Source organism: Lepidochelys kempii, chromosome 3, assembly GCF_965140285.1.
Source record: "Lepidochelys kempii isolate rLepKem1 chromosome 3, rLepKem1.hap1, whole genome shotgun sequence".
NCBI lineage: Eukaryota > Metazoa > Chordata > Testudines > Cheloniidae > Lepidochelys > Lepidochelys kempii.
The window spans coordinates 31,679,230-31,740,177 of NC_136382.1; the positions used below are offsets into that span (position 1 = coordinate 31,679,230).

Sequence of the window (60,948 nt, forward strand, 5' to 3'; positions counted from 1 at the left end):
GTTTTGATAATGTCAAACCTAATATAAAATATTAATTACATATGTTGACTATGTATAATATTAAATATCTTATAATAGACCAAATGAATGAGTTTAAACAATAAACTCCATCTCATTTTCAAATAGTTTTTAAAATGTTTTCATCAAAATAGACATGTTCCCACAAAACATTTCAATTTCAAGAAGATGGTATTTTCCAGCAGAACACGGTGCCATTGAAAATTTGTCGTCCAGCTCTAGTTATAATCTAGTTGACTCCAAACAGTTAAATTCCGGAAACAATATGGGCAGTGGATGGCTGATGGTCATAGCAGGGCTGTAAGTAGATCATAGTCTAAATTCATGCTTAAAGTGTGGCTCTTCCCCCATATCCCTGGGGCTGGGGCACAAAGGCTTGAGTCTACTACTGCCTTTGAGTTAACGGATTGGGGTAAAATTTTCAAAAGTGCCTAAGGGCCATATTGTTAAATATGTATGGGCACCGAAAGATGCAAACGGTGGGGTTTTGAAAATAATGGGAGTTAGGCACCTGAGTGCTTTTGAAAATCTAGCCCCAAGTGACTTTGATGCCTAAGTCCCATTGAAAGTTTAAGGCACAGTTTAAAGTTTCCAGCTTGGTCCTTTAGCTCAAATTGTAGCAGATCATGCTTTTACAGCCAGCGGTCCCAGGGTTCAATCCTTACAGAGGACACATTTACAGTAAGAGAACTGTTCTGGCAGTGAATATGGGACATTTAATGGACTGTGTTTCTTACTCAGCCTATCAGCCTTTCCCGGTGCCAGCTCTGTCCCTCCAGGACTAGCCATACCAGGGGCCAGTGCTGCTTATGTAACTAGGATTTGGCAAATGGTTTCAGTCACCTGATATTTCCTTTTGCTCACACTTCCATGCCCCCTCCTCTGGATAGCTGAATTCATATGCTAGCTACAACTACTTTAGACTGCTTCCCCAAGGTGAAGGATCCACAAATATGAGCATGCTCCAACAAGGAATTCAGGCACCTAACTGGGAAGTATATACAAATAAATCTGGCTTTGGCCAAGTGAGATCATCCAAGTGTACCAGCAATTTATGAGACTGACACTGCCAACCAATGCATGGGGGCATAGGAAGCAGACAGCTCAGTATCACCAGGCAAAAGACCATTTCTAGGAGGTTTGGCAAGCCCAACCTCACCCACCTTTCTGCAAAGAACTAACCAGGTTCCCAGCACTAGACTTATCTCTGTTCTCTGCTATGTGCCCACAACTCCAAAAGGGTGAATGCTTTACACACAAGTTACTGCGAGAATTTGTCTCCAGGTGCTCAGTCCCAGTCTGCTGCTAACAAACACCAGTATGTCTTCTACAATAAAAAACAGAGCATGAGCCTTCCCCCTTAGGCATGCAGTGATTTCATATCATTAGTGAAGCAGCTTTGTATTAAGCTGACAGCAATACCTTATTTCACCAAAGACCTCCAAAGTATAAGCATCCCTAAATCAGTAATTCTCAAAGGGAGTCTCTCCCTCTGTTGAAATCTGTTAAAAACCATTTAATGAACAAAGCACTCTTGCTTATGGCATAAGTTACATACTGTAGTATAACCAGAGAAAAAGCAGGATGAAAGATTATTATAAAGAGAATTACAAGACTATTTAACCGAAGGCATTTTTTAGAAGAAATATTTTCTCTTTTAATATTTGAAGAAGCTTCATAAAGGAATGGATAACAATTGCACACACAAAATCAGCATCGCTGGGTAGTGCATTTACTCATCTTTGATGCGTCTCAGAGGATTTCCATTAGCAGAAAGTGGATCAAAACATTCCCTGCTATGGTTGTTTAGCATATTATAGTACGTTTATCCGTGATCATATTTTTCTCCCCCATTGAGTACAGAATACTCCCATTAAAATCAGATACTAGTCCATCAGATTTAAAGGCACACTATGAAAGTCAATCACCTTATCATCAGGAGCTATCAAAACCACAACTCCATCAGTCTGCCAATACATTAGAACTAGACTTTCACATATAGTTCCAAATTGCAACCCAGTTTAATATCAACAATGATCAGATTAAAAGAGGGAGTGGGCAAAGGAGAGGGAGAATCGATGCTCTGCCTAAAAACCTCATTTCAGTGTTGCCACATGTTTCTGCTAAAGAGTGAAATAGTTAATATCGACAAGTTTTCCTCATCAGGATTCTGGATATTACCCCCACTGAGATGAATGAAGGCAGTTAATACCTCTTAGAGTTATTGTTTCTGTCCTGCTCCAGACTTGGGAAAAGAATCCATGTCCATTTAATCTTCAGGTGGAGACATTCTGGAATGGGAATGGGAATGGCATCAGTGAGATTATAGGCCTCTTTCTCATCAATACTGGGAATCTGTTTTCTACAGTATGACACACCAATGTGACATATGTAAATTACTATAAAAAGATCAGTTTCCTCTAAGCAGAGTCAGGACATACTGGATATTCACCAACTCTAAAACCACTTCTAACCGAAGCATTTTCCGCTCTAACCCACTAGGGGGAAAGAAAGAAAAAAAAGCAAGATAATTAAATTAATTAAAATGTAAAAAGCCATTGCTGATAGTGAAAAGCAGTTTTTGAATGTGAACCTCATTCATTCAGCTCTTTCAGACAGGCAAAAGATTCAGAACATTTATTGGTGAAAGGAAGTGGTTACCATTAGGGAGTGCATCAGTTTCCTAATATGCCCATAGATTTTCAGGGCTTGTGTGCCCTGCAGCAAATATGAAACAGCAGCTGCTGTTCTTTGACCTCTACAGTGCACAAATTGCCACAATCGCTCCAGGAAATTTGAGGAATCTGGGGATTTTCCCCCGCCATCATTAAATGTTAATGTTACAATTGTTTCCTGAGGACAAAGCTGATGGATATCTGGAGTTACTCGTCCATATCCCCTAAAGTTCAGTGTCTCACTTGAGAAAGATGTGCTCATTAAAAAATTTAGAAATTTTCTTACATGCACCCTTAAAGCATAATTTATAAATTAAAAATAGGAAATATTACCAAACAAAGAATGCTTTCTATTATACAAGAAAGTGGGCTTAAAAGTCATTGCTCTTCAATTTTGTGCTACTAGTAAGTTATTAATTTTTGAACTAAGATCAAAGAAATGGAGGATTTGCATATTTTCACTTAAGGATCAATTCTTCAGGATAAATGAATGACTGCTTCAAATGTTAGCACCCTGACTAGTGGTTCATATTTTTGAATCTATAAGTATTTCTCCTCCACCATGCTCATCACCTGTCTACTGAAGTGATTACTCTGCCAGAACCCCTACCAGATAGATGTTTCAATTCTCACACCCAAAAAAGAAACTACAGCTTTCATCGCACTCCTTCACATCTCTGCTGTTTCTTTAAACGCACTTCCAAACACATACTATGCAGATGCATCAAGAAAAGTGTTAGTCAAGCTAAATTTTTCTAGATATCATCTGTTTTTTTTTTTTTAAAAAAGGCATTCAGTTGTCAGACTCATAGACTTCAAGGCCACAGTGGACCATTGTGATTCTAGACATTTATTACGAAGTAATCTCCTTACAGTGGATCGGTGTTTTAAGGAAGCAGGGGGAAGATCAGAACTTGGGCATGGCTCTCTTTGAGCTAAGCAGCAGAAGGAAAATATGTCAGCACTTGTGGAAAGTTAGAAGAATGTAAGGGCTTATCCTCCAGAGGGTAAACATTTAGTATGTACCACCCCAAGATGTACTGATTTGCATTACAGCAAGAAAAAAAAAAACTGAATCCAATGCTGCCCCAGTAGCAGCAAAACTAACCATATGGATTCTTGCTCACGTTTAGGCAGACAAGAGAAGTGATCAAATTTCTATCTAATCTCTGTAGGCATACCTATACCATCTAAGCACTGGATTAGTAATGAAGAGTAACATTGATCCTTTTCCCGTCAATCATTTTAGATCCATTAAGTGACATTGCTCTTTTTGGTGGTCTTGATGGAAAAAAGAAAAATAGTACTAACCCATTCTGTAGCCATCATTACAGCCATTGAAATGGAGGACTCCTATTTTGGTTCCCTACAGAGATTTGGATTTATCCTATCCTTGGCGGTAGGGAATCCCAAAGCTGAGAGACTTCCACTCAGAATACATTATTCTCAGGCTTCAATGTTTTCAGCTTGGGGATTTCAAGACACAAATGTCCTAATAAATTCCCACTGCCACAATAACATGGTGGAGGGTTCTCTGAAATCGCAGACCTACCAGAAGGCAAGAAAAGAGAGCTTTGCTTGTCTTTATTCTCATGCAGTCTCCAATTGTGGAGCTGGCAACGTAGCATTTCTAGGGGAAGCCTTATTAGAACTAGGTTTGGCATTTAGACCACAACATGGTCACGGTTAGACTCCCATTAGTTCCTGTAGGAGCCTTATCCTGAACAAGCCTACACCAAAGTATTATTGGCTACTGAGTTTAAGTCCACCCTGAATTCCAAAGGAAACTTGCGGTCAGTATTTAGCAAGGACATCTGCACTTTCTGCCTAAAAGAACCATAGCTACACAAATGAGCACAGGGTGGAATAACTACTGCAAGTAATAACTCAAGATGCTGCAACTGATTACTCACCCAACATCTCCTTATCCCTATCTCCAACCATTCTCAGACGACTTCAACTACTGACCTGTTATCAATATTGCTGTGGCAGAGGCTCAGGCTGAAGCCACCTATTAAGAGCCTTGCTGCCTTGAGGTTTTGAATCCCAAACCCTGCTCTATTTATTTATGATTTTTCTCACCAGGATAGCCTCAAAGTACCCATCTTGCTGGTTTCAGGGTCCCAAAGGGAGAACAGTCACACACTCACTTCAATGTAATCAACAGTGAAGGAGCAAAGATCATTGTGATCATTCACTCAGTTAATTTGCAAGTCTGCAGACCCAATAGGGCGCCCTGAGCTAGATGCCCCTGCCAGTTGTTCTTGGGCTCTAAAGTTTCAACATGGGAAGTTCTCTTCCAAGAAGAATGTACTACACAGATTCTTTAGCTGCAAACAGAGGTGCTATCAGCAAGATTTCCTATTAAAAAGCAGGATACGAGAAGCTTCTTTCAAAACAATCCTCCTTAACTAAGTGCTCACATCTCACTTTCCCATGTAGACTTTAGGTGTACAATAGGGGAAACAAAGTTGCTGTTAACTGACCAACCCACCAGTAAACTTCACTTTGCCCACTTCCTCAGTATCATACTGAGAAACTACTCATTTGAAGCCCCAGATATGTAGGTAGATTAGGAAATGTCTAGGAAGATGTGATTAGGTTTCTCTTTATGGTTTTGACTCCTCTGTGCTAACCCCAGGTGCTTTTGTTTTGCTTGTAACCTTTAAACTGGACCTTAGGAAAACTATTCTTGATTTTTATCCTTGAAGTTACTCTTAAAATCTAGCGATAGTGAGTTTCCAGTTTTTATTTAACATTTACCTTTAAGAACAGGATTGGATTTCTGTGTCTTAAGAGGTTTGTGCACATGTTTAATTAGCTGGTTGCAACAGCAGATTTCCTTTTTTCCCCCCTCCTTTCTCAGCTCTTCTCTGGAGCAGGGGGGTTTGAAAGGGCTTGAGGGTACCCCACAGGAAGGAATTCTCAAGTGCACCTTCCTGGGCTCTCAAAGGGGTTCTATATTTGGGTGGTGACAGCCTCTACCAATTCAAGGTCAGAGAAAAGTTGTAACCTTGGAAATACAAGCCTAGAGCAGCAAGTATTAATTTTTATAGTCTTTGAGGGCCCCCACCTTCTGCACTTGAAGTGCCAGAGTGGGGAATCAGCCTTAATGGGCACTCATCTCCACGTAAGTCATTTTAAATGACTTACATCAGAGCACTACACCATGCTCTAAGCCAGAGAATAGCTGGAACAGTTTTCTTTAAAGTAAAGACTGTTGTGGGCAAGTCCCATTTCATCTGGACAGTTGACCAAACTCTGCCATTGAGTAAATAACTATATGGACAAAAGCCATATTCCCTCTAGAAACCATTTTTATTCAAGTGCATGTGTCCAATTTCAGCTTTGGCTACTCAGTGAGCTCCAATTTGAATAAGTGGTAACAAATAGATGATTAAACTACTCTGAGATGAATTTAAAGCATCACTGCATCCATTAGGTACCAGATGCCAAAGCTAAGACAAACAGTGGGTTTGGCATTCTAGCCCCTGCATGGCCACTTATGACCATGCTCCTTTTGTTTTGCAGGCTACCTTGAACAAAGATGTTTTTATGGATTAATGCCATATCGCAAGGAAGCGGTTCACAGCTTTGCCCTTCAGATCAGTGTATCTAGTGAAGTGTTGCCTGTGACTGAACTCTAGAATTTGGTTTTTTTGGCTGTTTAGTAACTCACTTATGAAATAGTATTTCCTAAAAGAAAGAAAGCTTCAATTTCAAGCAGAGTCCAGCACATAAGTTTTTTTCCTCTAGTACCTAGAACACTAGACTTTTAATAAGCTTCTCAACTTCCATATAGTTTGTATTTATACACTGCCAGAAGTTTAACAGATCTGTCAGGATAACCAGCAGGTCTGATTCAAAGCTTTATCATTTTAAGTTACATACAAGTAAATAAGCATAAAAACAAAAAAGGTTATCATGCAATGCGATGTCTAAAAGTTTAGTATAAACTCAAGCTTCAATATTAATGTTGCCAAAAACACTACGTCAGAGTTCTTTATTTAATATTAAAGTGCCAGGTTTATGTACAAACTATTACAAATAGTAAAAAGTAAACTTAAAACCTGCTAAGAAGCAGTGAGGTCATGTAGCTTCCCCTACAGTATCTGAGAGCCAAATCTCTCAAATCTAATTTAAGACTGTCATTTCTCAAGCACTTCCAGCACTGAGATAGAAATTCCAGAAACTAGTGATATCTGTGTATAACCTCCCTGTTGCAAGGGATGGCATTTGAGATCACTTCAAGAATTGAGGATTTTTCAGGAAATGATTTTATAACACAAGTTACTCCATGTAAGCATTCTATGAATTAACACCATTGGCAATATCTAATTAAAGAATTTTACTGCTGTAGCTATACTAGCCTCCTCAAAACAGTACCATACCCCCTACACTGTTCAAGAGTGGGATTTCAGTATAATATCCAGTCACAATGTGAATTCATATTGAAAGCAATGTTTCATTCAAAACAGCACACCCATTGTATCTTAAGTGGTCTCAGTTCATTTAAAAGTCTGCATCCAGAGTGAAAGAGTTATCTGTGGGTTTTGACATTACTCCCATCTTCTGGTATTCTCCTACTCGCTTCTCAAAGAAGTTAGTCTTGCCTTCCAGTGAGATATTCTCCATGAAGTCAAATGGATTCTCTGCTTTGAATATCTGAAAAACAAGACTTCTAATCACAAATGGGTTTTCACATCTGGGAGTAGAATGAAAACAAAGAATCAACTGGGAAGTGAGGACTAGGAGTGGGAAAGGCAGTTTAAGTTTACTTAATGCAAAGTAATTCAGTTTATTATCTGGCATGTGAAACCCCTCCCACTCACAGAAGTACAGCATCCAAGGCATGGATGCCTTTTCATCTGCTGCTCTCCTAAAGAAAGGCAGAAGCACAGTGGTTCTTGCAATTGTCCTCTTTCCATCACGGTTTATTTGTCAATATGTATCACATGGGTCTCCATCCAGGACAGTGGGCATTAAGATCAGTGGAAACAACCAACTGGCTTGAAGGATCTTGGCTTTTAGTCAGGAGCTGAAGACTGTCACATTAAATAAATGGTGGAAGCCATTTTACATATTCAAGATTCATAGGAAATATCAAATGAATGCAGCCCTTTTCCAATGAAAGGCACTGCTTATAAATCTTACCTTGCTAAATCCCAGCTCCAACATAAGTCGGTCTGCTACAAATTCAATGTACTGTTTCATTAAAGTGCAATTCATGCCAATCAGCTTTACAGGTAGCGCCTCTGTCAAGAATTCCTGCAGGTATGAAGAGGGGAGGTTAGTACAGAAGGCCTCAGCATACAAACATTTTATTATCTAGAACAGTGGTTCTCAAACTGGTCCACAGACCACTATTCAGGTGGTCCAAAGATAGTTCTCATGTGCGACCACGCAGGCACACACCTTAGAGGGAACTAAGGACCACCCACCTAATTAGTGGTGCTGCGCAGAGAGGGCACATCCATCACAGTAGTCTTAACTTTCTAATGATATTAAAATCACAGTTGTGTGATTTTATTTGTAGAACAAAAAATTTTTAAATATAGTGCTTTTATCCAAAGTGCATTACAATAATTAGCTAACAGTACAAACATTTGGAAAGATTAGGTGATCCACCCTCAGCAATTTTCAAGTGGTCTGCAGGAAAAAAAGTTTGAGAACCACTGATCTAGAGCAGTTTCATGGCCTGATAGTTTTCTGTCTTTTAAGCTAAAATGTGAGCATTTACTACCCAAAACAAGGAAGACCTGCTCACCTGCTCTATCCTGACAGCATTGGTAATGACTTCTCTTACTCTTTCCTCAGATGGTTTGTGAATCAAGTGCTTGAACATTAGGCAGGCAAAGTCGCAGTGCAAACCCTGAAAAGGTGAATGTGTAGATATTATTTCAGGAACATTGATTAGAAGTGCCACCTCTTCAAATTTGCCTCTGATTTTAAAAGCCCATAAATCAGACACCATCAAACCCCAGGATGATTTTCCCCTAGAGAAAATGGGTCACTTTTTAGTTTCCGCCTTGGCTTTTGAATGGAGAGGCAAAGTGCACAATTAAGTAGGCAGCCTTCTTACTAGACTTTCCCTCCAATCACCACTGTAGTGGAAACAGTTTATACACTCACTGCCTCAATTCAAGTCTTATTTATTCCCAGATATTGTTTATCCATTTAATTTAGCACCAGACAATTCATAAGAATTATAAATAATTGTTTTGAAACATAAGGTCATTTGTACCTTGTGGTGCACTGTAATAAGAGATTGTTACAAGGTTCTCTCACCTCATCTCTGCTGATGAGTTCGTTAGAAAAAGTGAGTCCAGGCATTAACCCTCTCTTCTTCAACCAAAAGATGGATGCAAAGGAGCCAGAGAAGAAGATTCCTTCCACTGCTGCAAAAGCTACTACACGTTCTCCTGTCAGGAAACATTAGTGTAAGTTTTGCACTGAAGTAAATGTTTACCTAGCCTTAAAATTCAAAGTATACTGAGAGTTTTCCATTCATGAGATTCTCTCTGGAACTGAAACAATGGCTTTCTTCACTACAAAAAACAAGTGTTAAATAACCCATGTACAAGGCTGTAAGAAAATAGTAAGCCAGGATTTCCTCAACACTTCTTTTCTGATGTAGCCATGGCCTGAAATGTTATCATGTTACACTAACATTCTGATCAATTTTAGTCTGTTTTGACATCCTGCAAGTCAGAACCCAGAGTGGTCTGAGAACATATGAGCAAAGATTTAATACTCAAGGGATAATGGGAATTTCAATTGCCTCCCACCTGCCAAGGGAGGCAATCAAGAATCCATAAAGCAGATGAAATATTTATCCTTCAACAGAAGCATAGTTCCTTAGGAGGAATAACTATACATGCTTCCAAGCAGCTACAGAAAAACATACTGCCAACTAGAGACACTGGTCATAAGGGACCAGTTGGAACTAAAAATGCAATCACAGCAAAGGGGAGCCTCTGAGAATAATTTGCTTTATCTGAGACTACAACCTTCTTCCAGAAGGAAGGCAAATAATCACTTGCCCTTTGGCCACACTATCCTTTGGAATGTGGAGAAGCATGGCTATCGAAAGCTTCACTCTTGCTAGGAAAGGAAACATTTAGCATCCAGTAAATGCACAGTTCAGAAATGCACTCACCAAATGTTGCATGTTTGTCCCCAATCCACTGCATGGCCCAGTCAGCCTTCTTTTTAACACAGGGCAGCGTTTCAATGGCATTGAAAAGGAATTCTCTGGAAAGCATATAGTACATTAGAAGGGGAAGAAGTCAACACACCAGTGCAGTAGGTATTTGCAACTAGCTGTCATAACAGATTTGTCGTTGATTAACCTGAATTACCTGCAACTAACCAGCACATTTTGAAACCAGTATTTAAGAACTTTTCTACATTAAGGATTGTCACCTGTGTAGCCACACTGGTACTAATCCCAGCATAGACATACTGTATATGTGCTATTTATCCCTTATATCAGCCCACCACCACTGTTCCAGAATTCCAGTGCATCAATCCCTATTGTAGTCTGAAGTGTACTCATGGCCTTTCAAACATTTTGGTGCACAAACTGCAGGTTTCAAAGTCTTCTTGTGATAAGCTTTCTAAAAAACTGTAGAACTAATCCATAAACCTTATTTTCACATACTTAATTCTGAAATCTTTCAGGCTCACTTTGATATGTTTACATCAGCCCAAGGTAAGGTTTAGTTTGTTTTTAAAGTTGACAGTTTTAGCACTAGTGTTTTAATAACTCAAAGGCAAAGTTTTAAAGCATCCAGCTGTGTGTATCTGTAGCTGTGAGAAATGAGCATGGTTTACTACATTAGAAAAGACTGGTTGAGAAATAGTTATGACTTGCTGACAATGGTAGTACATAATTTCAGTTTAACCACACAGCAGGCATAGACAACCATTACATGGGAAGATGCACCAAGTTTTAAACCTGAGATTTCAGTGTACAAGTCAAAAAGATACAAGCTATAATGGTTCCCATAGAAACTGTTCTAGGTCACTTAACTTATCAAGTAGCCAATGCAAGTGCCTCTCATATTAGAGTGTAGTCCAGTTTTAAGTATCTATATAGATTGACTTTGTTTCATCCCCTCATTTATCACTTATTGAAGTTAAATCTGTTTTGCTTTTAATCTCAAAGTCCAGCCTCCGGTACAGTTTGTTGCACCTTACTGTTCTGTAATATATAGGGCCCTACCAAATTCATGGTCCATTCTGGTCAATTTCATGCTTTTAAAATTGGTCAATTTCAGTTGTTCATATCTGAAATTTCAGTGCTGGGTCTGAACCAAAATGGGATCATGAGGTGGGTATGCAAAGTTGTTGTAGTGGGGGTCCCAAGATTGCCACCCTCACTTCTGTGCTGCCTTCTGAAGGCAGCACCCTCTTAGCTTCCTGTAGAGTTAGAGGATGTTCCCAGAGATGGAGGTGGGTAGATCTTCCCCATGCTGCTGGGAGCACCCCAGTCGGGTGCTCCTATCTGCTAGTCCGTGCCAAGGACAGATTAAGGGAGGAGCCCCCAGCCAATTTGGGGCCCCCCAGGACAAATGGGTGCCCCAGTCCCAGAGGAAGAACCCCCCAATCCCGAGCTGAAGCAGCAGGGGGCAAAAGCCCCAATCCTGAGCTGCAGAAGCCCACATGGGAGGAGGAACCCCTAGGCTGGGCACTGGAGTCATAGAGGGGGGCACACAGACACCAAGAATGCCCCAGCTGCAGCTGCCAGGTGCAAAAGCCTCCAGCCTGGCAGAAGCTGCTGTGGGAGGAAGCGCCAAGCTCAGCACCAGGACCTGGAGTTGTGGCAGGAGCTGGCCCAGGGTCAGGGGAGAAGACAAAGCCTGGAGTTGAGCTTCTGGGCTGCTGCAAGCGCAGAAGTGAAGGTGCACCAACCTCATTTCTGCACTGCCTCTGGGGGTGGGTCTGATCTCCTCACCAAGAGCAGCCATGCAGGGGATGGACAAATCCTGTCCCACCCCAGCATGGTGGGACTAGCAGCTAGAAGCCCCAGGCTCCCAGCAGGAGGGGAGATCAGATTTCACAGGGGAGGGCTGATTTCATGATCTGACACTTTCTCACAGCCATGAAATTGGTAGGGCCCTATGCCTGCAGAGTTCTCCACGGTATGTTCACCAGTCTAAATTAAATTCTCAATCTTAAAACAATACAGAAGGGACTTAAAACAGAAGTATCACTACTAGATTCCACCAGGACTTTACAGCAACTTGAACATTTCATTATGTGATACTAACCTTTGTTTTGGATCTTTAATGTAAGTATCTATGAGCAGACTGTACATTTCTGAATGTATGTTTTCCATAGCAATCTGGAAGCCATAGAAACAGCGAGCTTCTGTTACCTGTACTTCTTGGCTGAATCGCTCCACCTAGAGGAGAAACCAAACATGACTGTTGCAGAAAGCATTACCCACTTAACATGTTGCAGTTATTTGCTAAACCCCCACAAGTATCTCCAGTTTTGCTGTACACCCCCTATGGTCTGACAAATGTTTTCATGTTCAAAAGCTAAGCCTAGTGTAGTGCATTAGAATAACAGGCTCCTCCTTAGTGCCAGGAATCTTAGGTTCTGGCTTGATCTCATCTTAACTCCTTAAGTATTTGGCCATAAGGTAACATTGCACAGTTTTCCCATCTCTGCTTTATCCAGGGCAGGAAAGTGGAGCATTGATAGAAGTATAGTAATATTTTGCACTCCTGCAGCTAATGAACAAGGATTTTACATCACAGTATAAATGTTATTTCAGTCTCAACTGCCCTATAAGATAAGCAAATACTGCCACCAGTTTAGATGAAGCAAACAAGATTGTGGAAGTGATTCATTCCTCTCCTCCCCCCCCCCCCAAAAAAGTGCAGTCACAGAGCCAGGTTACCAGACTCCCAAATCATGTATTCTTACAAAGCCATCCTCTTTCCTCCCAAGAAGGAAAGCTTAGTTTCTGAAAAAGTACACAAGAGTCCTGTCTTACAGAGCAATCCCTGATTTACTGAGTGCAACTTCCCCACCCTCTCCCTCACCAAAAAATGGATTATAGATTTAATAGGTTTTACAGCAGAAGTAGCTCAACAGGTGCTATCTCATTAATAGGAGTTTTATTTGGACAACTTTGTTAACAGAATGATTTCCATTTTAGGATTGCTCTTGTGTACTTACCAAATTCTCATTTACAATGCCATCACTTGCTGCAAAGAAGGCTAGGACATGTGAAATGAAATATTTCTCCTCAGGCTTCAGGGACTCCCAGTGTTGAATATCTTTGGAAAGATCAACCTGAAAAACAAAAGCAGACATTTACAATTTTATCATTGTACTAAAGAATGTACTTCTAGATAGATATTTAGAGCAACGTTATACTGTGTATTAAACATCCCATTTTCTCAATGGTCTGTGAACTAAAATACCACTGCAATAAATGAAGTTTAATAGGTTCCTAGAACCACGGAAAGCTGTGCTTGTTTTATGTCACTTTTTTCAAAGCTATTTAATCATACATTTGATATAAATTAATCTTTTGAAGGCAACAGTACACTTAATACACAAGCAGTCACTGCTGGCTCTTACCAAACTTAGGCCATGTCAACACTAGAAAGTTAGATTTGTTTAACTATATTGGTCAGGAGTGCAAAAAACCCACACCCCTGACCAGCATAGGCCAACCTAAGTCCCCATGACAGCACTAAGTCAAGGAAGAATTCTTCCATGGACCTAAATCCACACCTTAGGGAGATGGTTTATGTACACCAACAAGAGAACCCCTCCAATCAGCACAGGTAGTTCTAAACAAAAGCACTACATGGGTACAGTTTTAAGGGAAGACGTACCCTTTGACTGTAAGCTCTTTGGGTCATGGACAATCTTTATTGTGTTTGTACAGCACCTAGTACAATAGGGTCCTGATTCATGACTGAGGCTTCTTGACTTTATTGAAATGCAAATAAAGTAACACTCCGGGGAAAACATGCTCCCTTATGAGCTGGACTGAACTGTAATGTCAGGTGGGTTTGTCCACTGAAGCAACCAGAGCAGGGATTGACTAATGGGAGCCCCTCACCTCTTCAGCTGTCCAGAAGGAAGCCTCTGCTTTCTTGTACATCTGCCAGATATCATGGTACTGGATGGGGAACATGACAAACCGGTGGGGATTTTCCCGTAGGAGGGGCTCATCTTCCAGATTGCTAGGAGCTTGTGTCACTGCTTTGGGTTTCAACTAAAGGAGGCACAACAGGAAAACTTGAGTTCAACATTCCCAGTATTGGAGACCTCCCATCCCAAGGATGGGATGAGAGTGGGAAGGAGAGGAGGAGGAAGAAGAGGCAGGAAGCAGCTGAGGAGGGGCAGAAAAAAAAAAGACAGGGAATTCCAAGGAGGGAGAGTTCATAGAATATCAGGGTTGGAAGGGACCTCAGAAGGTCATCTAGTCCAACCCCCTGCTCAAAGCAGGAGGGATCCCCAATTAAATCATCCCAGCCAGGGCTTTGTCAAGCCTCACCTTAAAAAGGTCTAAGGAAAAAGATTCCACCACCTCCCTAGGTAACCCATTCCAGTGTTTCACCACCCTCCTAGTGAAAAAGTTTTTCTTAATATCTAACCTAAATCTCCCCCACTGCAACTTGAGACCATTACTCCTTGTCCTGTCCTCTTCTACCACTGAGAATAGTCTAGAGCCATCCTCTTTGGAACCCCCTTTCAGGTAGTTGAAAGCAGCTATCAAATCCCCCCTCATTCTTCTCTTCCGTAGACTAAACATCCCCAGTTCCCTCAGCCTCTCCTCATAACTCATGTGTTCCAGACCCCTAATAATTTTTGTTGCCCTCCGCTGGACTCTTTCCAATTTTTCCACATCCTTCTTGTAGTGTGGGGCCCAAAACTGGACACAGTACTCCAGATGAGGCCTCACCAATGTCGAATAGAGGGGAAGGATCACGTCCCTCGATCTGCTGGCAATGCCCCTACTTATACATCCCAAAATGCCATTGGCCTTCTTGGCAACAAACGCACACTGTTGACTCATATCCAGCTTCTCCTCCATTGTAACCCCTAGGTCCTTTTCTGGAAAACTGCTGCCAAGCCATTCAGTCCCTAGTCTGTAGGGGGCATGGGATACTTCTGACCTAAGGGCGGCGGGGGGGAGGGAGAGCCCAAAGTGGGGCGAATTGGGGTTCCCCCGACTGAGGGCGGGTAGGGAAAGAGGGCGAGGGGGGAGGCAGAGCCCGAAGAGGACGGGGGAGGTGGAGGAAGAAAGGGTGGGTGAAGCCGCCCGCGCGCTGGCGGACAGGAGCATTTGGCGCCAAAACAAAAAGCTGCGGGAGGCTCCCCCTGCAGCCCGGCTGGCCGCCCACTCTCCTTCCCGCCATCCCCAGCCCGGCTGGCCGCCCACTCTCCTTCCCGCCATCCCCACCGCCCCGGACTCACCGGCTTCGCGTCCGCCTCCTGGAAGATCTTCCGAGCGGCCCTGGTGGCCAGGACCCGCGTGGCGCTGAGCGCGGGGGGCTGTAGAGACACAGACAGCGGCTGGTGAGAGGATCCGGCAGGGGCCGGGCGCCGCGCCCGGAGCTGGGGCGAGGGGGGGTGACGGGGACACTCACCGTGTTCTCCTTGTCGGTCAGGACCAGGTTCTTCATGGGCGACAGGCGGGGCTGCTCGTTGCGGACGGAGAACGGGGCCCGGGCGGGGATCATGGCGGCGATGGCTGGCGGGCGGGCAGAGACAGGCGGTGACTCCGGCTCTCACAGGCAAAAGCGACGGTGGGGCTGCGGCGCTCCCGGGGACACTTTATATTCCCTTCGAATTTGGCGCCAGAACGCCAGGCTGCCCAATCACAGCGCCAGGCACTGCGCCAATCCCGAACGGGGCCGTCCCCGCTGCGCTCCCATTGGCCAGGGACCTGGCCGCGCCGCGCTCCCCGTAGTCCCACACGCGGGAGCCGCCAAAAATTCCCACCGCTCCGCCCTTCTATTGGCCAGCGCCTCGCCACCCCTCCCCTCAGTTTTACACAAATTGGCATCAGCCTAAAGTCCTTGCCCTCCGCCTGGACGCTTCCATTGGCCAGAGCCTCAGCTGGACACGCCCCTGGATCCCCCCCCCCCCGTCCCCGCGCGCCTGGGTTCCCTTTTCTTCGTACCCTTTGTTGCGTTGCCCCGCGCCCACCGGGGGCAGGACAGTCTGTTCTTACCCCACTCTCACTTACAGCGCGGGCGGGTGACCGCATGGGGTGTTTGCAGACTCCGGAAAAAGGAAAAATGGATAAGGGGTGGCAGAGGGGCTGGCTGCCTTAGAGTGCTGTCTCCCCAGAGCTGCTGATCCCCATAGAGCACTGGTTTTTAACCTTTTTTCATTTGCAGACCCCTAAAAAGATTGGAATAGCGGTACAGCCCCCTTTAGAAATCTTAGGCATAGTCTGGGGGCACCCAGAGGTCCGTGACCCACAAGTTGAAAATCAGGGCCTGGTCACAGACCGCTCCCCCTACCACCACCAGGCAGTAGAAGAGCCCAAGAACCACAGAAGAAGCAATTCTACTCCCTTGGTGGAGGGTCCCAAAATCCCAAGTGTCAGCAATTTAGGAACCAGTGAAGATTAAACCTTTCTGCTGTGCTCCCATTGGCTCAAATGCCCCAGGAGGGCATTTTACTCTCTCTTCTTTTACTCCCCCTGAGTTACTGATGTTTTACATCCTGAAACATAATGGTCTTCTGTAAAAATGTAGCCCATCTAATATAATGTTGGATGTTCACATTTTCTATATAAATATATTTCTTGAATCCTCCTAAATTGAATGCCTCAAATATATCTTGTGGCAGTGAGTTCCACCAATTAGTTATGCACTGGGTAAAGTATTTCCTTTTATACATGCTATATATCTTACCTTCCCATTGAATGTCCTCTTGTTCAGATATAATTCAAAAGGTAAAGTAGGAGAGGCCTATTGACCGTCTCTGTGCAATTTATTATTTTGTATCGCTCTATCACATCTTCTCTCATCTACACCTTCTCTTCTGGTGTAGACAAGGTCAAAAGCCCAGATCCTGCAAAGATTTAAACGTGCATAACTTCATCCATGGGAAGAATTAATATGTGTTATATATGTGCATAAATCTTTGCAGGATCAGGGGCATATGAGAAAAATGTGTACATCTACTGTGAGTTTCATCTCAGATTTTGGTATCACATGGCCAAAATTTGTGTTTAGGATGGAGCTTGGTAGAGTATCACCATTTATTTTCACACACACACACATACACACTTGCTACTTTTGAGGGAGCATTGACTTTCCTGGAAAACAAATTATGTATGCCACTTGATTTCATACATTTCTTCTTTTGTCAAATGGTGAGGCACGAGAAAAGTAGAAAACTAACTGAAAGAAATAAAGATTTGAGGGAGGTGATTGAAGAAGGTATTTTCAGGACAGAGAGAGTGGAAGACTCTTCTAAAGTTAAGTGGGGTAGTTTGAGGAAGAAAAAAGGAGAGCCACAAGTGGGAGGAGAAAACAAAAGAAACAGTCAGTAGAGGAATAGGTAGAAGATAAATTGTAGGAGGGGAGGAAGACCCAATTGCAGAGCCTTGCAGGAAGGTTGAAGAAAAGGAGTTTGAAATTGACAGTCAATAATTAAGATTAATGATACTGTTTTATTATTAAATGAGCTGATAGCCCCTGAGTGTTATGTGATATTTAGTACAGTGTCAACTCATGCAGTAATAACAAGGGAGGAGGTGATTACATATACCTTGTTGGACAAGTTTGAACAGGATGAGCTCTCAGAGCAGTAACTCTCACTTGCTTCCTCATGGGAATAGACTAGATAACAAGACACCTGCTGCAGCTGCTATGTTGCTTGGCATTGGGAAGTGTATTTTTTCAGACAGGTTGTTTTTCTCCCTCTAGAGGAAATTAAAGCAAGTTTTTCAGTCAGTTACACAACTGTGTAAAACAGCCTAGCCCAAAGCTTCTAAACCTCTAGCTGCTGCTGACCTTTTTCCCCTCTTTTCATGACACAATACATGATCACACTCAGCTGTATAAAAAAATGAACAGAAGTGTATGCAGCATTGTTTTGCATTAAATGCAGGTTGCTCTTATTATTTAAACGGCGGCATCACTTTCTTCTCCTTACCCCTCCCCCAACTAGAATGTACTTAGCTCACTATGACTTGCAGAAAATTTAAATAAATAAGTATAGACAGGATGTGGCTTGTCGTGGTTTCCAGATGTGAAGGAAGGGATGTGTCAGTCCTGCAAGAGTTCCGAATTAATGTAAATGCAGCTTGATTCCAAGAAGAGTTAGAATATATGTATATACTTTGGGATTTAGAGTTATTACAAAAACTTACGTTTTTCTCTATTACAATAAAATCATTTAGGTGTGTTTTTGTCACTAAGGTAAAGAATCTCGGGCCGCTATATTACAGTACGCAAAACAGAATATGCAGTATTATGATGATTATTGTTTTACAGAAAGTCATAAAATCTATAGCACTCAAACATCCTCCTGTCAGTGTCAATGGAGTTACAGTAGCGATGAATCTGGCTTATATAATTCAGCAAAGCTCTTAAGCACAGGGTCAACTTTAATTAAACTTTAAATGTAATGAGGTTGTGTTTAAAGTGTCTGTGGGCCCAGTTCTGGGAGACACAGAGTGTTCTGAAATGCTATTAATGTCACTGGCACCTAAGCACGGGCTTAAGTGCTTGCCTGAACGGGGGCCACAGGTCTAAGGGCCCAATCCTGTGGTGTGCTGTGTGACTACTGTGAGGTGTTCAGGATCTTAAACACCCAATGAAGCTGATGGGAGCTTAGAGCGCTCAGTACCTCGCAGGATTGAGCCCACAACCACTGACCTCTGAACACAATTTCTTTGCTAATATGGGACGTAGCACTGCTTTAAAGAGAATGATTCTCAGACTAAGGTCTGTGGGCCAAAGAACACCTTGGTAAATGAGACAAATGTTTTAAGAAACAAGCAAAGGGGACTGCCCATACAGGTGGATCCAGGGCCGTCCTTACCCATACGCCCTGCGCAGCTGCGTGCTGCTCCAGCCCCTCCTCCTCCTCTTCCCCATGGCCTCTGCCCCAGCCCTGCCTCTTCGCACCCCTGCTCCACCCCCGCTCCACCCCTTCCCCAAAGCCCCTGCCCTGCTCCGCTCCCACCCCACTCCTTCCTACCCCTGGTCCACTTCTTCCCCATGGCCTCCGCCTCTTCCCACCCCTGCTCCATCCCAGCCTCGCCCCCACTCCACCCCTTCCCCAAAGCTCCTGCCCTGCTTCGCCCCCACCCCGCCCCTTCCCGCCCCTGCTTCACCCCAGCCCTGCCCCCACTCCCCTGAGGAGTGTAGAAAGGCTGGACCTGCACTCACCAGCGGCTGGAAGTGCAGGGGCCCGGCCCCAGCCGTGCCACCGGTGAGTGCTGGGAGGTGGTTCCCCCCGGTCCCCTAAGCCAGCCCCGCCCCACCCCCATGGAGGCCTGGGGCCCCACACCCCCCTCCGCGGGGGGGGGGACACGCTGTGTTGGGCCCCAGAATAGCTAGGGACGGCCCTGGGTGGATCAATGGAGAGGGGGTCTCTCCCTTACATAGTAGTCTGCTGACTGAGAAAGTTGGGGCTGATGACTTGCTTGTCACAACTCTAAAAAAGATTAATGGTGTCACTAGACAGTAAGCAGGGCATCTTGGTACTTAAACATGTCCCACTAGATTTGGGGAGAAACAGAAGAGTCCTCCCTTTCCACCCCTCTCCAACTGCATGATTTGAGTTTTAACTGACGTCAGATATTTCTGTGTTTTTAGCTCTTCCCTGTCCCCAACCCCAGTGATTCCAGAAATCTCCAAACAAGTAACATTATCACACTAGGAACTAGCATAACATATACAGCCCCTCCCCATAATACTATCTACTGCCCCCTCCGTAATGCACAGAAGCTCCAATCCATTCCACCATCTTCTAGGAAGGAGCCTGCAGTAGACCTAGCACCACTGACAATAGCTCAGGAATCATCAGTCTCTGCTGCAACCAAAGTGGTCTGCACTCCTCCCAAACATCCAGGGGCTCAAGCCCAGGGGTTTTAATGAGTCCTGGAAGCCAGCCCTGGCAGCTGTGAGGATAATAAATGGTTTAAGTGTAGTGATAGTAGTTCAGCAATCAGTTTGCTATACTTTAAAGTCAATGGCACGTGATCAGGCCTTACATTGTCTCACTACCTCTGCAAGAAAAAAGGTCTTAGAAAATGTAGGGTTGCTCTACATAGGGAGTTTTATCAGTATAGTTAAACTGCTCTAGTCACACTGTTAGAACTCCCCATGTGGACACACTTTCTGCAAGAAGAGTTTCTTTTTTCAGTTTAGCTTATGAGAAAAAAAAACAACTTCTTGTAGAATAAGAGTATCTACCCAGGGAGTTATACCAATATAACTAGAGCAGTTTAACTATTTCAGCACATTTTCCCATGTAGACAAGCCCTTACTTAAGAAAGAAATGGCTGAAATTCTCCATTACTTCTGTAGGTCTCTAAGGCCAGGTCTACACTACACACTTCTATATAACTACGTCGCCCTGGGGGTGTGAAAAATCCACGCCCCTGCGTGACGTAGTTATACCGACCTTAACCCCCCCTATAGACAGTGCTATGTCCCCGGGAGAGCTTCTCCCACCAACATAGATATCGCCTCTCACAGAGACGGAGTTATTAAGCCGACGGGAGAGCACTCTCCTGTCGGCATAGAGCATCTTTACCAGAAGCACCAACAGCTGCTGCTGCGCTGATGCAAGTTTTTAGGCTACATCTACACTGGAAACTTCAAAGTGCTGCCATGGGAGTGCTCCCGTGGCAGTGCTTTGAAGTGTGAGTGTGGTCACGTGCGAGTGCTGGGAGAGAGCTCTCCCAGCGCTCCTGGTAATCCACCTCCACGAGGGGAATAGCTCCGAGCGCTGGGCGCACAGCTCCCAGTGCTCGGAGCCTGCCCACACTAGCACTTTAAAGCTCTCAAAGTTGCTGCACTCAGGGGGGGTGATTTTTCACACTCCTGAGCCAGCAAGTTAGAGTGCTATAAAATGTCAGTGTAGACAAGCCCCTAGTGTAGACCTACCCTAAGACAAAGGTGACTCAGTAATCCTGGACTTTGTGAGCTTCAAAGTCTCTCTTCCTGCTGCAAGATGCCTTATCTTTACTAGGGAAAAAAGGCATGTTCTTAACTTATGACCTGGCAAATGAACCTTTACTTACAAATCCATTTATTGTGTTTTAGTTAATAACAGGTGTCAGTTTTGTTCTGAATCTACCTATGTTGCGGTATTGGACAATGGCTCTCATTCAGAGGGCAAGCAGTTTGAGAAAGCAGTTCTTGCTGGGTGGGAGACACAGATGAGAGCAAATCTGACAGATTTGTTTTTTTCTCTGTTTTACTGCAAATTCACTGCGGAATGTATGGGGTCATTGGTTGCATATGTATATTTACAGTTAACAAGTCAAATAGTTAAATTAGGTGTGGCTGCTGTTTTTCAGTCTGATCCTCAGATGATTTATCACTAGCTGATGACTGGCATTTGTTTCAGTTTCTTTTTTGCTTGATTCAGGAAAGGAGATTTGCATACATACCCCCAGCTAGCATAAACCGATAAGTGCCTCAACATAATTAAACATTTTATTAAAGCTAATGTTGAAAAAATTATATAATACATCGGTTGGGAAATGAGTGTCTGTACATCTGTGTATAGTACTAAGATTATCCACAAATATAAAATTTGTTTTTAAAAGTCATATGATACATAGAGTACATAATCAGCCATAACTCAAATTTAGGTGAATATATTTAACAATACAGTTTAGATATTAGAATCCGAATACTCGGATACATCACTCATGAAAAGTTGTACAGAGATTTGGTTGTGGAAAGCAAAATACATCAATGAGTGGAGATTGTCCCTCAGTAATTGAGAATTAAGTAAGTTGTTCATTTAAAAAATACAATCCATGAGGAAAGTATTTCAATTACTTTCCTGACTGTTCCTCTCATCAGAACTCCAGCTCATCCCTCCTGGTATTGCCGATGTCCGGTGATGTGTTCTATGTAGATGTCCCTCGACCACCTGAGGGTGTCAGACACCATGAGTTGCCGCATCAGCCGAGTGTAGCATTGACCGATTCTGCATTCTCTCAGCACTTGTTCGTTACTGGGGTCCCATGCACCTAAGGCTCCAACGATCAGTGCGTGTGTCTGGACCTGGTAACACTTAGCTCTCAAGGTTTCGGCCAGAGGGGCATATTTCTCCACCTTTCGAGCTCGGGCATCATGGAAGGCTGGGGTCCTGTTCTCGAATGGCACTGTGATGTCCACCATGATGATCTTCTTCCAGTCCTCGTTGGTGATGATGATGTCCGGTTGCAGTTGGCTGTCGGTTCTGGGGATGGTGGCATTTATGGCAACCTTCTCTACAGGTGGCGGGATGGCTCTGGCCAGGCGATGGCTTTGTGTCAAAGCTGCCAAGCTCTTGAATGGGGCTTGCAGCTACACAGGACGTGGGGTAGCGTCTCGTTGGCATAGCTGCACTTCCTGCATCACTTGTCCCAATTCCTGTGGCTCCATTCAGTGGGATGCAGTTGAGCCGGGCCCTGTGGATGAACCTCCAGTTGGCAACTCAGGTGAAGCTGGCCCTGGGGAGGAAGTGGTTGCTGGCGTCCCACTTGCATGTCACCTAGAACACCTTGCCCTGGTCCGGCTTCCGTCTCAGGTTTTCCATGTATTGGCAGCGGATGGCATCCTTCAGGGTCCTCTCCAGCATGGTTCTAGCTCTCGGAGTGATAATAGTGTGATCTGTATTCTTCACCTGTGGCACCAGGACTCCCAGCTCCTGGCTTTTACTACACAAATGTCATTCATGTACTGAAGTTGATGTATATGTTATCCACCATAGGCCATGTGATGTTATTGACATGAACTGTGACCGTATAGATCATTGTTGCAACCAGGGTCCTATGGCTGCACCAGATCTTGTACAGAAGAGGTCAAGTGGGGTGTCTATGGAAAGGTTGTAGTTTTCTGGTTATGAGTATGCTGTCTGTATGTGTGTTTCATTTTTGTATTTGAAGTTATGAATATTGGCTATGTACTTGTATCTCAATGTGTTTGATTCTAAGTAGCTTCAGTGAAGTATTTGGTCAGCTTCTTGAGAAAGGACTATTCTCAGTAAGTGCCCAGTCAGGAAACACTTAACTGACAATGGACTTTGGGAGACACCAATCCACATCTGAGCCTTCCTGGGTACATTCAAACTAACATGTAAACAATGGCGTTAGCCTGAAAAAGCTGATTCATTCATAGACATGTGACTTGCCCAGGTGGCTACAAACTCCATCTTGTTGCTGTGTCTTTGAACAGAAGAACAAAAGGGTTTCCGCCCACAAGAGAGAGAATATAAAAGGCCCTGGAAGCCCCTCCATTTTGTTTTCAGCTGGCTTAAGAGATAGCCTCTCCACTCCCAAGAGATGCCTGAAAGAAACTGGAACAAAGGACAGTAACTACGGGAGTGTGAGTGATTGCTGGACCCAGACTAGGAAGGAGTCCAGTCTATGAAAGAAGCTTATTGGAACATTTCTGGGGATGAGATTTCATCTGTATTCAGTTTCCTACTGTATTAGGCTTAGACTTGCAAGTTTTGTTTAATTTTGCTTGGTAACTTACTTCGTTCTGTCTGTTATTACTTGGAATCACTTAAATCCTACTTTTTATACTTAATAAAATCACTTTTGCTTATTAATTGAACCAGAGTAAGTAATTAACACCTGGGGGAGCAAACAGCTGTGCATATCTCTCTATCAGCGTTATAGGGGGCAAACAATTATGAGTTTATCCTGTATAAGCTTTATACAGAGTAAAACGGATTTATTTGGGGTTTGGACCCCATTGGGAACTGGGTATCTGGGTGCTGGAGACAGGAGTACCTGCTAAGTGGTTTTCAGTTAAAGCCTGCAGCTTTGGGGGACATGGTTCAGACCTGGGTTTGTGATTATGTTGGATCATATTAAAGAAGTTCTGTATTAAAATCACAAATGAGTTTGATTCCCCAGAGTTTAAATTCCAGAGTATTACTAATTAAGAGGTCTCTTGGTTTTTGGTGCTGTTTCTCTCCCTCTATGTGTGAAACTTGCAAGCTGCTAATTGTGTTAGTACATTCTAAGACAGAGTCTGTTCTCAAAGCAATTCTTTGTAACAACAACTACTCACAGAGTGAGACTCAAAGCAATGCTCTGTAACAACAGAAACAGCATCCAGAGACTCCCCGCCCTTTTGTTATATTCATCTCGCTTTCTTAACAATTATGATTAAAATAGAGATAGAGGATGTATGTGGATGGATGCTTGGTGTGGATAATAACTGAATTATCAGGAGGTGCCAGCCTAAGAATCCAGTGTCCATCGGCTAAAGAAGGTGTTAAGTGGAAATAACCAGAGGACCCCCGGAGGGCAGACTGGAATCCATCCAACAGCCTCAAGAATGGGAGAACCAAAGAACAAGATAACATCTGGCAGCACGGAGCTGTCAGGAATGTGCCATCTGCTGATTGATTCAGCAACAGCATGATGAAGCAATTCCCATAGACTGGCATAGGAAGAAATTCCTATAAAAATGGACTCTGGAAAGTGAGAACTTTGGGGTCTGATTCTGCAAACCAACTTCCAGGAGCATCAGATGTGCATCTGACAAGGCCCTGCTCCCTCCTCATGTCCAGGCCACCTGGCCAGTGGCTTGGCATGAGCAACTCTAAGGCTGGTAACTATGATAACAACCTTGCAGAACCTGTGTGTGTGTGTGTGAATGAATGTGTGAATAAATATGAAATTGAATGGAATGTTATAGCTATAACTAATTGATTATTTCTGTATTCACAATAAATGTGGCATTTTGCCTTTTCCCCTTTAATAAGATCCTGCTGGTTTTTATTTTATTGGTATAACATTTGCAGCAGGCTAGTGTGTCTGGCTCAACAAGACAGGGTTCTGAAGTCCCAAGCTGGCATGGAAAATGGGCCCAGAGGTAGTCTCCGCACATCAGGTGGCAGTCCCAAGGGGGTTTCTGTGACCCCACCCATCACAGGCCAAACCCTGCAAATCTCACTTAGAACTGGACCCTAAAGGTGCTGAGCATCCTCAATTCCTATCAACTTCTGTTGAGGTTGAGAGTGCCTCACACCACATGGGAATCGTTCCACACCTTCAGGCCTTTTGCAGGCAAAACTTTCATTGATTTTAATGAGAATTTTGCATGTGTAGGAGCTCCAGGATTTGGCTCCCCCTTTTCATTAGTAATTGTTGAGAGATGGAGATCTGTCTGACTTTCACTGTAATGTTTCTTACCTAAGACAGAACTCCATACAAAATAAATTACAAGGCCTCTGTAGTGACTGTTTCGGCAGGAGTGCAGTCATGTTGTTTAAATTAGCAATGATTTGTTTTAATAAACCTCAGCTGAGAAATCTAAGCCAGAAGAAAACATTCTATATTAATTAGATTTGAGGCTGATACTGTGTTTAGAAGTGTGGCCCATTAATACATTAAATCAAATCCTTTCTCATTAGCAATTCTATAACCTGATTACCTGAAGACAAAGTATGAGACTCTCAGTAGTTAATGAACAGCTACTGAAATAATCTTTTGTCAGCAAACAGACCCTTACAAACACTGCGGGGGTGGAGTGGGTTTCTTTTGTTTTGTTTTTTTGTTGTGTTGTTTTGGTTTGTTTAAACATGGCTTCCACCTATTTAGCTTCCTTAACGGCCAGCTAAAATTGTTAGTGCAGAGCCCTTTCTGATGGCATAGTGTCAAGTTTTTATCCCTGTTACTCACTGTGAATGTAGTTTCACTCTGCTGCAGTCCGTGGAGCTGCTCAGGTAAATTGGGAATTTGGACAATGGGTAGTTCAGGACTGATCCCATACTGAAGGCAATGCGAATTTTACTGGTGTGGGATCAGGCCCTTTATGGTAGCAAACTAAAGTTCTTAAATAAAAGTTAAATAGTCATGTGATTTAAAATACAGACTGTTAACAGAGTGAATTATGGCCTGAAGACACTTTAAAACCTGATGATTTTTCTCTCCATAACATAATTTGTTTTGGTTGACTGTTATTTAGTGAGTGCACAATAAGAATTGGTAAGAATCAAACAGAGCCCTTTGGGTCAAATCCAAAGGCGCCCGTTACCCTGCATCCTCTGGTGGCCAGTGAGACTGGTGGAGCTGGAATGTCTCGTAGTTGATTCAGGCAGTTAAAAGGCAGAGCTCATTGTTCTCTCCTCCCTCCCTTCTTTTGGAGGCAGTGAATAAATCAGAAGCTACATGGTATTTGCAAACTGACCAGTTAAGCTTGATGTAAGGACTCTAGGCATCCTGTTGGAAGTGTAGCTCACAGCCTGATTGTGCCTTGGGGTACCAGCTTCTCCTCCACTGGGTTGACAGCAGTCTTTCCCAGTTGGTGTGGTGATGTATGGGCCTCATCCCCACTCCCACTTCCTCCTTCTGTCACCATAATGGTTTGCTGGCCTCATGTGCTATTGGGCCATTTTTGCCTGAAAAATGTCACTAGCCGTCTCTTGACTTACTAGCTCCATGCTTCCTCCAACTCTAGCATTCCTTATACAACGCTCCCAGTATTCTGCTCCCCCCACCCCCAGCATCTCCTTTTTGATGGCTTCATCTCCTTTCAACGGCCCCCAAACCATGACAACTTCAAGTTCCCCATAAGATGAGTCCCAGCTCTCTCCCTCCTTTTTGTCCCACGGATAGGGCCCTATTAAATTCATGGACTGGGAAATCTGGCTGTTGTAGTGCTGCCCTTACTTCTGTGCTGCTGCTGGCAGCGGTGCTGCCTTCAGAGTAGGTGCCTGGCCAGCAGCTGCTGCTCTCCAGCTCATCCAAGAGCTGGTTAAGAGGTGACTTAACCTTGGAGAGGGGTAGCTCAGTGGTTTGAGCATTGGCCTGCTAAACCCAGGGTTCAGAGTAGCAACCGTGTTAGTCTGTATTCGCAAAAAGAAAAGGAGGACTTGTGGCACCTTAGAGACTAACCAATTTATTTGAGCATAAGCGTTCATGAGCTACAGCTCACTTCATCGGATGCATACTGTGGAAACTGCAGCAGACATTATATACACACAGAGACCATGAAACAATACCTCCTCCCACCCCACTGTCCTGCTGGTAATAGCTTATCTAAAGTGATCACTCTCCTTACAATGTGTATGAAAATCAAGGTGGGCCATTTCCAGCACAAATCCAGGTTTTCTCACCTCCCCCCCCAAAACACACACACACAAACTCACTCTCCTGCAGCAGTCCTGCACAATGGTCCCCTCTGACCTAAATATCTATGACTCATTCTCACCACTGTCCAACCACTCACTTAGCAGTTGCCCACAGGCCCAAGAGCTCCCACAGAGGGTGTTCAGTTTCTGCCAGCTGTGGCCATTCCTGCCCCATGACAGCCCTAGAAAATAAAAAGCACCAAAAAAAATTGCAAAATAATGTTTTAATTACATTTTGGTTTAAAAAAAAAGGAAACTATTTTTAGTGTCACACAGATTTACATGAAAAAATCAAAGAATAAAAGGCAATCAGCAGACACACAATGTACTTGCTTCATAGGAGATCATCACTGCTGTGGTTTGCTCTTCCAATTTAGAATAACGCTTGTCTTTCGAGTCCAGACTGAGGTAGCTAATATTCTTCCAGGTCCAGGCTCCTTTATGCACAGGCATATCCATTAGTCAGAGCTGTCTATCCTGGATGAAAACGATCCATAAAGCTTTGTGTCATTGGCATATTCCTGATGTAGCTATCTGTGTTGACGCACACTGTCAATACTAATGTTGTTTATGTCTGTACTAACATCTTAGAATAACGCAACTGAAAGAATAATAAAAGCCAATTCTCGTCAGTGCAGTTCACTTTCACTTCTATTTCTAGTCAGTGTCATGGTATTCTTCTGCCCTGGCAGAGTCCTGTTTGCATCTGCAGGGGAAGGTTAGATGAGACCTAAACTGAATTTATTGACAAAAATATAAAAGCAGTTATATTTATATTAGGGTCTGCGAAATCTCTCTCACTACAAAGTCTACATTCTGGGTGTAAAGCTAGTTGCAGAGCATGGATGACCCAAAGCTGAAAAGTTACAATACATCCTGTTCAGGAAACTAGTCCAGTCATGCCCTGCATGCAGCATCCTTGGCTTTTGCAACATTATTTGAACCAATATCACAGGCATGAAAATCAAAATTCTGGCTGAAGGGAACTTAGATGCTATGATAAGCTTCACATGCACATTGTGAATATGCTTCAGGCATTTTTTCCAGGGGCTTAATAGTGAAAGTCATATTCATTCTTTGTGTATATGTTCAATTGTCCTCTAGAGCAGAGGTTCTCAAACTGTGGTCCGTGGACCACCAGTGGTCCACGAGCTCCACTCAGGTGGTCCATGGATAGTTCCCTCTAAGGTGCACTCCTGGGCGGCCGCACACAATAAAATGACGGGCCACCCACCTAATTAGTGGAGCCACGCAGTGGAGTTGCTGTGATAGTCTGAGTGGTCGTAGGGTGAAACAGTGGTCATGGTGAAGTTTTTAGGTGGCCTTTAATTTGCTGTAATACTTGAATGCAGTGTATCACCTACATGGTCTTCTGCAACGGTTGCTCTCACCTCAGTTGTCCATTCCTCCTTTCTAACAGATCTGATTTTTCCTCTGTAATGATTCCAACTATCTATTTCTGCCCCTGCAGTGTTGTCACATGAATTTGAAAGAAAACAATAGCTTGGTTCAATTGGCACTTTCTCTTTGTATCCTTCCTCTCTCCTATTGGCCACATCAACCCTAGTACAAGGCATTTGCTCTTTGCATGCCATAAGCAACTTGCTTGACAAGAAAGTCTTCCAGGGTTCAACATTTCCTGAGGCTATGATCAAAAATTATCAAAACTCCCCTCTCTTCAATCATCTGCTCTCAGCTGGGCTCAGTAGAATCCAATGCAGAACAAGGCTAATGAGCAGAAGCTTTGAGTTCAAAACAGCACAGTGCAAGGGAGAAGGGGGAGACGGAGGCCAGAGAATCTTTGCTGTTTAGGTTTTATAATCCTAGCATCCTTATTAGCATACCTCAGTTTGATCCCTCACAGTGTAATTGAACGCATGTTTACCCAGTCACATAGATACCATAACACGAACACACACAAATCTAGCACTCCCTCACTCCCCTCCTTCCTGTCAAGGGTTGGAATCAGAAGTCTCATTATCCAAACAACTCGACAGCATATGAGTAAGCAGATGAAAGGAACTGGTCATAATGATCATATATTGTGCACTCTCTCAGGAGACCAGGCAAGCTGAGCAGAAACACTGATCAAATATCTCCAGTGCACCTTATTTACAACTGGCAATTTCCTGGGGTAGCTCTACACAAGTATTCTGGGGTTCTGTGTGAAATTATAAATGTCGTTGCATGTTTGTGTCTGTTACTTCCAGGTCAAATTGCTCATTATTCCAAGGAAAAAGCTGGCTTTTCTAAATGTACATTCAAGCTCAGATCATTGTTTTTAAAGCCCACAGCCCTGGTTGGAAGAGGGTGCAGAGGTCCGGCCATCAGCAGCAGTGGCAAGAAGCAGATTGTCAGGATGTCTTCTGTGGTACTGGGGGAAAATGTGCTTAACTCCTTCCCCTATTTTTCATCTCGTAACATCCTTACAACACCAGCTAGTAGGAGAGGGGGAGGGCCAGGCAGGGTCTTGTCCCTGGTGTTTCTAGTATGCATAATGCCAATCCGTGCTATCACTCCTTGCACCTTGTGCACAAGGAGTGCAAAAACAGGATTCTGGCCTTTTCCTGAGCAAGTGCACCAGGTGGGGGATGGAGAAGGAAAGGGCTCCTACATAGGGGCAGTTAGAACCAAGCCTTCCATTTAGCTTTTAGATTCCTGCTTCAGTGCTTTCTAGCTTGCTCACCAACACCAGTAATTAGAATGTTGCCGGCCAAGATCAGCCCTCGTAGTCACATTGTCTTTGGGTTCTTCCCTCAGTTGCAGTGGTGTGCAATGCAGATGCATGGGTGTAACCAATGGCAGCATTTGGCCCTGCAGTTGGAAATTGGGGGTCAATGGGAAGACTCCCATTGACTTCTGTGGGCTTTGGACTAGGCCCTTGAGTAATTCCACTGATGATGCACACATTGGAATAGAATCCAGCTCTTCCTCTCTGAGCCCTGGAGAATCAGCCGAGAGGAGTGAAGAGCAGTGAAATCTTATTTCTATCAATAAAGTCAGTAGCTATAACTCGACCACATCCAGGAAGTGTCATATCTACAATCACTTCTCTGATAGCAACCTCTCTTTTAAAACAGTTTTGCCACGTACAGTCACCAGAGGGGGCTCTCTGGCTTTAGATCCTGATCAGGCACCATGCATGCCGGGGTTTGGCTGACTTTTACACAGTGCAAATTATTGAGTAGGGGTTTGTAGGGTTTTTAGTAAGGGCCATGCCCAGTCGTGCAGAGCTCTTGCACTGAGCACAAAGAGGAGACAAGGCTGATGCTGACAAACTTGTTGTCGTTCTTTAGGAGGAGAAAAAGCAGTATTGCTATTTTGCTCAGATTCACCAGGGCAGTAATTCAGGAATCCCATTACCTTTGAGCATCAGAAGAGGCAGGTTAAGATTAAAATGGTTCCAGCTAGTTCAGGCAGCTGGGGTGCAGCAATGGCAAAAGACTAGTGAATAAAACCCACCCTCTCCTGATCTTATTTCAATAATTTGCACTGATTTCAAAGCACTTTACAAAGCAGGTCAAATACCATTATTTCCATGGGGGAAACTGAGACAGAGATCAATAACCTTCCCAAGGCCACAGACTAAGTCAGAGTTAGGAATAGAAACCAGGTCTCCTAAGTCCCACACCATGTCCCTACAGTCCTGCCTGGATGGGCAAAAGGGTTCTGAGTTTCTGTTGTGTTAGCTGAATCAAGTTAGCATAACATGAATGAAAGATTTAAGGCATTGGCTAAACTGCATTTGAAGCCATATTAACTGCTGACATTTACCCTTTATAGACATTAGCTTTGTTCCATTCCTCCGGAACGTCTCCAGGTTTCCAAGATTTGTTTAAAATAGCATTCATGCTTCAGAGCTTCTCAGCTAATTCTTTTAACACTCCTGGGTGCAAGTTATCCACTTCTGCTGATTTTAAAAGATTGGTTTTAATACAGCTAGTTGCTATTTAACATCCTCCCTAGTTACTGATGGAATGGGACCTACTTCATTGTCAGATCTGAATACATTATTCTATGTCTTTCCAAATACAGAACAAAGAAATGCTTATTGAATACTTTTGCCTTTTCTGCATCATGGCTGACCATTTTACCATCCTCTCTTAGTACTGGCCCAGTACCATTGCTAGGATTTGTTTGTTCGTTCCTGATATATGTAAAGAATTTTTTCTTATTGTCCTTAACCGTACTAGACATAGATGTTTTTTTCACTGATACCTTTAGCTTCCCTATCAGTCATTGGTATTTCCCAGCTGCTCTTTGTACTCATAGCTGTAAGATTCCCTGTTTTCTCATTTGTTAGAGAGACAAGGTGGGTGAGGTAATATTTTTTATTGGACCAACTTCTGTTGGTGAGAGAGACAAGCTCTCAAGCCACACAGAGCTCTTCTTCAGGTCTGGGAAAGGTACTGAGGCCTGGCTTACACTAGAAAATTGTCAGTTTAACTACGTTACTCCGGGGCGTGTAAAATCCACAACCCTGAGTGGTGTAGTTAAGCCAACCTAACCCCCAGTGTAGACAGTGCTAGGTTGACAAAAGAATTCTTCTGTTAACCTACCTACTGATTCTCAGGGAAGTGGATTACCTACAGCGCCAGGGGGACCCCTTCCATGGGCATAAGTAGTGTCTACACAGAAGTGCTTCAGCCACGGTGCAGCTGTAGCATTTCAAGTGTAGCCCACAGAGTGTCACAGCTAATACCAGGTGGATCTGATTGTTTAGCATAGGTAGTTAACACATAGTGTAAGGGACCATTCAAGGTGAAAGTGACCACCACTGCAGTCATAGGACCTCTGTAGTCACTGGACAAAAACACCTTTGCAGTCATATGGGAGGTTAGTGGGTAACAGATTGTTGTAACAAGCCATAAATGCAGGGTTTTTATTAAGTCGTGAGTTTTAGTGTCTAGCAGAGTTATGAATTTAAGCTCCCAGGCTCGTCTTTTGGAGGTGTTGTGCAGGTTTCAAGGATGGAGACTGAGTGGTCAGATATGGAACAATCTTTGCTCTGTGAAAAGAGCTCACCCACAGGTGTGGTATTTTTGTCTTTTATCGTTTTTCTGTGTGAGTTCATTCAAGAGCATAGTGATTGTCTGGTTTCACACACATAGTTGTTATCGGGGCATTCAGTGCACTGGATGAGGTACACCACACATTGTGATAGGCATGTGTAAGTAACCCTTCTGCCAGGTGGAGTCAGCAGCAACAAGGGGCAGGTTCAATATCTAGGGGCTCCTCTTAACAATACAAAACAGAACCAGCTCGACCCCCAACTCAGTAATCTGGGAAAACTAAACACCAGCCCTGGGCATGGCTAAGAGGCAATACTTCCCCTCTCCCAAGCATTGAGTCTATGAGTAACAAAAGAGAAGGCTTAATAAAAGGGAAAGGGAACCAAACATTAGTTTGGGAAAACATTCCAAACACATTCAAAATCATGCAACCATAAGCAAAACCCTAACCCCACTGTATGTTAGGCAGTGTCCTTTGCCTCAGTTTCCCACCTTGGAGTGGGAAAGTCCAACAAATGAATGTCCCTCTAGCCCATCACTCCCTCTGCTGCACCCCACTCACAGTTGGCGGTCCTTGGGTAGTGAAGTTCAGAGATGTGTTTGCAGGGGTTCACCACCCACCCCAGAAAAGGGGGAGGGAGCATCAAGCAATGTCTCTGTGCTCACTGGGCACCTCTGCAACTGGATGTTTGCTGCTGCCACTTTGCTGCTGCTGCTGCTTTTCTGTGCCACCGCCGGCTGCATGCTGCTGCCACTGAATGCTCACTGCCACTTCTGCAATGCCGGGTTCTAAGTTTCCACCCCTTCACCCTGGTCTTTAGTGATTACAGCTCTTAGTGAGTTTGCTGGGTAGCAAAGAACCTCACTATCAGAACAACCTCTGCATTGTCTTTCCTTTCACCACAAGACCAAGTCAAAGGCATAATCCCCAAACCTGTTTATCAGCGATGGCTTTCAGTTGAATCTAATTACTCTGCCTATACACACTAGAAAGGAAAAGGTCAAATAACATCTAGAACTCTTTTAGTAGCATCCCCGCCACCAGCTACAAACATCACATACTCACTGGGATTTGGCATCCCTTCCCCCTGCTTAGCAAGTGAGGTTCAATTTAGGGTGACCTCAATCAGGGCAGATTAAGTACAGTTCTGCTGCTCTTTAACTCGTACAATAAGGATAACAACATGTCATTACCCCTGCACTCAATTTAATAATATTATTAAGATAATGTTGAAATAAAAAACGGTACAGAGTTCAAGCATAGAAGTTTCTGGTTGTCAGGGAATAAGGTACAGATTATCAAGGGGTGCGAAATTCGGTTTAGGAGCTGGTGGAGTAAGGATTACATAATAATCTGCAATCTCCCCGACTGGGGGTAAAAGTTTAACCGGTCAGAGTACAGATATTGAGATATGGGGGTAAGTTATCCATATAACGGCTATGTTCAGGTACGGAGTATAGTGAGCGGATACGATGGTGGGGATGGGTCTACCCTCATTTGGTGGGATTTAATGTTCAGTGGGTTTATGGTTCCAGTTCATACAGTCCAATGGGGAAAGCCTCTCAGTCCCTTTCCCACAGTGGATGCACAATGTCGTACCGGCTCACTCCTCCTGGTACTGTCGGTGGCCAGTGATGTGCTTGATGTAGATGTCCCAGGACCATCGGATGGTGTCTGAGACCATGAGGCGCTGCATGAGCCGTGCGTAGCGTCTACCGATCCCGCAGCACATGCTCGTTGCAGGGGTCCCAAGCGCCCAGGGCGCCAACGATCAGCTACAGTGATTTGTAACCCAACACCAGCCTAAAGTGATCATTTTGGAAAAGCAGCTTCATCATGCTGCATATCTAGGCAGAGTGGGTGTGTCTGTGTAAACAGGTCTGTTTCTGAAGTCTTTTCCCCCAGCTCATCACTAGATGTCAGGAGAGAGCTCATTCAGACCCTGCTTACATCTAGAACCCAGGGACCTTGAAAGGGGTGTTGTGGGGGCATTGATCATTGTATCAGTGGAGATATGGCTGCAGGTTTTGCATCTGTTGTTCTGGCAGGGTCTGGTGCCGCATTCATTTGATATGTCCTGGTAGAGTACTTCTTGGGCACTGGGGGAGCGCAGTGAGAGACACTCCGGTAGAACAAAGTAGCTCAGTGCAGTGGTGTGCAATATGAACATGCTGTAAAAGAAACAGCAATACTCTAACTGGTAGCTCTAGTAAGGCATTACATGCAAGGAGTGCAATGAACTCTAGAACCTACTGGTGTGTTTGGTAATACTGCCACCTGGTGGAGAAGAAACAGTTGAATTAAAGTGGATAGAAGCCTGTGCTTGCATCATAAATAGTGTAAAAATAAAGTGCTGTGTTTTCACAGTAGCTCCCTTCACTCCCCTTTTCAGTAGTGTACACTGGTGTAGCCATGTCCCTGCACCCTGCCTGGCCAAGGGTAAGAACAACAGATCTAGTTTAAAGTTTCTAATTCTGACAAGCTGTCTCGGGCCATGCAAGATAATAATGATTGTTTTTGGTTAACCCCCATTATCTAGAGAGTCTTATGAGATGCCACACAATTACAAAGTTTGCAGGCCACATCAGTCACCAGATCAGAATTCTTTCCCCTTCCAAAAGAAAATGCACCCTCCCACACTGATTTGTATTTATCCTTGATCCTCCACACCTTTGTAAACTCTCAGCTAGACTGTTAGAACAGGCTTTACCTGAGCACCTAGCAGAAGCCATCCTGAAGTTCTGACTGACCCAGAATGCAGTCACCTACATAAAAACATAAGAACTTAAGATCGGCCATACTGGGTCAGACCAAAGGTCCATCTAGCCCAGTAGCCTGTCTTCCGACTGTGGCCAATGCCTGGTGCCCCAGAGGGAATGAACAGAACAGGTAATCATCAAGTGATCCATCCCCTGTCGCCTATTCCTAGCTTCTGGAAAATAAAGGCTAGGGACACCATCCCTGCCCATTCTGGCTAATAGCCACTGATGGACCTATCCTCCATGAATTTAATCTAGTTCTTTTTTGAACCCTGTTATAGCCTTGGCCTTCGCAACATCCTCTGGCAAGGAGTTCCACAGGCTGGTAGGGCAAAGTGAACACATCATACCTGTTCTCTGCTCACTGCAGTGACTGGCTGGATAAGATTTGTGTTACCTGATATCTTACATGAATCCCTAAAAGGTCCAGATCCAGACAATGTTAAGAACCCCCAGATCTGACCACCCTACGATCTATACTCATTAATTATTCTAGAATGAGAGTCAGCTCCTCAGCTGATATAAGTCTGTATTACACTATAAATGGTAACTCACCGAATTATACCAGCTGAGGATCTGGCCCTTGATTTCCCATAAATGAATCCTGTAGAGGGAAGTGGGAAAGCACTCTCAATAGCGGGCTTGCACCTTCCCAGGCCATGCTCTGGGGGAATTTGACTGAGCACAAACCAAGCCACATTTAGAAATGACTGCAAGACAAACACTTCTTTTCCCAGGCCTTCCCAACTGCTTAAATCCTGGTTTCCTATCTGACAGGTAAAGTTGCAGGCAGCAAGGGATCGTGCTATTTGTTCTCTCCTATCGAGATCTTGAATGCCTCAAGTTAGGCCTGGTAATACACTTGTACCACGATGATGGCCCCCAAAGGGTAGCACTAATTATATAGTAATGTTGGCTGTATAGGCTAGTAGTTGCTTTACTGCTGTTACAATCTATCACATTTTTATATATTACGTCTTCTTCTGTCTCTGTACTTACTCTGTGAGGCCCTGATTCAGCAGGACATATAAGCACGTTTAAATCCCATTGACTTCAATTGACTTCATTGGGATTTAAGCACATGCTTAAAATTAAGAATGTGCTTAAGAACTTTGCTGAATAGGGTTGAATTTGAGAATATGCTTAAATGCTGTGCTGAATTGGAACCTAAAAAGTCACTGTGTGTGTACATTAGTCAAATTTGCTATATTTGTGTAGGGTTTCAATCTTGCCAAAGAGGAGTTAGGCCAGGTTATAGAGGGGAAGGCTACATAATTTCTGTTTATAAAGCAGTGTTCCCAAACACAGAGCCATGTGATGATTCCCAGTCAGTAAAAAAGGATTCTTGTATGAGTTGCAAGTTGTAAATCTCTTCATATTCTATACAGTGGGGCCCTAAGCCATGACTGGGGCTCCTAAGAACTACAGTAACAATAAAATAATAATATTAGAAGAAACTCTGGTAGGTAGAAAGGAACAGAAAACAAAAACAGACATGAAGTATTTCAGCCTCAGTGAGCTTCATCCGCAATCATTAACCAGTGCTCTCCAAGTCCATTTCATGTGTTCTCACTAGAGTCTGGAAGTTCAACCCAGTGTCACCAGGGTCACCTCCCAGTGGCAACATCACCACTGCCATTAAGTGTCTGTAATTTAACCAGAGACTGAAGAAATTTTACAGCTTTCAACGGACACAAAAATCACATCTTCCTGATGGGGCTTGGAATGCGGTTCTGTTTGTGAATTTTGTTTCCTGCTGGATTTGGGTCAAGTACTTCTGCAGCCTGATCCTGAGAGGCAGCAGATGTATCATAGATGGCTTGGTAGAATTCAACTGTTATTTTTTCACAATTTTGATGGATAATATCAATGTTTATTTTTAAGCATATTTCTCTATTTTTATTTATTTAAATGTTCACAGTTGTGGGATGTTAGTCAATAGATGGGTGAGACAATAATTATTTGATTACAGTAGACCTAGAGATTCAAAAAGTTAGAGCTTTATAACCATTAAACAAATTTTCAACATCACATGTCAAAGTATAGAGTGTAAATATCTTTAAATCAAACTCTAATAAGTTCTCAAGCAACAGTTTGCTTACTTTGCCTACCTGTACATTTTGATTGTTAACAATGGAAAAAAAATTTCTTTGGGTTGTGTGTGTGGGATGAAATTGACTTTTACCAACATTTACCATAAAAATCTAATCCTTAGAAACCTAATTGTAGACAAGACAGACAACACACTGTTTACTCACAACTTCCACTGAAGTCAATAAAATTTGAGGGCACTCCACTATCTTTCAGGAAGTCCTTGCAGAATTGATTTCTTAGAATGTGTTTTGGGGACCTTATTTCTCATCTTCAAAAGCCCCGTCAAGTGTTTAGTGCCAGCAAACCCTTGCTTTGAGTGCTCCTAACACATCCTCATATTTTTATATAACTTTTTGTGATCCTTGGTAACTTTTGCAGAATGGGTTTTGGTTATCACAGTTCTTTAACTTAGAAACAACTAAAAATGGCTATTTTTGAAAATGGGGAGGAGGGGAAGGGTTTAAAATGTTAGTGTATTGGGCAGCCTAAAAGATTGCACAAAAGTGGGAATTATTTTAATTGTCAATGGTTGAAGGGGCGGGTGAGTTTTCATCTGCCAGGCTGGTAACAGTCTAAATTAGGAGAGGGACAGTTGTTTTGTAAGTGTTGGAATGCTCTTGATGTGCTAAGCTTGCACAAAACCTTTGACTCTACCAGTGTCTACTCATTTTCTGCAATAATGACTTAAGGGAGGAGCATATGTTGCTGATGACTATCCACTTGTTGCCTCAGTCTTTGGCCTGAACAATTAGCCAATATGCAGGCCCTTACAGGGTTGCTAGGAGGAGAAACTGATGATACAAATCAGGTACATTCTTTGGTGCAATCTTGTTTATAAACAAAGAATGTACTAAAAGTACTGCTTCCCTGAACACATTAGAAACAAACAGCAGCAGTTTCCTTGCTCAGGAATCCCCAAGTCTGCCTCACCTGCAAGTTCTGTACTCAAAAAGTTCTCTTTGCGTCCTATCAGGGTCACTCATTCTGCCTCTACCACCCCCATGCTGCGAACCCAAACTGTTAGCCGTTGTGTTTGCAGTCAAAGCCCTCGGCCCACACGGCTTAACTCTGATCAGACCTCACCATGCAGCCCATCACCCTGGGTGGCGGCCTCTGTTGTTTCCACCTATCTCACTATGTGAATGGTGTTTATCTGGTCCTTCCACTGAGCCTGAAAGAGAGGAGTTGGCACACCCAAAGGATTTAACCAGGTCTGTGATGGTCTTTGGATCAAAGACCCACTTGATGGCAGTCATTAGCACCTTTCACCATAACATAGTGAAATTCCCTGATCAACATCTCCTATGGTATTTAAACCCACAGGGTGAAATCCTGGCTATACTGATGTTAATGGCAAGATTCCCACTGACTTCAAGAGAGCCAAGACTACTTCTGTAGTCTTTTGGCCTAGAGACCTGGAGTACTAATAGCTGAATCATAGTGATGGGCTATAAGCATCTGAGAAGGGAGGAGTTTATTTGCAATGGAAGTACTGATACAGCCTTAGGGGCTAATTCTCCCCTTGATGGGCATTAGGAGCAGTTATGTACACTGCAGAGATCCCTGGTGTTTGGGAGGAGAAGATAGCTTCAATCTCATGTTCCTCTTTCGGAAAGATTTAGGCCATGTTTAGATTACACAGTTAAGTCAACGTATGTTAGGTCAACTTACAGCCACCGCAGTAATTACTGTGGTTTTTCATGTCCACACAACTCTCCTGCTGGTGGTGCGAGTCCTCACCAGGAGCGCTTGCACCCGGGGAACTAGAACAGGTGGAGTCTGGGGGCCATGGCCCTCCTACTTCTTACTGGCCATAAGGCAGGGTGAGCGACGGGGGTGAAGGGGATGGAGAGGAGCGAGCGGGGGGGAGTCGTGGCGGAAGAGGCAACGCGGGGGTGGGGGAAAGGGGTGGTGTGAGGGTGGGGCCTCGGGGGAAGGGGCAGTGCAAGGGTGGGGACTTGGAATGGGAGGCGCAAGGGAGGGGACTGGAGGAGAAGGGGCGGTGCTACAGCAGAGCCTGGAGGGGAATAATCGCTCCTGGCTTGCACTGACTTAAGAGGAGTAGTGTGGGGGCTGAGAACCCAGGCTCTCGGCTCAGCTACTACCTGGGCTCTCGGCTCCCTGCTCCCGGCAGAGCTCCCTCTGCAGTCTGGCAACCACCCAGGCTCTCAGTTCCCCACTACCCATGGGAGGGACTCGGAGCTCCATGCGAAGCAGTGAGTTGAGACCGGGCGGCAGCCAGGAACTCTGCAGGGAGTCCACAGCCTGAGATCTCAGTGCCAGGCCACGAAGTTCCAGCTGTCAGACAGCTCACAGCTGGAACAAACAACCTCCCCCACCCCCGCTCAATTTCAAAACAGGGACCCTACCAGCAATGGCATTGACATTCTTGTCAATTTCATGACTCCGTCTGTCAGCCACCCTGACAGCCAACAGGTGACACAAGTAACGCAGTGTCTATACAGATACAGCGTCGCCAGAACTATGTCAACCTAAGCCTTACGCCTCTTGTCGAGATGGATTTACTAGGTCGGCGTAGTAGGCAAGTTACAGCGGTGGGTGGAACACTGTAGTAGTGCGTATGCTTACATGATTAGGTTGACATAAGCTGCCTTACATCAACTTAACTTTGTAGCGTAGAGATGCTCTTAGTGATTGGGAAAATGAAGAAGTGTCTTAAGGCTGAACAATATTTCCTGTTATCACCACAAACCACCATGCTGGGAGGAGAACATGCCTTTTAGTAACTTGTTTGTGCTGCTATCATATGGCAGTGCTAATAAAAAAGATTTAAACCCAATAAATCCTTTATTGCACTAACAACATTTTCAAAACATTAGAGAGAATCAGTTTGTCTAGTCTGTGTATTTCCAGCTGTCTTCACTGTGTCCCTAAAAGCCAAAATGAATGAATTTCCGCTCTGGTTTTTAGCCTGTAGCAGCGGTTCAATAATGATTCACATCTGCATTACAGAATTCCACAAATGGGCTTCAGACATTTGCTAAGGAGCATGGGATCAACAGGAGTCTATTACTGAGTTTTTAACATCACTGTCAGTAACTGATCAGGCATAACGTGTTTCCTGATCCTTTCACAATACAGCAATATAATTATGGTTCCTTATAGTAAAGTTCTTCACTTTCACTGTGTCGTTGTCCATTGGCTCAGTAAAAGATGCTGAATGTTCAACAATCAAAAATGCACTGGGCCAAATTCCTCATTGTGAATAAATTCCAAGGAAGTCAATGAACATTAGGGTTATATTAGGCCCATAGCCTGTAAGTGACCCAAACAGCTTAGTTTTTCAAGCCAATCAACTGGTGTCCAGCTGACCACTCCAATGGATTTTGCAGATTATTTTATCTACCAGAAAAACAGTTTATTTAACTCAGACAACTGGCTGCAGCAAGGGGCAGCAGCTACTCAGAAGTATGGTGTTCTCTGTTGATTCCTTCCTTCCATTTTCATTTTTGTCTGGAAACACACAGGATTTGTATTCAACCTATTTACTAAGAGTACAAAATAACAGCTCATATGTAGGTTCTGAAGAGATAGAACAAAAATAAAGCCACTCTAACAGTCCAGACATTGACATGTAAGATTATGATGACATGAAGAATAACAACTTACACGTGATATCTGATACAGAATTCAGCTGCCCGCCTTCTCCGTGGCTTAGGCTGCCATGAGCACATCAGGCTCATGATCAAATCCCTCCACTAACTCCCAGTCAGCTTCCAATGCCAGACTGAGGCTTTGGTCCTTATTTTCTGAGCATTTAATGAATCAAGCCCGAGCTATATTAGTGACCAAATTTCAATATATGAACAATTATTGACAGCTGTAATCCGCAAGGGAAACTACAAAGTATCTGCTTTGTTGAAGTGAGACCATGTATCCAAGAGCTTCAAGGAGTTGTATAGCAAAACCAGAGAGGACAAGACTTGACATTCCTGGTTTTTCTACAGTAAAAAAAAGAGAGTCCTTTCTCCCTCTTTTTTTAAAAAAGTGACACTTCCTTTTACATCATAAAGCATACAAAAAGATAAAAGCCCATTCTTCAATAAATCCTTTGTGAGTCACTTTAAAACAGGTAATATAACTTATTAGGAAGATGTAACATTTTATATGATTACTCATCACTGCACTTAGCAGTTCTTCGCATGCTTTTACAACATAGTGTTTTAGAGAGTGGACTGCTTATAACTCAAAAGTGAACTTTTCCCGCTGGATCAAGAGCAATATACATTTCTGAAACATTTCTCTTGAATGAAGCTGGGAAAAATCTCACTTCCAATAAAACCAGACTCAATAAATCTGTAGACTACACAAACCCTTTTACCCTATTACAGTTATTCCACGTTCACTGCTCCTCCCAGGACAAATGGTTCAAGTGCAAAGCAAAGTATTATAGAATTCCATACCAAGGAAGTAAATATCTCATAAGAGCCTACTGATTTACATTTGCATGTAGTTTAAGCACCAGGTATAACAATGACACTTTCCATCCAAGAATCTCAAAGGGCTTTACAGAAAATTCGTTCATAACATTTTGAGTTTGGAAAAAAAAAGCTAGTTTTTGGTGAAACATTTTTACTATAATTACTACTACAGATAGAAAAATTGGTGTTTGTTTCAATGTCAAGATTCCACAATATATGTAGCATCTTCTCTCTTTGCAGGAGCTGAAATGGCAGCTGTGTGCTAATACCTCCAGGTACCATAGAAGTGTAAATGACAGCTCCAAGTGATTCGTTTTTGTTCTATATAGCAAGACATTGAGCCACCACTGCACTTTTCACAAACACAGTTTCTCACTTGCCCAGCAACAGATAGCATGAATTTAAGGCTTGCTGGCAAGAAATTTACTTTCCATGTGCATCTTGTCTGATGAGCTGATTGGATTCTCATTTTAAACTTAAACAACTTTTTGAGGGAAGTCTTGCTGGAACAGATACAGAACAAAAACAAAACAAAAATCTATTTCCTTCTTTCAGAGGTAATGCTGCTGTTGCTATGGCAACATTCTGAGTTGCTGCAAAGAGCCCTTGGGCTCTCTCCTGCTTTGGATGTGTGCAAATCATTGGCTTGAATCCATTTATTAGTATGTGAATTTCACAGGATCAGGTTTCACTGGCAAGGGTTAAAAGGCTAATTCATTAGTAATATAACAAAAACTAAGCAGAATTAGAGCCCATCAGAGCAATGAGTTTCATGGTGTTGCCAACTCCAAGCATTCAGAACTCATGAATGAGGCCCCAAAATCATGAGATTGGCTTCAACAGCATGAGATTTTTTTAAATATATATATATATATATATGTTGGTTATTTTTTATTTGGCTTCTGGTATTTCAGCCCTTAGGATGCACTGTTTCAAACCCGTCTCCATAACCATGGGGGCTAGACACTTTTATTTTTAAATGAAAGCTGAGATTCTCACAGAATCACATGACTCAAGGAGCTGGGGCTTTTAAAAAAACACCAAGTATCATGAGGCTTGTGATAACATTGCAAGAGATGGTAGCGGTGGATCTACCTGCAGGAGTCCATTGTATTGGCAGGTCCGTACTCTTCAGGGTAGAGACTGTGGGTATGTCTACGCTTTGAGATGAAGGGATAATTTCCAGTTCAAGGAAACATACCCGCACTCACACTCATTGAGCTAGCACTCTAAAAATAGAGCGTAGCCATGGCCACACAAGGGGCAGGCCACCCAGTTATCTGTCTAGTGTCTCGAATGGGGATGTGATCCGGGCAGCTAGCCTCTCCTGCTGCCACAGCTATACTCTATTTTTAGTGCATGAGTGCAGGTATGTCTCCTCAAGATGGGAATTACACCTTGTTACACAGTAGCTCACCCTTTATGGCCAGAGGGCTGAGGCTAGCCAACCCTACCCTGATTACTGAATGAGTCCCACTGCAGAGGAATCAGGTGTTTCCAGTATAAAAGCAGCAGAAAGCTGCAGGATGGGGGAGTCTAGGAAACTGTGGCTATGCCTGCAAAGAGTAAGATGGGGTTGGGGCTTGGAGGGCCAGTAGGCCTGAGAACTGAATCAATTGGATCCTAGATAGAGAAGGTTTAATTTCCTTTCGATTGTGTGGAGTTTGTTTAAGAAGCCCTGATGACGGGGAAAAGAGAGGCAGAGCACTGCAGGGGCACCTCTAGCCATGAGGGGGTGCTCTAGAGACAGAAGGTGACAGTTGTCTCTGTTACACACTCCCAGCTTGAAATGTAGCTATACCCTGTTTCTTTCAACATGTTTGTATAGCAGGTCCCCCATCCTGACTGAGGACTCTGGACACTACCTCAGTACTTCTGTTAATAATAAATGAAGCATGGAATAAGAGAGCTACCCAGTGAGATTGCTTTGCTATTTACATGTAAGAAACTGATGTCTATGTACAAGAGATATTTTGGTCCTTTATGTGAAGTAAATGTAGCTTCCCTGTAGCTGTTAAAAATGTATTAGTCTTTTACTTACAAAAATTTAAATTCCTATTGTATGTAAAGGTGACATTAGCAGCATGCATGCCTAATAAAAGCACACTGAGCAAAAATTATTACATTATTCTTTCACCTAAAATAAGGAATTAAAATGACCTATTAAAAAGTCATTAATAATGACAAGTAACCGTTTTTTTAAGACATTATTTATTACGCATTGTGTGAAGAAGGCCAGATGCCCGTTTTAATTCAGATCTGTGGACAAGGGTATGCATTTAGAGCTATACACAACCCTCAGACCTCAAGTGGCATGCTCTTTGATGTCTTCTGGAGGCTGATTATTGTTATCTACCCAAATCACTTTGCAGTTTGGTTCTGTCTTCCAGTGTGTTTATTTCTCTTCTAACTCCAGCCACAACAGCAAAATTGATCACCCTTTATTTACGTGAAAGAAACACCTCACAAAAGAAGACTAGTTAGCAGAGTTTGTTGTATATTGTTGTATATTGTTTGTTGTTGTATACCAGTGGCAGTATATTGTAGCCACATCCAATGGAGCCGTTCTTGAAGACTTACACCTGCTCAAGTGAAACTTTTTAGGAAGGGGGGGCATCCATCTCTTGTTTCAATTGTGTGTATCTCTCCATTGCAATGGAGGTAGCTCCATGGACTTGCTTGGTCACAGTATATGTTCTACGTGCTTTGGCCTCCACTTGAGAAGAGTGCTGTGTACACGCTATAGTAAGTACTAAGTAACAACAATTGCTATTACTGAAATCTGGGGGAGCAGCAGACAGTTTAAAGATATTGTTAAACACAGAATTCATACAGCCACTTGTTTCTTGTGAGACATCTGACTGGGACTTTGTCTATCTAGAGCCAGATCTTCAGCAGGTGTAAAATGGTGTAGCTTCATTGACTTCAATGGAGCTATGCCCGTTTACACCAGCTGTGGTTCTGTCCCCTGGATATTTATATCACATTCAGCACCCAGCTATCCATGTGAGAAAAGGAACTCAGATCAAAACCTTTTTACTCAGCTACACACCCATTAGACTTTTAGCAGCATAATTTTGATTTACAGCAAAGTATGAACATTCTTTAATGCACATTCTTCAAATATTGAACATTCTGAACAGTATGAACATTCTTCAGCATATGAACATTCCTCAAAGTCAGTGCATGGAACTGGTATCACAAACCCCATAAATATCCCTGCTCCAAAGAACTTACAGACAAAACAGATAAGAGATGGGGAAAAGAAATAGAGGTAAAGTAATTTGTCCAAGGTCACACACCAGGTCAGTGGCAGAGTAAGGAATAGAATCCAGGTCCAACTCCCACTCCACTGGCTTATCCATTAGATCATATTTCTTCTCAAATACCAATGACTATTCAGAAAAGTTTTCTTTTAATGTATCTAACTAGCCTATTCAGTTTAAAGCTGCCTGGGCATTAAATTGATTTATATTTATTACTTCATGTGTACAGGAGTACAAAATTACAACAACTTTTTACCTCAGTTATTATAATTAGGTATCATAAACAAGATCATAAAGATTTAACAACAATTATACTATTATCTTTACTAGTCTTCAGCTCCGCATCCTAATCTGCAAAATTCTAATCACTCATCTAACCTGAAAGAACTAGATTTCTGTCCCAGTTTTAGCACTTCTTGATTAAATCACTGACTTTTTGTCTCTTGCTAGATCCTCTGGAACTAAGGAGCTGCTGCACTTTTTGCACACATTTCCATCCTGTCCCTCTTTCTTAGTTTTACTCCATAACCATGGAATAAACACACTTGGTTGTTGAGGATCAACATACTGTGAAACCGTTCCTTGTTCTATCGTAGGTTATATTGTAGACACATGCACGTCTCCCATTAGCATTAAAGTGTTACATGTGTGCATTGAGACGTTACCTCAATACCTATGAACCAAACCCTGTAAAAGGAGACAGTAATACTAGGACAATAATAATATTAGGCATTTCTATAGGGTTTTTCATCTAAAGATCTCAAAGTGCTTTACAGACAATCACTAATGAAGGCCTCACATGACCCTAGGATGACCAGATAGAAAGTGTGAAAAATTGGGACAGGGAATGGGGGGTAATAGGCACCTATATAAGACAAAGACCCAAATATCGGGACTGTCCCTATAAAATCAGGCTATCTGGTCACCCTACATCACCTCTATGAAGTGGTAAGACAAGAAGCTAAGTTCCCTTTATTCCTACTGGCCCACCTACCAGGAGCCATCCAGTAATACTACACATTGCTACGCCCAACATGAGGAGAGACAGTCTCTCCCACACTGCCTTTGTGGCTATGGGAGTAAGACAAAGCCATTTCTGTGAAGTGTAGGCTTGTTTGATAAGAACAAGCTACAGGATTTCAGTTACTGTAAGCTCTTGGGGACAGACCCTGTGCTTACAAAGTACCTAGTAGCTTGTGGATGGGACCAGAAGTTTAATAATCTAAGCATCATGAATGAGCAAAAATGAATTTTGGGCCAAAACCAAATGTTTTCAGATAAAATGATACATTTGTTACAAAGAAGTGGAAATACTGCCTCTCACCCTGTATATTCAGTCTATGGAATTCACAGCCACAGGAGGTCATATCAAATACTGTGTATGGAATTTAGAAAGGACATGATCGTTTTAGGCCCATTATTCACAATTGCAGTCAAGTGTGCAGGCAGTCTGATTACTGTATTGCATGGTTCAAACTACATGTTGATCACCTGGAAAGGGTGGAAAGGAATTCTTCCACACAACGGAGCTATGATCATTTACAGCAACTGAGGATCTGCCCCAGGTCACACTGCAAGTCAGCGTCTCCTATATTACACCTAGTCAATTGTGCAATCATGTACATAGGGTGACATCAATGGCGCCATCACAATTTACACCACCTGACGATCTACCCCTAAACGCTGTCTCTCGCCACCTGTAAAATAGAGAGAACAACTCACCTCCTGGGGTGTTGTGTGGATTAATTAGCTAATGATTGAACAATGTTATTAATGAGTAAAGTGCCTTTAATGTTTCTAGTTTATTTTTGTAATTGATCAGAATGTCAAGTACCAAGCTACAAAATGCTGTTGTCTCAGTTTGATAATATGTAAGCTGTAAATGGCACATCCCAGAGCTCATCAGCTGAACCAATGAGAAGGTTATGCCAATCTAATACTTGCACACTGTGTTCCTACAGATGAGTGTGCGTATACAACTCTTAGGAAAGGTTGCTGCGAAGTAACCATTTGACACACACACACTGATCAGCTGGTATCTTGCTGGCTTTTATCTGACTGTCTTTGTTTCAGGTGAGTGCTGTTTGACAAATAAATGAACTACTATAATTCAAGAGATCAGTGGTCTGAATACAGGATTGGGAGCCAAGAACTACTACTTGTGTTTGAGGACAAATGATTAGCTGCCTTCTGAAGCGGAAGTGTTTGTACAAGGATTGATCAACATGGTCAATGTTTCTACTATGTCATTTTAAATTACTTCTGTGATTCTCTCAGGGCCTGAACCAAAGACCACTGAAGTCAAGGGAAAGACTTCCCTTCACTTCAGAGGGTTTTAGACCAGGCCTTCTATCTCCACCCGGTCATGGTAAATAAGTCAAAATGTCAGATCCGACCTACGATCTCCTGAATGGCTTCCTGGTATAAAGACCTCTCCACCATTTTAAAGCCTCGTCAAAATAAATTTTAATCTAAGCTGTTTTATAGTGGATAGAAGGGAGAGGATGTTGGTTCTAAAGAATCTTTAATGGATTGTGTTTGAAAGGGCCAAATTCTTCCCAAATTCCAACCTATACTTTCTTCAAGTTACACCAGGAATAAATTTTAGTTTGTCAGAGGGCCAGCTGCCACCTGAGCACTGACTCATGGCCTGGGGTGGCTCTGTGGCACCTTGCCCCAGTTTCCCTCCTTGAACGCCTCAATGACTCACCGAAAGTCTTCTCTCCATGCAGTAACAACCCTTCTTAGGATCTGGTTTTATTAGCAAGGAGTTAAAAATAAACACAAAATAGCTTCCCCCTGAGCCTTAAATTGGGCAGAGACCCTTCTCCCTGAGGTACTGTCCCCAAACTCCCTGCTGTCTTCCCTGCAGGAGCCTTTCTCACTCTCCACCACAGCTTCCTCTTAAAGGGTCCAGTCCACTCTGTGACATAGCCCAATGTTATTATAGGTGAAGCATTAACCTCACCTGAGATGTTAAGGCACATTAGATAAAAAACATAAGAACGGCCCTACTGGGTCAGACCAAGGGTCCACCTAGCCCAGTATCCTGTCTTCCGACAGTGGCCAGTGCCCGGTGCCCCAGAGGGAATGAACAGAACAGGTAATCATCAAGTGATCCATCCGCTGTCTCTCATTCTCAGTTTCTGGCAAACAGAAATCTTCAGAACAAAAATTTGCTTTCCGTTGACTAGTGACTGACAGTTTGTTCAAGTGCCAGCCTCTAGAAAGACTTAATATTCATGTCCCACTTTCCTGGAATTTGTTCCCAAATGTTAGGAGGGTTTATTCTGCAGACAACTCTTTAATTCAAAAGGTTGCAAGGGACTGATCCTTGGAGGCCCTGTCCACATTATGGTTGAAACCATGCTAGCATCAGCTAAAGAATTACCAGGGTCCATGGTGAGAAGAGAAATGGGCATGGATGAGGATTTTTGCAGAGCTGGAGTTGAGGCAGTGTTGTCCATGGACAATGTTGCAGGGTTGGTAAGAGGCAGTTTTATACACATGGGACTTTGGGAGGAGAAAAGGCTTCAAAGTCAAGGATGACACCACAGTTCTGGAGAGTGAGGACCCCTGGAAGATGAGGGTCAAGGAGAGAGAGAGAAGAGAAGGAGCTGTGTCTGAGCATGAAGATAAAGTAAAAGGAAATCTGGCACATTTCTTTTGCCACTACATTTTCAGGAGTGGGGGCATCTTTTCTCCCTCTGATTCAGTCCCAGTAGTAGTGCCTTACACCTTCTTTCCAGGGCTTTGCAACTGCATCTTTATTTGAAGGTAGCTGGATACTCCAACATTAAAGTCCATTCTTTGTATGCATCTCCTCCCCCAGATTTCAGGCACTATGTGCCACTGATCCCAAGACAGTTCGTTCTGTGCAGTTGACCCCCCTGGCAGCTGGAATTCTATCTGTATGAAGGCACCACATTCTTCCACACTCAGGCTGCTATTTTCAGCATGGCCAGCTCTGACCTGCCCAATCAGTCTAGATCTCCTGCCAGACGTGAAACGTCTTAATGATTATTCTTTGGGCTGGGACTCTTGCATCTGTCCTTACTAATTTATGACAACAGCAGAACATGGAGCCCAGTGATTGCGTGCCCAGCTAGTTCTGTGCTAGAGATGTAGCTGTTGTGTGGATGGCTGCCCATTTGAAATTTGGCCAATGTTATAGTGCATTCTAGGAGTGCTGGAAGGCTGGACTTCAACCTCCCCTGTAAATAAACATTACTTACAGGGTGACGTTTTGTGAGTCCTTCGTACATTCCTTTCAGGTTCCAGGATTTACAACCTGATTTGGAAAGTGGGTTCTGCAAATTTTTTCTGTAATATTGTATTATTAACTAGCAATGGAGCTGAACCAGAATACAGGATTAAACTCCTTTGGACTTGTAGGAAATTCAGGCTCATCGCTGTTATTCATATAAGAAAAACAACTTACAATTGTTACTCCTCCATCCTGCCCGCACGCTGATTGCAACCATGCTGTCAACAAGTGAGATGAATCCCCATTGATGCTAGCTGGGCTTCCTGGAATGGAGTGGGTAGGGTTTTTAGCTTGCATAACTAGACAGAGGCTCAGTCTGAGGTGTTCGGATCCAGATCTGAACTTCCCCAAGGCTTGAGGAGGTTTGGGTAGGCTGCCCTGGAGCTGGCCTCAGCCAAGAAGTTTAGAGCTGCAACTGCTCCCTGGAGCTTGGGCCTGGTTTAGGTCTAGCGTGTAGATGATGGGCCTGAGAAAAGTCACATCCTGTCTGACACACGGGGCAGGGACACTTTATTATTATTAAAAATACAGTGGTGCCTTACAGCCCAACCAAGATTGGGGACCCATTGTGCTAGACACCATACACATACAGAGTGAAAGACAGTCCCTGCCTTGAAGAGCTTACAATCTGAATAGGCAGAAGGGAAACAGAGACACAGAATTGCCCAAAGCCAAACAGCTGGTCAGTGGCAGACCTGGGAATAAAATGTAGGTCTTCTGACTCCCAGTCCAGTGCCCTATCCACTGGAGCACCCAGCTTCCCCTGTCTTCTCTGTTATGTTTCCATACAGTGCCTGACCTTTGATCAGGGGTGCCAGAACAGGTGGGGCCAGGGGGCCATGGCCCTCCCACTTTTTACCAGCCATAAGGGTGATTGATGGAGGGGTGGAGGCAGAGAGGAGTGAGGAGGGGTGGGGTCATGGGGGGAAGAGGCAGTGCAGGGGTGGGGCAGAGAGGGGAAGGGGAGGCGCTAGGGCGGGGCCTTGGGAAAAGGTGGTGGGAATGGGCCTGTGGGGGCCCCCCCCATTTTTAGAGAGCTTCTGCCGCTCCTGCCTTTGATTGGCGTTGCTAAGTGTCACTGCGATTAAAAATACAAATAATAGTAATAATACAGATGTGAACATTCCCAGACTTGGAGGAGGCTCAAATTCTGTGCGCCAGTTCAGGCTCATCTCTGTCTATGCTTTCGTAGCACACTCATGCCCACAGTATCCGCGTGCCACAGTGAGTGGACAGGGAAAACGTGCTGTTCCCCTATTGGCCAAAACCAGGCTTAAAAATGTGCACAATTTCTTCTGTAAGGCAGAAAGGACCTTCCAGTCTGTAGAACCAAGACGTTGTAAAGAAAATACATTCCTTTCCCTTAAATCTTTGTCTAATAAAACTATTTGACCAACTATTTGTTTTTTTCACATCTGAAGACCAGCCTGGACAACAACAGCTTGTCTGTTAGCATTTAGAGAAAATCACTCCTAGAGTTGTGTGCTACTAATCCAAAGGGCCAAACAGATTACTTCAATCAAATAGCTCGAGTCCATTACTGAGCTGAATAATGCATTGTAGTTTGCCTGCAAGAAGATGCCAGTGATCCATTTGACAAGCCTCCTGGGAGAGATCTTACCCAAATGTTGTTAGTTAAACACATTGGGTTTTACAGTGACTAATTACCCAATTGCTATGGTGACAATCGTTTACTTATTTAGCCACAGCGATTTGGCAGCAACTGCAAGGACGTGAAATGATTTTTATTTAAACTCACACACAGTGGGTAATACTTCTTAAAGAGATACATGTAAAAGACATCTTGTGTGGCAAATGATGAAATCCAATGAACATGTGAAATAGAGTAATTGATGGATTGCTGACATAATGATATTTTTATTAATACCTGACAATTAAGAGAAACAATGACTCTTGCAGAAACATCTACCAGTGTATGCAGTTAGTCTAGGTAACAGCATGTTCCTATCATTCTTACCCTTGTCCCTTCTCCATTTGTTTATTACACCTGCCTATTTTGTCTTGTCTTAAAAGAGGCCCACATCAGATTCCCCCTCAAGGACATCTTTGGGGCAAGGACCCAAAGAGTTTGTACTGAGCCCAGCACAATGGGGTTAGAATTCTGAGCGGAGCCTTTGAACACTATGGGAATACAAATAGATAAGTGATCATTAAAACTGAAATATTTGGAATAATTCTGGGGGGGAAATCCCCTCTGTGTTCAGCACCCGAACGGTAGAAAAGCAAATATGTGCCCTTCAATATTAGGTTCAGCTGTGTTTCCAGTGGGCCAATACCTGTGGTGCTTGCTGTCTCTGTTGTTATTCAGGCAAACTCCCAGTTAGTCATATCTACACTGGCCAAAATGAGACCCCACAATTCACTAATGCTGCTGCTCCAAAAGTGGAAACTGTCACGTAGACATGGCTTGGGCATTTTTACCACCATGTCATCTAAGCCTGCGCTGAATAGCATTAGATAATGTGGAGGTAGAAACACACAACAACCCATTGAGTTGTCTGCAATACAATACTGCTTCCACCATTTCTGCCACTGGTAGAGGTATAGCAGGGTCAATTCCAGTTTCTGTTTTTGTCAGTGCAGATGCATCCATTGACTTCAAAGGGGGATGCTTGAGTCAGGTCTGAGTATATATTAAAACCTAAGTAAGGACCTCAGAATCTGACCCATATTTAGGACATCAGCAGAGGAACAACCCATCTACCCCCAACTTTTGGATCCAGTATTATGACGAGAGCTGCATTACACGAGTGAGGTATTTTAACCCTGCCACTGTCAGCACGGAAATGAATGCGGTGCAGGTCTCCATGCTCTGAAATCTCAAACTGTTCAGGAACAATTGGTGGATTGCTAAATACATGCCGAAAGGCCCATTTTCCATTATAGTTTGTACACTGTGTAGCTCAGACTTTACAACAAAGTATTTCCTCGACACTTCTCTATTCTTAGTCTGTACAGCGAGAGTTAATTCAGCCGGAAAAATGTGAAGCATTTCCCCTCAAGGGAAAGCAGGTGATTGCATGCTAAAAGGATTAATTAGATGCAACAGCTTCCCACTGCACCTGTTACTACAGATATGTAGTTCATTTCCCCCACGCCCACCTCTTCCTTTGCAGTTACCAACATGTAGTTCCTCCTTTGCCCCAGTTTGAGCTATTATTGGCTTATTGGACTGCCCCCAGCCACCCAGCTCCTTCACTTCCATTCCACCCAGGCATTTGCCTCCATCACAGAAGCTTCCTTTGCTTGTGCTTGAGGCCAGCTTAGCTCAGTTTAGAACAAGACCATACCTCTAAGCCTGCCATGGTCTGACTATGGACCAAAGACACAGGACTTGTTTATACCAGAGAAGTGCACTGGTTTATTTACATTGATTAAAAAGCCTATTGGTAAGGTACTAACACAAGATAAACGTATCTAAGCAAGGGGTCAGTGCCTCCATATAAGGGGTTTTAACGATATCCATTTCCCTAATATATACAAGGCCTGATACTGCTTCTGTAGAAGTGGCAGGACACCCATTTACTTTAATTGGAGCAGGCCCAAAATAAGGGACAAAAGAAAACCTAAGATCCCAGGAAGCTTAAAGCTATTTTGTTAACATTGTTAACATATTTACATTTCCCTCTAACCTCAGCTTCAGGACTCCATGGTAGTGAGATAAATAATTTATAAGAATCAATTTATAAGAACACCAGGTTTGTGATGAAGGTAAATGTATGTATGAAACAAGAGGCATCTCTCATAATGAAGAGACAATTGAGAAATGGGCTCAGCTTGCTTATGCTGTGACCTATAACAATCATTCATGTGACCACTTGTCCTTTGGTCTCCTGCGAAACACAGTATCACAGAATCGACGGGGTCTGTCTAAATCAAGCTGGCAGAATGTGTGAGTTCATTTGTTTAAGCAAGGTGAACTTGAGGTGATCAACAGGGATGTGGCATGCAAGTCTGAACTAACAAATGTGTACATAACTTCAGTCCAGTTCAAGAGATGGGAAATGAATTAGTACAGCTATTGCATGCAAAATTAGTGCTTCTGAAATTACCCTTAAAAACCAAACTCTGTCTAGCTACTTACACATTATCTAGCTAGCTAACCTCCTCAGCAAAATATCGGCATTCTTCCCAATCATTAATGGATGTTAAAATCACAACACTCCTGTGAGGTAGGGAAGTATTATCCCCATTTTACAGATTAGGAACCACAACACAGGGTAGATTAAGTGATTTACTCAGGGTTGCACAATGAGTCTATCATAGAGCTAGGAACTGAACCCAAGTCTCTAGAGTCATAGCTCAGGGCCCGATCCACTAGACCATGCTACGTAGCTGCCAGTAAAAGAGATGAGATGGGAAGAGATGAGAAAGTTGTATTCAAATCCAGTTAGGTTTAGAGATTTAGGTTTATTCAAATCCAGATTTTACAGTGCTAAAATCTGTCTAAAGTGTTCGATCCTAAATAGCTGAGATCTCAGGAGATAATCTAATCCGATGACATTCTGGCCATCTTGAATAGTAAAAGTTTCATGAGATCAGATGTTCTTGAGAGCTTTCAACCACTTCCAGCCTGGACCTGGGAAACAAACACCTTCCTCTCGGACTCCAAACTAGAGCGGGGGCTTGAATGGGGGGGATTTTGGGTTCAAGTCCTGTTGATGTAAAATATGCTTGTATACAAGTAAGGCACCTAGAGTGCTGTACAGTTTGTCTGCATTTCTCCCACTGTTTCTGAAATGTGCAACACTGACAGCTGTATGCTGGCAAGAGAGTCCAGCTTCTCAGCAAATGTGCAGTCTAAAGACCTCGCACATAGAAGTGGCAATGAAAAGCCTTTATCTTACATTAGGAAAGGCCCATCATGTACCGTGCACCGCATCAGGGCTTTGTGCAGGGCCTTATTCACCATTTGGATATAATTTGTCAGACTTAAAAGGGAGACTCCATGGAAAGCGTAGTCCAACAGGACTAGATCAACTGCACAGTCTGTTAGCATACAGTCTGATCATATGAGACATACCATATTCCACCTACTTGAAAGCTGCCCGCCCAGTGTACTGCAAAGCTTGCAAGGAGCCAGATGCTGTTGCTGGCGGAAATACTTTCACAACTCGAGTCTTTGCATCTTTCACAGCTCTCCCTCCCCTAGGAAGAAGGGAGAAAGAGATTGTGTTGAAGTGCATGAAATGTAAAACTCCACCTGGTTTGATTTTAGATCCCATCTTTTTAAACAAAACAAATCTCTTATTTTAAAGAGCTGAGCTAGGGAAAAAATAAATGTTTAAAATAACATTGTGGTGCAGTAATATCCAACACATGCTGAATGATACTGTAAAGACGATGGCTCAGCTGAATATCTGAAACTTCTCTGTACTAATTTATAAAGCAGTTTCTGTTGGAGTATTAAACCCCAGCACTAGGTCAAATTCTAGCTCAAGTAATTACATGCTTAATCCCAGCTGTAGTTTTCCTTCACTTCCTGTCCTAAACCCTTTTGTAGGATTGCTTTTCAGTAAGAAAGACCTGATCTTGCAAACTGCCAAGTGCCCTCAATTCCCATTAATGTCAATAAAAGATGGGAATGCTCAGTACCTTGCAGGATCAGACTCTAAAATGGCAGCACAAAAATATCCAAAGAAGTGCCTTAAATGGAATAATGATACTAATTCAAGAGTTCCTGGCTCCCAGTCTTGTGTAAGGTCTAATGGGGTGAGCACATCTCTCTCTCTCTCCCCTCAACAGTTGTTTTTCTTGATTTAGCTTGTAGCAGTGAAGCCAACTCCTTTCCCTTTTTGTAGCAGAATGATACTTGCTTTGCACTCAGGAACAGCTTTTTCTATGCCTTGTATGTTATAACACATCAGGTTGGGACAATGTTCAGAATCACAGGAAGTGAGAGATCTCTGCATTCAGAGCAACATTCTAAAGTGCTTTGGAAATTACTGGCTTAATTGAAAGGCAAAGTTGAATCTGATTTTCAGAAAGACTATGCACTCACAACTTCAGCTGAAATCAACCAGATCTGAAAACCAGGCCCAAATGCCAAACCTCCTCCTTTTCTCATGCAATCACTCTCTTATTTGAATGATGGTGAAGTTAGGGTCTGCCTTATGTACATACAAGTTAATACTAGAAAGGCAGATTAATAAATAAACCTTGCGCACTGAAGGATGACTGTAGTCGAGGCAGCTTGCAATAGGAAAGCTGAAGATTTTTCCCGCTTACTCTGTGAGGTCCAAATCTTTTATTAAAGAAAAAGGTGAGTGTTCGAGCTAAAAATGCCCCTTTTTAAAAATGACAATGTAAACTTTTTAACCTCTTATGCCATTCAGCTGGCTATTTTCTATACTCATCTTTTAGTCTATGACAGCTAAACATTCTTGGTCAAATGACTCAGAAACTTGAAGAGAGGGGCATTTCAAGAAGAGAGTCTTAGTGAGCAACAAGAAGAGATTTCTTCTGAATCCTCTAACATCAAGGACATTTCCATTGTTTCCCAATGTTGTTGATAAGAAAACCCCTTAACATTCCAGAGTTCCTGTACTTTGATGGGCACCCAGCACTCATAAACCAGGCGTGCACAGTCTTTACTGGCATTCTGTTCAAAATACTGTAAGTAGCACAGAAGGAGAAGAATTTTACACTCACAAGATGGCATTTCAGACTGAACTAGTTACCTGAGCACTGTCATGAGATAAGTCTCTTCCATGGATTGTCTGACTTAAAACATTCACCCTAGAAATCTTCTGGTGGAAACAAGTTCCTGAAAAAAACCCAGAATGGTGAATATTAACTTCCTTCCTAGCCTCTGACCTTGGCTATGCAGAAGAGATCACACTTTACTGACAGACCCATTATCCTACGAAACAAGCAACCCTTGTGACATTGTTCTGTGTTCGTTCAGCACCTAGCAAAATGGGGTCCGGGTCCAGGACTGGGGCCCCTAGGCGCTATGGTAATACGAATGATAATAGCACGGCCCTGAGTGACATCTCATTTTGGTGCCACAAACAGGTTGTGCTTTTTCCATCTCCATGCTGCCGAAAGGCCAGCAGAACTCAAAAGGTGCACCTGAGTCATGCAGTCTGGGGCTCCTCAGATGATGCCTGCCTCTGAAAGCCCATACCTGTCTTGCATGCTCCCACCTGGCTTCCTTTTCTCCCCACACACACACAGGGAGAAGCTGCAGGGTCTGAGTGAAGTGCACTGCTGCTGCAGACATAGCTGACCCTCATCCCTGCTTTCTGCCTGGCCAGAGCCAGATCTGTGCACAGAGGAGTCCCTCCAGGCATAGAGCCAAAGGGCATGATCTGTCAGAGTTAGAACTCCCGAATATGGCTCACAGGAAAGAGATGTGAGGCCAGATTCTGCTCTCCATAAAAGCCTATGGGAATTTGACCACTGACTTCAATGGGGAGCAGGATCAAGCCCAACAGATATCAATTTTATAATCACCTTTTACTGCAACGGCACTTTATGCTTGGAATAGGGGATCTGATGCAGTCTGGACATCATTGGCCTAAGCAATTGCCTTTTCTCTCTGCACTCCCCACACCTGTCTATAGGGAAACACTGGAAGCAGGGAGCTGAGGAGAGAGGAGGAGCAGCCAATCTGAGGGGAGCTGGTTATTATTTTAAAATACAAGCCCCCAGTCAGTGTTTTCCAATATGGACGACTCCCGTAACAGAGAGGATAGATGAGAGTTCTGCTGGCAGTCACAGTTCTCTGCTGTTCTGATGGGTGAGGTCTGGGGTACATCCACCCTGTTTGACCCTCAAACCCTCTTACAAAAAAATCCTGGCAATAAGATGGCATGGTAGCCATCTGTCCATCCACTCGTGTATTCCCCTTCATCATCTTGTTCTTCATTCCTGTAAGTCCAAAAGAGCCTATTTGGCAAGTGCCACTTTGACCATATAGTGACATTAGTGGTTTTGAGGAATCACAGAAAAATAAAACAGTCACTCCCAGGCTGATAGAAACTAGCGAGGTGCTTTGGGCAAAAGGGAGTTAAGCACACACAGATATGGATATTGGGGTATAAGTGATTGTACTAGAAGAAACAAACATCAGATTTCAAGTGTTGCCTATAAGGTCAATCAATATATTAGCAATGGAACATAGGGAGAGATTTACAAAGGTGACTTAGATCAGTGGCTCTCAACCTTTCCAGACTCCTGTACCCCTTTCAGGAGTCTGATTTGTCTTGTATACCCCAAGTTTCACCTCACTTCAAAACTACCTGCTTACAACATCAGACATAAAAATACAGAAGTGTCACAGCACACTATTACTGAAAATTGCTTCATTCTCATTTTTACCATATAACTATAAAATAAATCAACAGGAATATAAATATTGTACTTACATTTCAGTGTATAGTATATAGAGCAGTATAAACAAGTCATTGTCTGTATGAAATTTTAGTTTGTACTGACTTCGCTAGTGCTTTTTATGTAGCCTGTTGTAAAACTCGGCAAATATCTAGATGAGTTGATGTACCCCCAGAAGACCTCTGTGTATTCCTAGGGGTACACATACCCCTGTATGAGAACCATTGACTTACATGGTCAATTCTCATTGACTTTCACTGGCAGCTGGGTGCCCACCTGCCCTTTGTGCCTTTGAAAATCTACCCCTTAATTTTCAAGTCTTGGTGGAAAGAAAAAGAAAGGGTCTTTATGGAAAGGAAATGTCACACTATTCAGCAGTTGCATGCAGCACAGCATCGAATCATTACTGTAGAATACTGAAATACTTTTTTGGCTGGAGTATTGTCATTTGCAACATAATAAGCAGCAAATGGCTTTAAACTGCGATATATTTTAATCCCTTTTTACACGTAGTTTACCTGCATAGGCATCCCATCCAAATGAATCTGAAAGCCCTGCCCTAGAGTAAAGAGTAGCCTGTTTCCATAAGGATAGCTAGGACATGATCCGGGAGTTTTCAGTCTTTCAGAAAGCTGAGAAGATCTACGAATTAATAACTGCTGTGAGTTAGAAGATGCCTCACATGAGTTTTACGAATGGTTGGAGCCTGAACACAACGCCATTGCCAGCCTCTGAAGAGGAGTTTAGCAGTGATCCCCCTTTTTGTGTGCCTGTGTGTACATTCCAGCTGGAGAGAAAGAGAGAGAGTCAACAAACAGCAGCCCCAGCTTGGCGCAGCACTCACCCTGGCTGAAAAGATGGAGCAAAAGGAGGAATTTGCTCACTTCTTCTCGTTAAAAGATTGAAAGACAGGTTTTGTCCCTGATCTCTGGGATGCCCTTCCACTCAGGGAGGAATGCACCCCGTTAGCACCACACAAAAAGAATTTCAAGCTGCAGCCCTCAGGAGACGGAGCAACAATTACATTTGGAAAGGGACAGAAATGCTTCTTTACAGCATGTCAATAAAATGGAGCAAGAGAACACAGCTGAGCACAACATCCCAGCGCGTACACAGGGCAGGGGATCCTGGCAGTGTGTTTACACAAGGTAAAAGAACCAAGCAATGTCATTTACGGTATGTGTAGGCCCTGTCCTCTGGGGGCAGGGCATCCAAAACTCCCATGAGGCCAAATACTGAGGTGCTTCCTCTGTTTTTAATGACTATTTACGCGGGTATAGGTGTCTTCCCTGAGAAAGGACTAAGTGAAAGTGGAGAGATGGATCCACAGCTAGCGTAAGTTGTCATAGTTCCACTGAAGTCAGTGAAGCTATGACAACGTCCATCAGACATCAGCTGGGGATCTGGCCCTGAGTAAGGACCTCAGAATTTGGCCCACTGACATTAGTGGGAGGCCAGGTTGTTCAGTACCTCCCAGGATCAGAACCCTTGTGACTACAAACAAGCGCACATGGTATAAAGCTATGAATTCACAATAACAGAGGAACAGGCCAATTGTATTATTTATTCATTCATTCATTCACATTTGTGCTCGACCGTAATGAAAAAGCACCCATCCATTGTGCTGGGTGCCCTTGAAAATCTTTTTAAAATACACCAGTAAACAAACAGCCTAGATCAAACCAAGCGACAACATAAATTAATCATCCTCCCTGCCCCAACAATGCTCAGCAGAGTCCCACACTACTGTTATCTAGCCCACCTAATTGCTAGCTCCCCATAGGCAAGGAGGGAAGGGAACCTGAATTTGGCTCCTGTAAAGCTGTTCTATGGAAAATCATGAATGTCCACAGAGAGTTCATACACACCTGCTTATACTATTATAAAAGAAGGCTGTATTTACTATTTTCTGATGAAGTGGAGTAGCAGATCTGCTCTGCTCAGTGACTTCAGATCATCTGTAGACCTTTTTCATCAACAGGAAGTTATATTCTTGAAGGACAGTTTAACTAGGAGTCCAATTCTTTAAAGCACAGCACAGATCTATTTATGTTACCTAGGATACTAAAAATTCTAAGCTTGACCTCGATCTGCCTGACTTGTAAGAGCTGGTGTGTAGTGGCAACAACAACCTCAGCCCACAAAGAGACTGACTGCCTTCTGGCCAACTGTGATAACGGAATCCAGCAAGAACTACATCCAGGCCTCCTTGCCAAAAGGAAGGTCTCCACAAACCAGGGGATTTCAAGGAAAGGCAAAATGATGAGAATGCTCGGAATCAATCTTTGTACCATTTTATACTGTGTTTTGTTTTGAAATTATGTATTCCTGTCTCCCCAGCTGGTGACAACACCACCATCTTTCCCAGCACTCAGATCCTTTCGCTGTTGCTGTCTCCCTTTTCCCAACAACTACCTCTGCTTTATCTAGGTCTTCATACACTCTAAAAGTACCAGGACTTAAAGGGACACACCACGGAACAGCTGCTGACTGACCACTCATTCTTACTACCCTTAAGGAGCAATCACCCTGTTACAAAGGGGAAGTAGCAGCCTCACAGAGGCTGTTCTCCCTCCTACCCCTACTCTGCTCCTTGCAATACAGTAGACCATGCTGGGAAATAAGGGACCCTCCTTACACCCTCTTACTTCCCTACCTGGGGAGAGTGAAAATTTTGCCCTTGAAAGATATTTTAATTTGAATGATATCTAGTGATTTGTCAATCAAACAAACATTCCATTCCCAGCAACAAAGAATGAAATGAGAACTTGAGGAAATCCGTGACTAGCAGGACCACAGATACATATTTCAGTTTTTCCTGGCCCTCATTCTCAAATGGGTGTGTGTCAAATGGGCCTTTATGCAAATATATTTTCAGTCTCCTTTTGTGCAAGACTACCACCACTCAGCTCCATATCAAGGATTAGCTGCATTTCACAACAGTTCATCTTCATAGTACAGAACTTGGGGAAACTCCAGGGTGTTTACCAGGCTGTGGAGGACATGGGGTGGTAGTAAGCCCTCAGGTGGCAAGTTCTGGATATGCCTTTTGGTGCAAATTACTTGGGAACACGTATCCAACTGCGTTCTCCTTTGAACTGTGACATTCCAGAGGCACTGCTCTTTATGTTGTTTGGTCACAATGTAGAAAGTGTACACATACCTTTGTTCCTCTGAGGAACCTTCTACATTGTTTCTGAACAAATATACTATAGCCCTGCAGTGGAAAACAAAGGGTCTGTTGGTTTCTGAGCACTAGTAGTACACCTCAGAAGACACAAGGAAGAAATGTTTATTCAGATCTGATCTGGTTTGCTCACACATGCCATTTTGCATACACCTTGGGACCCACTGCCAGTGAAATCACTTTTTTCCCCCATAGACCTTGGCTATGGGCTACATCCTTCAGTCCTTACTTTGAGCGACTGCCAGGAGCAAAAATCCCCAACAGATGGAGACGGGACACTAGATGGGGAAGACTCTGAGTTACTATAGAGAATTCTTTCCCAGGTATCTGCCTGATTGGTCCTGCCCACATGCTCGGGGTCGAACCGATCGCCATATTTGGGGTCAGGAAGGAATTTTTCACCCAGTCAGATTGGCAGGCTTTTTGCCTTCCTCTGCAGCATGGGGCATGGGTCACTTGTAGGTTTAAACTATGTAAATGGTGAATTCTCTGTAACTTGAAGTCATTAAACCATGATTTGAGGACTTCAGTAACTCAGCCAGAGG

General features: G+C 43.3%; 1 protein-coding gene and 1 long non-coding RNA gene across 2 annotated transcripts; both read right to left on the reverse strand.

Annotated features, from left to right (window-relative positions):
* Positions 1-6,667: 6,667 nt before the first annotated feature.
* RRM2 (ribonucleotide reductase regulatory subunit M2) lies at positions 6,668-15,705 on the reverse strand. Its single transcript, XM_073336027.2, has 10 exons — positions 15,320-15,705; positions 15,147-15,224; positions 13,786-13,941; positions 12,888-13,004; positions 11,969-12,102; positions 9,853-9,947; positions 8,982-9,115; positions 8,461-8,565; positions 7,848-7,961; positions 6,668-7,358 (listed from the first exon to the last, which is right to left on the reverse strand). The coding sequence occupies exons 1-10, from the start codon at positions 15,410-15,412 to the stop codon at positions 7,206-7,208; spliced, it is 1,179 nt and encodes a 392-aa protein (XP_073192128.1). The 5' UTR covers positions 15,413-15,705; the 3' UTR covers positions 6,668-7,205.
* Positions 15,706-27,294: 11,589 nt separating this feature from the next.
* On the reverse strand, positions 27,295-59,164 carry LOC140908140 (uncharacterized). The gene is made up of 4 exons (XR_012157774.2): positions 59,085-59,164; positions 55,560-55,645; positions 53,917-54,027; positions 27,295-27,494 (listed from the first exon to the last, which is right to left on the reverse strand). It is a non-coding gene; the product is annotated as an uncharacterized LOC140908140 (long non-coding RNA).
* Positions 59,165-60,948: the final 1,784 nt, after the last annotated feature.

What these genes read in the sequence shown, in the direction of transcription:
- RRM2 (XM_073336027.2), bottom strand. Translation starts at nt 15,412, where the DNA reads ATGATCCCCGCCCGGGCCCCGTTCTCCGTCCGCAACGAGCAGCCCCGC. An exon ending in GCATTGTAAATGAGAATTTG is followed by an intron (nt 12,103 to 12,887) that starts GTAAGTACACAA and finishes TTTCTCCTCTAG; the next exon opens with GTGGAGCGATTCAGCCAAGA. An exon ending in ATTAAAGATCCAAAACAAAG is followed by an intron (nt 9,948 to 11,968) that starts GTTAGTATCACA and finishes TATGCTTTCCAG; the next exon opens with AGAATTCCTTTTCAATGCCA.